This window comes from Malania oleifera, chromosome 11 (assembly GCF_029873635.1).
Source record: "Malania oleifera isolate guangnan ecotype guangnan chromosome 11, ASM2987363v1, whole genome shotgun sequence".
In the NCBI taxonomy this organism is placed as follows: domain Eukaryota; kingdom Viridiplantae; phylum Streptophyta; class Magnoliopsida; order Santalales; family Ximeniaceae; genus Malania; species Malania oleifera.
Genome location: NC_080427.1, coordinates 32347484 through 32419572, shown reverse-complemented (window position 1 = coordinate 32419572; position 72089 = coordinate 32347484). Strand labels below are relative to the sequence as shown.

Below are 72089 nucleotides of genomic sequence, written 5' to 3'. Positions count from 1 at the left end.
CCTGCAACACCAAACACACACTATTTCACACACTAAAATACACACATACTGACACACTGGTTTTATGCACCACTCACAGCCGCATACACTATAAAACACACACCGTTACACCTACCTACACACACACACACTGACACACCCACCTACACACACATTACACAGAAATAAAAAATACTAACACACACCCACCTGCACACACACCAACACACTCACCTACACACACACACACACACCTGCACACACATTGATACACACTCCACTAACACACAAATTTAAAATCTCCCACACACCACTAACACACTAATTTAAAAAATCACCTAAACTAATTTACACCCACTCACATGCACGTGCCCATTGCATACACACCATGAAACACACGCTAACACATACACCCCGTGGGCAACGCATGTTGACTTGGCCTTGACTGGGCCTAAAACGGGTTAACCCTTCTTGGACTGATTCTTTCTTGAACCGGTTGGGTCTTCTGAACTAATATGAAACCGGTTTAGCTTTCCATTTTATTTCCCATCTTCTTTCTAATTTTTGCGTATTTCACCTTAATTCCCTTGTTTTATTTAAACACTTAGGGAAAAATATTAGAAAATCACAAAAATAAGAATTTTCCAAAAAATGTCCTTACACTTGAAAAATTACAAAAATCCAGAAAAGTCTTAGAAAAACCACAAAAAATATTTTTGAGATCTGTGTCATCCCGAAGGAGTCCGAAAACCTCCCGAAATATTATTTTTCACTTAGAAAATTTTATAAACATTTCAAAACTCCGGGAGTGTATTTTGATAAACTATTTTCTCAATTTTCCATCCCGATGATTGCAATAAAGGGCATGGGCTCTTCGGAGTATGGTATGCTCCGGTTATGAGGAAATACCTATATGGTATTCATTTTGTGCATTTTCTTTGATTTTTGAAAGGAAATAATTTTGAAAGGCTTGCTAAATTTATTTTGGGATAATTTTTGATTAATTTGATATCGTTCGTAAGAATGGGCGTGTAGGGGGTGTTAATACATTCTCCTCGCGTAACCGTACTCCCGAGCTCGACTCTAGTAACACAGACCGATACTATCCCTAACGGGGTAACAATCAAGTGTTCTAACGGCACTCTAAAAGGTTAGTGGCGAATCCATCACACATTGTTTTTCCACGAAAAAAATATTTTCCACATCATACATCCATTTTTCCCAATTCGTAGCCGCACCCATTTGTTAGAGTGGATTTCTAGCCACGGTCTAGGACGTGGCGATTGCTTGGCGACTCCACTAGGGAAGATTAAGAGTCGAGCTGATAAAAATTAAAAATTAAGACTAAGATAAAGAAAAAATCAAATTAACCTAGAACTAGTTGGTATCAAAAGTAATAGAAAATAAATAATCTCTGGCAACGGCGCCAAAAACTTGTGATGAAAATTCGTAAGTGCACAAAATCGTAACAAGTAATATAATGATAAAGACGGACACCGAACCCATGAGAACTATTTACCTATTAACTATTGATATTGTTCTAATCCTAAATTATTTTAAAAACAAGAAAAGGGGCGGATTTTGTGTTGATTTTATGAGTCCAATCCTATTTTAATAATGACAAATCACTTGGTACTTTACCTGTGCATTTAGATTTTGAACAGGATAATGACTTAGCATGTATGCATGATGAGTACGCTATGAAAGTCACAAGGAATACAAAGTACATACCACTTGGCTCAATCCATGGAAACCGAAGAGCGGAAGGATAAAGGCAATCCAGATTTTCAGCTGTAATTCGTATTAGGTTTGGTTGTATTTGCATAACTCATAAGATATGATGCGAAGCTCAAATTAACATATAGACTGACCTTAGGATGTATGTTCTTTATGACATATTCATATTCATTGACTTAGGTTTGATCAAGCTGATTAATAGGCAGCTCGTCGATGAATAACTTGGATTCGTCGACGAATGACTGAGGCCACTCATCGCCGAATGTTGTCATATCATCAACGAGAAAATACCGAGGCCCTATTTTTCTCAAATAGCCCACACGTCGATGAATCCCCTGTTTTCATCGCTGAACGAGTGTAAAACACTCATTGACGAATGTATCAACTCGTTGATGAGTTTATTGCGCAGAACGACATTTCACTACAGACACGGACGAAAATCTTTTATTTTAAATGATCCAATGGCTAGAATTCTTCTAAATGGCGAGAATACTTATAAACACAAACTCTAAACCCTAGGTCATCACTTTTTGCATATTTTTTAGAGCTGTGAATGTTGTTGAAAAACTTTGCCAGCACTTGAAAGCATTCATATCAAGTTTGGGCATTCGTCAACATCACCTTCAAGATCCAAGTGCTTACATTCATCATATTATGAAAAATTGATTTGGTCTTGAGGTTTGATTGAATTTATTGTTGAACATTCAATTCTATATTTTTTTTATAAGCCCATCTACTCGCGTATTCTTTTATTTAATATTTTTTCGGGGAACAAGAACTTGAGTATTCTATATACTTATTTGAAAAGTATTTTGGGAAAATTTTCTAGGGCTTATATCTTTGTGATATTCAAAGTTATATTTTTTATTCAAAATATTTTATATTTGAAAGCAAAAGGTTTGAATGTTTGCGATTTACAAAGTGATACTTCTATTCAAAGGATAGCTTATTGTTTTTTTCGAAAGTTGTTTAAAAGAAAATTTTAGGATCTTCAAAGCATATATCTTTAAGAAATTATTTTGTTTAGAGAAATATTGAATAAGCATTAGATCTTTGAAGCATCTTATTCATATATATTTTTATAAAGATCACAATTTTTATATGTCATTGGAGCTTTGTAGACGCCCTATTTTTGCCCTAACCAAATAGAACAAGGGGTCCCCTCTTATTATTTTTATTATTATTTTTACCTTATTATTATTATTATTATTATTATTATTATTATTATTATTATTATTACTGTCTTATAATCATTTTTATTTATTATTATTTATTACCAGTAGTATTATTAGTATTACTTTACTATTATTATTTTGGATATATTTATTATTATTATTATTATTATTATTATTATTACTATTTTCATATATTATTATTATTACTTTATTATTATTTTTATTATTTTGCTATTATTGCTTTTAATATTAGTATTACTACTTTACTATAATTATTTTTATTATTATTTATTTATTACTGGTAGTATTATTACTATTACTTTACTATTATTATTTTTTATATACTATTATTATTATTATTATTATTATTATTATTATTATTACCATAAAAGTAAAAAAAAAGAATTTAAAAAAAAAAGAAAAAAAGGAAATAAAATCAAAAAAGAAGGATTTAGGGTGTCCAATTTTTTTTTATTAAGGCATGGGGCGCGCACAGCACAGGTAGGAGCAGAGAGCCAAACAAAAAAAAAACCCTCAACACTCACCCGCGGCTCTCTCTTCCCTCAACCCTATCTCTCCTCAGCACTCTCCTCCATCCCTACTCTCCTTTCTTGCCTCTCTTCACGGTCTTGCTCAGCCTCGCCGGTACCACACCCCCATACACCCATCTCCGGCCACCCTCGACGTCTCAGACACCGCCGGCGAAAGCCACCACTTTTGGCAACACTCCACAGCGCCGTTCACTCTCTCAGCTCCACGATCATCTCTTGTCTGCTCACGATCCCTACTATAGCAGCCCTAGCGGCTTGCACTGCTCCAGGCACCACCCACCGGAGACCCTAACCCGGCCACGACACCACGCCCCAGCCGGCCACGCGAGACCACCTTTGCTGCTGCCGTGCGCCACCACCTCTGCTGTAACTCTCCTCTGCTGCCAGAAACAGCCACCCGAAGCCTCCATCTCCTCTAGTCCTCCGACCAAGCCTACTTGTTGTTGCTGCCGCTGCTGCTGCTGCCGCCGCCGCCGTCTTCAGTGATGACCAGAGGCCCATGGTTGTTGTTGCTGCAGCTGCTTCTCTCTCGGCACACTCCCTGCAAAACACACACTGCACACACCCAAAATACACACAGCACACACTGCAAAAAAAACACACTACACACACACAAAATACACACTGCACACACACAGAAACACACACACACAGCACACACAGACACACACCATACACACGGATACAGACACACACACCCGCTCACACTGTGCATACACAATATTAGTATTTTTGTTTTATTTTCTTTTATTTTTCTTTCTTTCTTTTTTATTTATTTGTTATTATTACTACCATAAACACTAATTGGCTTGTTTTCATTTTTGTAGGTTTCCTTTTTATTTGTTGGGGCCGATTTCAATTTTTAAACTTTGAATTGTATATATGTTAAATAAGTAGTATTATGGTTGATTAAATATTATTGTTAAAGTTTTCATTTTCTTTGTTATGCAAATAGTATATTCATATTTAGGGTTTTTCTTTTATTGTTATATTATTTGTTTTATAATTAAATATTCAAATTTAAATTGTTTCTACGATGTATTATCAAAGTAGGTTTTTCATTTATTTATTATCATATCATGTGTAAAGTTATTATCATGTTTTATTATTGTGTAAGATATAAAATATTTAGGATGGTATATTGATTTTTGATTTGATTTATTACCATAATTTAGTATTGGGTCACCATATTAATTGTTTACGTAGTACTAATAGTTTGAATTGGTTTCTATAATTTCACTTCTTTCTTGCCCTAGTATAATTACCTACTAAATTTGGAATTGATTTGTCTCCATATTGTATAGCTTACACATTAATTGTAGGATTGGATTGTTTCCTAATTTCGTTAAGTTGTCTTCCCTATTTATTATTGTATATATTTATACGTTAATTTTCAGGTTGATTTGTCTCCACAATTTCAATTGTTTGCATATTTATTATTTTACATTTCTTTTAGGGTTGACTTGTCTCCATAATTGCATTAGTTGCTCCCATACTTATTATTGAATTTGGTGCATTAGTTTTAGGATTGATTTGTTTTCATATATATTATTGTATATTTAAATATTAATTTTAGGGCTTTATGTGTTTCCATGTTATATATTTAAGGTTATTTTTATTAGTTATTATTACTATATTATTGTGATGCGTTATTATTATTGGTATCTGCTATACAATTACTATGAAATTATTATTTATGTAGTGTTATTATGATATTGTTACTATGTATTACTATTATAATATTGCATTATATTATTAATATGACATTATTATTATAGGGTTATTATTATAGTAATATGTTTTGTATACGTGTTGTCATTAATGTGATATATGATTAGTACTACTATAATTATTATTTATTATTATTATTATTATTATTATTATTAGTATTTTTGTTTATTTGGTGTATTTATATTTTGTATTACGTATTGTGGTATTTATTTTTATTATTTATTTTCGTGTGTATTATCCCTATGATTTTATTGCGGGGGTATGAGCCTTCGGGCATCACGTACCTTAAGCTCTGAGGGAATATATATGTATATATTATATTGATTTATTTATTTATTTATTTTTCATATGTATTTATAAATTCATAAAAAGGAGTAATTTAAAGACTTATTAGATTAACTTAGGGATAATTTCAAATTAATTAGGTACCGTTCGTAAGAACGGGCGCGTAGGGGGTACTTGTACCTTCCCCTCGCGTAACCGAACTTCCAAGCCTAACTCTGGTAACGTAGGCCCATTCTACCCCTAACGGGGTAGTAATCATGTGTTTTAACCACACTAAAAGGTTAGTGGGGACTCCGACATTCCATATTTTTCTTGAAAATTTAAATTGATTTTTATTTCGCCGCCCGGGGAACACGAGCTACCGGGACGTCGCGACAAGCTTCATATTATATCTTGTGAAAGTGCTTAGGATTTTTATTGTACTCATTAGTTTGTTCAAAAGCATCTGAGTGTTCAAAAATTTTATTCATCTATTGTATTAACAGTTCGTTTTGTGAATTGTGAGGAGGAAACTACACCCCTTGTAAGAAGTGGATTAGGAGAAAACTACGTCTCTTGTAAGCAGTGGATGTAATGGGAAGTTCCGTCCCAAGTTAAGGACCAGTATAGTGGAATCCTTGGGTAGTTTACCCAAGGCAAGGACGTAGGTCGGGTTGGCTAAACCTCGTAAAAATCGTGTTTGCATCTCTCTTCCCTCAACTCTTTTAATTTCCGCTTGCACTTAATTATTTGTTTGTTGTGTATATTAAGTAATTGGGTAATCTTGTTTGCATGATAAAATCACACATTAAAATTGATAAGTTGAGAAACACTGAATTAGAATTACCCAACATACGATAACCTGTAATATGTCTATACGAATTTAAAAGCATTTGAGTACATTAAGATTTTTAATATTTCACATAGAAGCCACACAAATCACGTTGTTACATTCGTGTCTTTCGTTCAATTCATGACATACATTATACAAAGCTAAACTACATGCATTATCTCTCAAATTAATATGCACAACAAATCTCACAACCATTGGCCAGATAATTGAAAACATTAAACTCAAGGATGAATACTCAAAAGGAATGATAAAATTATGATCACATAGAAATAAGATTTGGACTTGTCATGAAGAGGTTACATCGTAGTTTTAGCAATAGCAATTAGCTCATAATAGAATCAAAACAATCCATAATAATTTTAGAATTCATAATGAAAATTGTATAAAGATAAGATGAAAGAGTTAATATGGAAATTGTATGTAGATTGAGAACCTCAGTCGTCAACAACTCCAATTTGGCCTCCGTATTCTTCTTCTTTTTCTAAGCTTCGAATTCCTCCTCTAATGGTGAAGAAAATCCTTTTTTTTTTCCAGCCTTGAATCCCTTTCTTTTATAAAGCTCTAGTCATCCTCCTTTTTTATCTCCCCAAAATATGATTCTCCAAATCCCCTAGTTTTCTACTGCCGCCTTGATGTGTGATTTTCTTTATCGAGATCTTCTCATCTTTGAAAATCTTCAGCACAAAAGTTGTGGTATTATTTTTTAGCTTTCTGTAGATACCCAGATCGCCCTTTTTAGAGTTCTCTAGCAAAAGTTATGCTCCAAAAACTGAAGGGTGTTTCAGAAAATTCGAGAGAGGAATTTGAGTTTGAAAATAACTCTTGATAAAGGGAATTTGAATTTGAAAAGAAAAGTTTCCTCCTTATTTCCCATAACTCCTATAATTTCTTTATTCCTAAACAAAAAATAAATAAAATAAATCAAAAATATAATAAATAAGAAAAATAAACACAAACTAGCATATATACAAATAAGAGTGAAAGTATGACAAAACTTGTATAGAAAGTAAACACATCACTGGTCATGGTAAAGGCATAGGTTGTCGCGATAGTAGAAATGGTGTCGGCGGAGGGCTAGGATTTGTAGCGTGAGTTGGTGTGGTGGAAGTAATGGTGTTGTCAATGATCAGCATCACAAGAGTGACTCTACCGCTTTCACTTATGCACGAAATTTTATTTTTTGAGTATGTGTAGTTTCAGGTGGAGGTGTATGTCTGAAAGCTCCAAATAATGAATATAAGCCAAGGTGGAGATTGTTGACTTGTGACTTATATTTAGGGTATAGTTTGAAAGCTCCAAAAAGAGGTGAATATTTGTCAAGGTGAAGATTATTGAGTTGTGACTCATATTCAGAGGATATAGTATGAAAGCTTCAAAGGAGTGAATATTCGTTAAGGTGGAGATAGTTGAGTTGTGGCTCATATTCAGAGTATGAAAGCTTCAAAGGAGTGAATATTCGTTAAGGTGGAGATAGTTGAGTTATGGCTCATATTCAGAGGTTATACATTTGAAGGCTGTTACAAATTAGAGTCACAGTACAATACAGTTGTGTAATAACCCAAGAAAATTTCTTATGGCCTTTTTGACAAACACAGGGCATTCGTCGACGAGGGTACACGAGGGTCTCGTCGATGAGAACATGTTTCGTTGACGAGAAGATACCGAGAGGTCGTTCCTAAGCTTTGAATTTCGTCGACAAGAAGATGGCGTTCGTCGACGAACCTCCTTCTTAGACTCGTTGACGAGATGACGTGGCTCGTCGATGAAGCCCACAGTATAAATAGTGCTAAACTCAGTTTTTTACGTAGAAAACTTAGTGGAACGCTCTCTCTCCTCTCCCTTACGGTTTCTCCTACCTCCCTCCTTGATTTTGGCCCCGTTGACTGGCAGATTGACAATCTGAGGCCACCACGACGCTCCTAGGGAAGTTCTCCCTAAGTTTACCGAAGCGGATCGTTGGTGGAACAAAGTTGAATTTCATCCCAGATTCAGGGTAAAGTCTTTTTGTCAAAGTTTGGCTTCTCAATAGTTGTAAGAAATGTAGTACGCAAGGAAATAATGATATTTTGTTCTGGGATTTATAATTTTCAGGATGATGAGTGGAAAATCGTGCATGTGTAGGACCTGTCACAGTAGGGGATTCTAGCAAGAATCAGGTAAGGAAATTATGCTATACTAGGCAATTCTAGTATCATTTCAGTATAAATTATATGTTTTATCAGTTTATTATTCAGAGTAGGAATTTATACAGTTTATCAGTTATTTTTAAGATGTTTTAAATTACCGTGTGGCATGAGAATATAGATACAGTACAGAATCATGCTTTACAGTATTTATACAGAAACATGTTTTACAGTATTTTCAGAATTATTTTTTTACGGAGTATGCAAATAGGGAATATGCTTTAGAGTATACCATGATTATACAGTTTTACAGCACCATGACATGCAGATTTACAGTTAATATCAGAAATGTAGTTAATATAGTTATAGTTTACTACAACGTCATGGTTAATATAGTTATTACAGAATCATGGTAAAACATATAGTTGTATATAGAGATTTATTATATAGTATCAGACCCTAATGGACCATTACAGATATAGTTTACAGAGCACGGTACCGTAGCTATATACAGTTTAGAGTGCAACCACATATTCAAATAATACGTGGTAGATAAGTCGATCGTGCCTATGTTGTGGACAAGCTCCCCATCAGATATGGGTTGAGGAGGACCGATCTGACTGACGGATTATAATGGTTTATTCTGGTAGACCAGCCAGTGATAGATCCCTCCTACGAGCCACACAACCCTGTCATGAGAGGTTTAATCATAACATACAGTTATCCACAAGGAAGTTTTTCAGTTATTATTATGTATATACAGTTTTATAGAAACATAGAATACACTTATGTACATTAGAAGTATTATGAGTGAAAACCTAAAATACGGATATATTAAGCAACATGGATATAGGTGGTGGTTTATACTATTTGTACCATATTTATAGATTCAGTTATATATGATTATATATAATCAGACTTTTATAGAATTGTAACTCATTTTCCACACACTAGAAATAGCATATTTCGTCTTACTCAGCGTCGTCTCATCCCATTAAATTGATATTTTTCAGGTGATTTAATTAGGCAAGTAGATCAAGCTCGCACGTAGAGGGGCTTCAGTCCTAACCTATCTATAGAGTGAGTATTTTTAGGAGATTGATTTTTGTATAGCTCTAGCACTGATGAGGGTGTTTATGAGGAACCTTTGTAAATGCATATTTTGGGGATCATCTTAGCACCCTGGTATTGTGTATTTATGTGTTTATGGTTATATGGATTCAGCTTCCTACTGCATAGGTTGATAACTATATATATATGTGTGTGTGTGTGTGTGTGTGTGTGTGTGTATCAGAAGGTATCAGAGATACGGAATTTCGTAGTATTTATTATTGGAAAGTCATAAGATATTCATAGAATATAGCAGGTCGTTACAATTTGGTATCAAAGCCTAGGTTGCTAGGTTCTGCAGACTTTAGAGTGTAGCGGAAGCAGTACCAAAGTACAGGAAATGATTTGAGGTTTGTTCTGTAGTCTGGGTACATGACTTTCTGTGGTGGTTTTTGTGTTTTTCCTAAGATGACAATTTCATAAAAATCATAGTAAACTATCATTGGGTTGTGTGTCTAGGTTGCAGAACTTGATTTTGAATTTAGAATAGGGAAGATAGTAAAACATGAATATGGGACTTTAGTTGAATAAAATAAATAAGGATTGTATGGGCGATAAGGTTCTTAAGTACATTTTTTGTTTCAGGATAGACCCAAGAAGCAGTGGCAAAAATGCTGGGGAGGATAGGCCAGGACCTTCCAGCATGGGAGAAGGAGATACAGATGCAATACTACGCAGTGTCACCCAGCAGGTGATGGCTGAGATGACCAGGAGTTTAGGGGAGCGTAGCTGCACGATTGAGTAATTTACGGGGATGAAGCCCCCATCCTTTCCTAGAGGAGATGGCCCAGTTGTAGTTAAGAATTGGGTTCAAAACATCAAAGAGACTGTAGACACCCTATTTTTACCCAGGCCCAATATATGTATTACTATTATAATTATTATTGTTATTTTATTATTACTATTATTTTTATTATTTTATTTATTCTTATTATTATTATTATTATTATTAATTTTCACTAATCTTATTATTATTATTATTATTATTATTATTATTATTATTATTTTTCATTAGTATTATTATTATTACTTTTATTTTTATTTCTATTTATATTGTTTATTATTATTATTATTATTATCATTATTATTAATACTATTTTTAATTTTCATTATCATTATTATTAGTATTTTTATCTTTATTATTACTATTATTATTATTATTTTATTTATTATTATTATTATTATTTTACTATTATTATTTTTATTATTATTTATTTATTTATCTTTGTTATTACTATTATTATTATTTTATTATTATTATTATTTTTACCTTATTATTATTATTATTATTATTTCCTTATTACCATAATAGTAATATATATTATTTCCAAAAAAGAAAAACACCATAAAGCAAAAAGGAAAGAGGGAGTTAGGGTTTCAAAATAATTTTTATAAAAAGGACCTTTGCTTCTCTTCTAAAGGGGGGCACACAACGGCACAGCCACAGCGCACAGCAAAAAAAAGAAAAACCTAGAAGACTCTGCTCCCACGCCCCCTCTCCTTCACTCTCTTCTCCATCCTTATTCCACCAAGTAGACTCTGCTCTCTGCCACTCTCTCTCGGTCACGACCTCCATCCGAGCCTTTCTCCAGTCTCCGGTAACACCATCACAACCCAGCTCCGGCAGCACCATTGCCGCCAACCCAAGCTTTGCTCCATCACACCGGCAGCAAACCAGCAGACCTAAGGAGTTGCTCCCCACTGCTGTGCCACTGCCAGCCTCCTCTGCTCCAGCAAACCCCAGCCACCCTTCCTCGCCACCGTAGCACCACCCATCCGCCGTCGTCACCGTCAGCACCACCCATCCGCCGTCGTCACCGTCAGCCCTCCACCCAGCTTCGGCGTCACCCACAGCAACCCAAGCAGGACTCGAGAGTCTCTTCATCTTCCACAGCAGCCTGCAACTCCAGCCAAGCATCGCCAGAGGAGAAGGTTGCTCATCACAGCCAGCCATCGCTACACCTCACTGCCAGCCACCGACGCCGTCGCTGTCGCCGCCCATTAACTCCGACGGTACCCCCCATGGATTTTTAATTTTATTACGGAGGTAAGATTTCCATTGTTTAATATTGTAGATGTAATAATTTTTTTTGTTGTCGTATTTTTAATGCGCAATATTCAAGTCCTGTATATCCATGTAGGGTTCCAGTTTATCATTGTGTTAGGGTTCTTATTATCAGTATGATATTATATTACTATGGTATTTAGTTGTGTTGTAGTATTTTAGTGTATATATAAGATATTATTATGGTATTCTTAGTATTATGTATTACGTTATATATTTGGTATGCTCACATGATAGTAGTTATTATGATAATTATATATGTATATATATATATATATATATATATATATATATATTATTGATATTTTAGTATACGTAACTCATTATGGTATTTTAGGTATATATATGGTATTATTATTACGTTTACATTTAGTATCACTTATTAGGGCATTTTTAGAATTTTAACATATAGGGAACTATTTAATATGGTATTTTTAGGACATCTAATATTACCTATTAGGGTATTTTTAGTCTTTTAATATATAAGGTATTACTTTTTTATAGTATCTTTTGTATATTAATATATATAGTATTATGGTATCTTGTTACTTATTTTGACATTCATAGTATTTTAATAGGTATGTGTCACTTATTACCCTATTACCATACATTAAAACCTCCCATATTAGTATTTTCCTATAAAAAAATCCTATAAGGTTTCCAAAATTTGGGAGTGTACTTTCCTAAGTATTTTATTGATTTTAATCCCTATGATTTTATTGCGGGGGTATGAGCCTTCGGGCATCACGTACCCTAAGCTCTGAGGGAATATATATATACATATATTTGTTTATTTATTTATTTTACATGTATTTATAAATTCATAAAAAGGAGTAATTTAAAGAATTATTAGATTAACTTAGGGATAATTTCAAATTAAGTAGGTACCGTTCGTAAGAACGGGCGCGTAGGGGGTGCTCGTACCTTCCCCTCGCGTAACCGAACTCCCGGCCCCAACTCTGGTAATGTAGACCGATTCTACCCCTAACGGGGTAGTAATCATGTGTTCTAACCGCACTAAAGGTTAGTGGCGACTCCTATACCATATTTTTCCTGAAAATATCAAAATCTGACTTTTTAATTTCGCAGCCCGGGGCACACGCGCTCCCGGGACGTCGCGACAGAGACGTTGGCTATGCTTCCTTGTACGAATGAGCAGAAGGTGGTATTTGCAACATTTAAACTGACATGAGAGGCAAAGCGTTGGTAGAGATCAGCACGACTGATAGAGAAGTAGAGGCTGGTTCCGGTACCAGTGACTTGGGACCGGTTCAAGGAACTGTTCTTCGAGCAATATTTCCCCTCGGTTGTTCGGAGCGCAAAAGTAGTAGAGTTTATGCACCTGGTATAGGGGCAGATGACTCTATCTCAGTATGCAGCTCGATTTATCGAATTTCCACGTTTTGCTCCGCATCTAGCACCAGATGAAGAAAAAAAGGCAAGAAAGTTTGAAGAGGGACTGAGGCAGAACTTGTTTGAGCAGGTAATTGGTTTCAGGGTTCAGACATTTACAGAGGTTATAGACAGGGCTACGATTATTGAGAGTGGTATACAAAGGTGTATAACGGCTTAGAGTCAAAGGAAGAGGCCTGTACCTCAGGGTTTTTAGGCTGGCTCCAGTAGGGGTTCATGGAGAGGAGGTCGTGATAGGGGAGATTAGCGGCAGACGAGAGGACCTCGGGAGAATTAGGGTACGCTGACTTTCCCGGTACGTTAGATATGTGGGAGATAGAATTTGGGGGAGTGTCGGGTTGGGAGAGATGTTTGCTATCGTTGTGGGAGACCCGGCTACATGGCACATGTATGCCCAGGACAGCTAGACTAGGTTCTTGCTCCCAAGACCTATCGAGGAGGATATCAGGTGCCTTGTGGAGGCCAGCAAAGGAATGTAGACCTGACGAGGGTTTACGTATTGACTCTGAGTGATGCTGAGGCTGCTACGGATGTGGTGACAGGTACATTTACTATTTTATCATATCTTGTTATTGTCTATTTGATTCAGGTGCTACTCATTCCTTTGTCTCTGTATCCTATGTTAAATTATCTATAAATGAGACTTAGTTATTAGATAGAGAACTATCAGTAGCTACATCGTCTGGGTCAATGATGAGGTGTAAAAGGGTACTCAGAGACTATCCTATAGAAATTCAAAGGAGAGTGCTACCAGTTGACCTGATCATGTTAGAGATGTGCGGGTTTGATGTAATACTTGATATGAATTGGCTAACAGTTAATTATACCAGAATTGATTGCCATCATAAAGAAGTAGTTTTTAGACCACCTAGTGAGAAAGAATTTAGGTTTACTGGTTCACGTGTACGTGCGCCATTGCAGTTGGTATCCGCTGTGCAGGCAAGCAGATTGCTCCTAAATGGAAGTCAAGGGTTTATAGCTTTTGTAAAAGAAGTGACAGAAAATGAATTAAAGTTTGGCAGTACACCAATCATGCGAGAATTTTCGGGTGTATTTCCAAGGGAGCTATCAGGGTTGCCTCCCGAACGCGAGGTAGATTTTTCTATAGATTTACCTCTAGGGACAGCACTGATCTCTAAGGTTCCCTACCATATGGCTCTAGCTAAATATGGAAAATTAAAGGATCAGTTGCAAGATTTGTTGGATAAGGGATTTATACAACCCAGTGTATCGCCATGGGGAGCTCCAGTGTTATTTGTAAAGAAAAAGGACGGGACTATAAGGATGTGTATTGATTACAAGGAGATACACAAGGTTACTATTAAGAACAAGTATCCTCCACCCCGTATAGACGATCTGTTTGATCAGCTCCAAGGTAATTGGGTGTATTCCAAGATCGACCTCAGATCAGGGTATCATCAAGTGAGAGTAAAAGCAGAGGACGTCGCAAAGATAGCCTTCAAGACTAGGTACGGGCACTATGAATTTCTCGTTATGCCTTTTGGTCTGATGAATTGTTGACTTTTTGAGTCCGATCCCTATTCTGATGTTGACAAAGCACAAGTATCTCATGTGTGCATTTAGTGTTTTTGAACAGGTTCATGATTCAGCACACACATGAGGTAAAGGACATGGAAGCATGGAGGAACACAAAATCATATTTTTCTGGCATATTCCATGAAGACTGAAGAGCAAAAGACGAAGTCGTTAATTTTAATTTGTATGTGCATTTAATTTTATATCTCTGGTCTGTAATAATGCATGCATCTGCATGATATGTATCAAATGCTCAGAACGACTGTATATAGACCCTAAGGACCAGCACATCTCACCAAAAAATTTTTTCTAAAAAGACTAAAATCATACAAAGTTTTTGAAATAGCGTTAGGCTCAAAATCGGGGCTAAAATGAAGTTTAGAAAAACTTCGGTCAATCGACACCAGACTTTTTCGGTGTCTTCAAAATGACCTAGAAATGACCCTAGGACACTCTCCCATACACTTATATATGTTAGTCATTTGAATAGGGTGTTTGTTGTCTGAAACATGACTAAAATGCACAAAGTGTGTGACAACCCAAATAATAATGGAATTTAAATAATAAAGAAAGAGGGAAATAGAAATAGAAACAGAAGGAGGCTGTAGACTTCATCGACGAACGCTCATTACATTTTGGAAGGAAAAACAAAAAGGGGCGTTTCAGAGCTTCGTCAACGAATCCCCTGTATTCATTGACGAAGGCTTTAGAAAATTCATTGACGAAGACTGAATTTTGTCGACGAAGAAATACCGAGAGGGGTTCTGGAGCCGACTAAATTTTCATCGACGAAGACTGAATTTTGTTGACGAAATTAGTGAGAATTCGTCGACGAAGGTCGGGCTCATCGACGAATTCCGCCGTCTATAAATATGTAAAAATCCTATTTTTATTCATTTACAAGCTTCCTCTCTCTCTCTCTCTCTCTCTCTCTCTCTCTCTCTCTCTCTCTCTCTCTCTCTCTCCTCTCTCTCCCCTTTGGCTCTCTCACTCTCTCTCTCTTCGATTTTGGGCTAGTTTTACGTCGGATCGAAGATTTGAGGCTATCACGACGCTCCTGGTGAAGTTCTCTACAAGTTTGCCAGAGCGGATCGTTGGGAAAACGAAGTTGGAAATCATCTTTGAGTTGAGGTAAGACTTTTTAAGCCAAATTATACTTTGCGATAGTTATAGGAATTGATGTACGCATGAAAATACTGATGTTTAATATTGAGAGTTTTGAGTTTCAGGGTATTAAGTAGGAAATCCTACGGGGGCCAGGTTAGGAAATTTTGGGGCTTTCTCAATAGCCAGGTAAGGGAATAAACTAAAACAGTTATTTTTCACTTAATTTATTATTAATTATGGGTAAATTTATTTTCATAAAAGCAAATGTTATACTTGTATATTATAGATGAAATGTACGTTTGGGAAATACTGCTATTATGATGAAACATGTATGTATGTATGAGATGCCAGAGAATTACGATTTTAGAATAAGAAGTATGATTTTATATAGTGCATGTGTAGCATGAATATTATGTTATGTGAACATATTATGATATGAAAGATTTTATGAACAAAGTATGATTTCAGGTATTATGAAAAGATATGTTATGTTACGATCATTTTGACGAATGAGGCTGTATTCATGTTTTGGCGCAAGGCCATGTATTTATATTATCGACACGAGGCCGTATTTACAATTTTGGCACGAGGGCATGTATTTATGATTTTGGCACGAGGCCGTATCTATGTTTTTGGAATGAGGCCGTGATGATGTTATGTATCTTCATGTATTATATGTTATTACAACCAAGATGTTAGTTTAGTTCAGTTCAGGGCTCGATACTGTAGCTATATGTGTAGATCAGATATCTACTTCAGATTAGTGCTAACCATTCCACGAGGGGATAGGAGATGGATAATCGATATGGCTTTCAGTAGAGTGTGGACGTCCACTTAGAAGTATGGACCAGGGTGCGGCGGGCCCATCGTACTTACATACATATTTGACTCGGCAATGGTCGGCCAGCCACTGTCGGGTCCCGCCTTCAGACTGCACAACCCGTCATGGGGGGTAATACATGACATTAGCTAACTATTCATCTTGGGTATATTTTCAGTATTACGGTTATAGCAGATGCTTATGTATGTTATGATTTATTGACAAATATAAAAGTACATGATTATTCAGTACGATAGTATGATTATTTCCAGAGTTATGAAATGTATTGTATATGTATAAGCACTTTAAATGTTCATGTTGCCACACTGCTGTATTTAGTTTATTTTCGTTTACTGAGAAGTGTCTCACCCCCAACATTAATATATTTTTCAGGAAACCCAGAGAAACCGGTGGGTCAAGGCCGCCGTTGAGTGAGTGGAGCTTCCCTACTAGAAGGGTAAGCGTTGAACTAGGACTAGGAGATTTTTGTTGTATGGTCCTAGTGCCATTTTGATATTTTGAGGGTTGTATATATATATATATATATATGTACAGAATTACGAGATGTAGTGAACTCTGGTATTATATTTCTAGTATTATGTTTTATGCTTGGATGTTGAGATTTTATGTTTACTGCTGCGTAGAATTCCGCTGTATTTGACAGGTATCCCCGTTACCCATGGGTTTGGGTTGACCATTTTATCTATTATGTGTCAATTTATATTTAGAAATTGAGGGACGTTACAAAGTGTGTGCACTCGGTCAACCGACTATTACCGTTCAAAAGTCCCCGGTCAACCGAACCCGAACCAGGTCAACAGTTTGACCACAATTCGATCGACCTAGCTTATGTAGTTCATTTGACCTCGGTCAACCGAACTTCCTAGGGAGTCAACTTTTTGACCACCTAGTTGACCGAACCCAAAATGTACTCCAACGCTCTGGTCGACCGAAGGTCCTCGGGAGATGCCCCAACTACCTAGTCGATTGAACTTCTCAATTCAAAATGTCCCGGTTTACCAAATCACGCTAAATTAGAAAATCACCTTCAGACTTAGATGTCTGGTCGACCAAGACCTCAGTTCATATCTTGCCCCGTCAATCGAACCTCAAGAACTTCGGTTGACCGAACTTGTCCTGGTCGACTAGTGCTCATGAGTTGGAATATTTTTTAAGTGTCTAAAATGTCATTAAAACTTAATTAAACCTTTTCAAAATACTGAGCGTGTCCCCAATGGTCATATTTTTCACAAACTCTATAAATACCCCCTCATTACTTCAGATTAGTAACTTTGATTAACTCTAAATTTCTCTCTAATCCTTAGTTAATCAAAGCTTCCCCAAATCATTTTTATTGCAAAAATTTCTTCCTTTGTGACCAAAATTTTTATACAAAACTTTCTAACTCTCTTCCATTCTTTCATTTCAAAATTACTCTTGAAGAGAGCATATTTATATTTGGGTATTTATTTTCTTACTCTCACTTATTCTTTATTCTTTGAAAATTGTTTTGAGAGTGTAGCTTTGGTTTTCTCCCAAATTATTTCCTTGATAAATATATTTTGGGAGAAGTTATTTATTGCACAAATATTTTATTGAGCTTAACTCCTAGATTCTCTAAGTATTTCTAACTTACATAAATCTTTGATTGGAGAACATAATACACATTTTTCATATACATTCTATTTATGCTAAAATCATTGAAAGACCAAAACCCTAGGTTCTCCTATATCTTTATTGAAATATCTTTTTGGAGAAAACTTTTTATTAGGGTTTAAACATAGTTAAACACCTTTACTCCCCTGAGCATTATTTCATATCACTGGAGTGCATGCTTTTATTGAGCTTATTGTGTACATCTCAGCTTGTATTTTTCAGAAGCATTTTCATGTGCAAAAATGGTTTTATTGTAATGGTTGGGTTTAGCCCGTTAATTGACCTAGGGAGTCTCAACCCCGTAAATGAGACTGGTTCGGTTAAGCTCAAAATTGAATTGGGGAGTCTTAGTCCTGTAAGTGAGACTAGTTTGGCTCAGCCTAGTAATTGAGTTGGAGTTTTCCTCACCCCGTAAGGAGAGGATGTAAAAGGTTTTTGCTCTGCCTAGTTAAGTGAGCAGGTATAGTGGAATTCTTGGGGGTAAGCCCAAGGCGAGGATGTAGGCTGGTTTGGCTGAACCTCGATAACAAATCTGGTGTCGCTTTCTCTATCTTATTTAAATTCCTACACTTTAATTTCAACATGTTTATGAATGATTGTTTAATATATTAATTATTCTCATGCACACATTTGATTTAAGTAAGATACTGCACACGTATATGTTTGCTTTTAGTGTTAAAATCATTTTACACACACGTGTATATGTTGAATGGGATATGATACGTGGTGAATCGGTGAAATGTTTGACTTAGTGAAAAATATTTTAAAACCCAATTCACCCACCCCCCCTCTTGGGATTACACCAATTCCAACATGAATGCCCCAGCTGTATTCATGAACTTGATGAATAGAGTCTTTCACCAATATCTAGACCAGTTTGTAGTGGTTTTTATTAATGATATACTGGTTTACTCAAAGAATTTTGAGGATCATGGGGTACATTTGAGGCTAGTACTACAGACACTCAAGGAGAAAAAGTTTTACATCAAGTTTAGTAAGTGTGGGTTTTGACTTTAGCAAGTTGCGTTTTTGGGTCATGTGATTTCAAGAGACAGTATTTCAGTGGTTCCCAGCAAGATTAATGCGGTGGTGAATTGGGTCAGGCCAAGGAACGAGCAAGAAGTTAGAAGTTTCTTGGGACTAGCAGGCTATTACCGTTGTTTTGTAGAGGGGTTTTCAGCCTTATCAGGACCTCTCACGCGATTGACCAGGAAAAATGTCAGGTTTGTGTGAGATGAAGAATGTGAGTAGAGTTTTCAAGAATTAAAGCAGCGGCTCGTCACTGCACCAGTACTGACGATTCCATCAGGAGGTGATGGGTATGTGATTTACAGTGATGCGTCTTTGAGAGTGCTCGGTTGTGTACTGATGCAGCATGGTGGAGTGGTAGCGCATGCTTCCAGGCAATTGAAAGAATATGAAAAGGACTACCCTACTCATGATTTGGAAATGACTGTTGTAGTGTACGCGCTAAAAATCTGAAGACATTACTTATATGATGAGAGATGTGAAATATTTTCCAATCATAAGAGCCTAAAGTATTTCTTCACCTAGAAATAATTGAATATGCGGCAAAGGAGGTAGTTAGAACTCATCAAAGATTATGATTGTACCATCAGTTACCACCCAGGTAAAGCTAATGTGGTGGCTGATGCTCTGAGCCGTAAATTAGAAGATGCAGCACAATTAGCAGCGGTAATTCAGCACCCGATACAGATGGACTTGGAAAGGCTCAGCGTGGAATTAGAGAAAGATGATCCTTAGGCGATTATGGTCAGTCTAGTTGTACAGCCTACACTTTATGAAAGGATTAAAGCTGCTCAGGGGGATGATCCAAAGTTAGCAAAAGTAAGAGCTAGAATACATGATGGTTAAGGAGAAGAATTTAGCATTTCTGAAGATGGGGCTTTAAGATTTCGCACCAAATTGTGTGTGCTTGCGGATGACAGTATCAAGAGGACGATTCTAGAAGAAGCACACGGATCCTTGTACACTGTTCATCCTGGCGGTACGAAAATGTATAGGGATCTATGAGAGTATTTCTGGTGGAGTGGCATGAAGGGAGAAATAGCAAAATTTGTGCAGCAGTGCTTGATGTGCCAGCAAGTTAAGACTGAGCACTAAAGGTCGGCTGGTCAATTGCAGCCACTTTTCATTCCTAAGTGAAAGTGGGACCATGTATCCATGAATTTTGTTACTAGTCTACCACCTGCGCTGCATGGTCAGAATGCCATCTTGGTAATTGTGGATAGGTTAACAAAGACAACTCATTTTCTACCCATTAGAGTTAGCTACCCTATAAACAAGTTAGTAGAGATTTACATACAGGAGATTATTCGATTCCATGGAGTGCCGATATCCATAGTCTCATACCGTGATCCACATTTTACATTGCAGTTCTAGAGGAGCTTGCAAAAGGCATTGGGTACTCAATTAGTGTTCAGAACCACTTTCCATCCTCAGACACACAGTCAAACAGAGAGAATGATTCAGGTGCTTAAGGATATGTTGCGAGTGTGTGTATTGGATTTTGGGGGTAGTTGAACTTAATATATGCCATTGGTGAAATTTGCCTACAACAACAGCTACCAGGCTAGCATTGGCATGGCTCCTTATGAAGCCCTCTATGGTAGGAGGTGTCATTCTCCTTTATACTGGAATGAGCTAGGCGAGAGGTGAGTTTTTGGGCCAGAGATAGTACATCAGGCGTATGATAAAGTCTGACTTATTCGAGATAGAATCAGTGCAGCACAGAGTCGGCAGAAAAGCTACGCAGACACTTGCCGCCAGGAATTGAAATTTGAAGTGGGTGATCATGTATTTCTGAAAATAGCACCACTAAAAGGAATCATGAGGTTTGGGAAGAAAGATAAGTTGAGCCCTAGATTTATTGGCTCATTTGAGATACTTGAGAAGATTGGGTTTGTTACCTATCAGCTAGCTTTACCACCATCTTTATTTAGGATTCATGACGTAGTCATGTTAAGGAAATATGTCCTAGATCCTTCCCATATCATCAGCTACACATAATTGGAACTCAATGATGTTCTAGCGTATGAGGAAGCTCCAGTGCAGATCCTAGATAGGAAAGAGCATGAATTACGCAGTAAGAAAATATCATTAGTAAAATTCTATGGAAGAATCACACAATAGAAGAAGCCTTATGGGAGCTTGAAGATGAGATTAGATGGAAATATCCCTACTTGTTTAGTGAATACAGCAGCTGTAACGCTCCGAACTCTTAAATCAGGGTCCGGTGCATTATACCTGATCATATCCTGATAAATCATAATCCATAACATACGCAGTGGAAAATATAAATATAATATCTCAATTATAATACTAGAGTTTTCTAAAATCTATCTATAATCCATAATAAATTATCCATCACCTGCATTTCCATAAGTACAAAACTCCCAAAACAATTCAGTATTTTCACAATCATTCCTTACTCAATAGCCTTAAAACATAAATATTTATATTCCCTAAAATTAACATAGAAATATACCATTTTCTTTTTTTATTTCCCAATAATGCTATAAAAACCTCGAGCTCTCAAAGCTCGATCTCGAGGAAATCCCGAAAAAAAAAAAGAAGATAAATTCATATTCGAGTGAGACACATCTCAGAAAGGGAAGAAACAATATATTAAAACAGTGTGTGGCTAACATGAGTTTATAATTAACATAATATTTAACATTTGCAAATCATAACATAATTTCTGAAATCATTTTCTGATTCTATTCAAACACATGCAAAATATTTATCCCACAAGATTTCCTGAGGATAAGGGTGATTACCCGTCCATACAAGTAGCACTCATCTGCTCTGATATTTAGGTAACCCAAAGGTCGCAGCTAAAGCATACTAGGGCACTCACCTTACTCAGTAAGCCCTCAAGTGATAAATTGATTTCATACTCACGTAGTTTATACAAAAGTTTACCAGCAAAGGCCCTAAGGATAGGAAAATCTACCCGCCCATACAAGTAGGTTCCCTCTACCTTAGTACGTTATGCGGCTACTACCACATCTGTAGCTACTAGTGCACACCTTACTCAGCAAGCCCTCAGGCGAAAGGTACGCCTCGCCCAATCATAACATGTTCTACGTACATACATATTTCTAATATCATAATACACCATTCTTTTTATTATTATTCAATCATTTACATCCATTCATGTTCATAACTTAACATTTCATTGTGTTTCACTTTAAGTGACTCTTTCCCATTTGTATCATTCACATTTCACATTTCATTTCATTGCATTGTCATTTCATTTCATAACATTTTCATTTCATTCATTTGTACTACAGTCGCTCTTTAGCCGTCATCAGTTAGTCCACATAGAAAGGCGCTAGAATCTGCTAACATATCTCCTTTTAATGTCATCAGTTAGTCCACATAGAAATGAGCTAGATCTACTAACCTGGCTTTCAGCTGTTGTACATTTACCCAATATCTTTCAACTGTTTTATCCAGCATATTTTAGCTATTTACATGATTGCATTAATACACACAAGTAACATAGTTCATGTCATGTTTTATTCACAATGTATTACTTACTTAACCTGCATCTCATATATTTAACATATATTTCCACACAACATTCTATTTACTCATGCCACACAATTTAGTAATAAAATTCATACACTACTTGTAAAATAAGTCAACCAACATTTAATGTTCATAAACTTTAAATACTTTTTATTTCTTACATAATTATCTTGAAAATATTTCTCACTTTCATCAGTTCATTTTCGCATATATATATATATATATATATCTAATAAACAACCCTAAATTCGAAAAAAATATAATTTAAATAGTTGGCATTTTACCCATACCGAAACATATACACGTACATATAACATAATTTATTTTTCATTAAATTCATAAAAATTCTCATTTAATATATATTTTTTCCCTTACCTGGTTTCTTGAACTACACCAACAGGGACCCCGAAAAGATGCTTGCGGCGCTCACCCGGACCCTGAAATTAAATTCCTAGTTCCAATGAATTATTTCTGAATAAAATATTATTTAAATATTTTCTAGGGCCATAATTCCTAAATAAATAATAATACCCTTAAATATAGTCAAATTTCTCAAATCTTACTCTCGCTTTGGTGTAGGGTCTAGAAAATCTCAACTGAAAAATTACCTATGTCAAAATGACGATGACGACGACTAGGACAACGTGGTGGCGTCCGATCGTCAATTTAACTGCATATTAATTGCGAAATTAAGAAAGTGGGGAAAAATTATCTTTCCCCAAATGCAGTACCTAAGTCGTTCCCATGAAAAATTTGCTCCAGTAGAAATGCCGGTAGTGGAACCAGGATTCCAACGCTACCTTCTGTTTCTAGATCTGTTGCAAACTCATCGAGAAATTGAGAGAGAAGGAGACAGAGACGAACGTGGAGCGCTCTGTAGGAATGAAGTTCAGGGGGGGGGGGGCGTTCTGTTCTAACATTTTCTTCTTCTTCTTTCTTCTTCTTCTTCTTCTTCTTTCTTCTTTCACTTTATATATATATATATATATATATATATATATATATATATATATATATATTTCTTATTTCAATTAGTTTGTTTTTTTTTAAACCAATGTGAAAATGTTTAATTTAATAATTAATTATTTGATTATTTAATTTATCTTAATTTAATTTAATTTTTTTTCTTAATTAATTTTTTTAAATTTTTTTTTCTTTTTCCCACACCATTTTTTTATTTATTTATCTGTTATTTTATTTATTATTTTTTTAAAATTATTTTAATCTTTTTAAATTTTCAGGTCTTTACAGTAGTGATGTATAATTAAGGTAATAGTAATTTTATTTTGTTTAGCATAGTGGAATTGTAATGTAGTGTATAGGATAGGTAGTATTTTGATTTTGGGGGAATTTTCTTTTATACTTGTAATCTCCCAGAACTGCACATGTAACCACGGTATTCCTCCGCCATAAGTGAGGGTAGGTAATAAGATAAGTAGACTATTTGTTTTAAGAGATAATGGACCATGCGAGTAGTAAATTTCGAGGATGAAATTTTATAAGGAGGGGAGAATGTAATAACCCAAGAAAATTTCTCATGGCCTCGTCGACGAACACAGGACATTCGTCGACGAGGGTACACGAGGGTCTCGTCGATGAGAAGATACTGAGAGGTTGTTGCTAAGCTCTGAATTTTGTCAACGAGAAGATGGTGTTCGTCGACGAATCTCCTTCTTAGACTCATTGACGAGATGACATGGTTCGTCGATGAAGCCCACAGTACAAATAGTGCTAAACTCAGTTTTTTACGCGGAAAACTTAGAGCCTTATGGTTTTTCCTCCCTCTCTCCTCGATTTCGGTCCCATCAACTGCCAGATCAACAATTTGAGGCCACCACGACGCTACTGGGGAAGTTCTTCCTAAGTCTGCCGGAGCGGATCATTGGCGGGACGAAGTTGGATTTCATCCCAAATTCAGGGTAAGGTCTTTTTGTCAAAGTTTAGTTTATTAGCAGTTGTAGGAAATGTAGTACGCAAGGAAATAATGATATTTTGTTTTGGGATTTATAGTTTTCAGGGTGTTGAGTGGAGAACCCTATCTATGTAGGACCCGTCACAATAGGGGATTCTAGTAAGAATCGGATGAGGGAAATATGCTGTTAGACAATTCTAGTATGATTTCAGTATAAATTATATGTTTTATCAGTTTATTATTCGGAGCAGGAATTTATACAGTTTATCAGTTATGTTTAAGATGTTTTAAATTACCGTGTGACATGAGAATATAGATACAGTACAGAATCATGCTTTACAGTATTTGTACAAAAACATGTTTTCTAGTATTTTCAGGATTATGTTTTACAGAATATACAAACAGAGAATATATTTTACAGTATATCATGATTATACAATTTTACAGTATCATGACATACAGATTTACAGTTAATATCATAAATGTAGTTAATATAATTACAGTTTACTACAGCATCATGGTTAATACAATTATTACAGAATCATGGTAAAACAGATAGTTGTATATAGATATTTATTATATAGTATCAGACCCTAATTGACCATTATAGATACAGACAGAGCACGGTACCGTAACTATATACAGTTCAAAGTGCAATCACATATTTAGATAATACATGGTAGATAAGTCAATCTTGCATATGTTGTGGATAGGCTCCCCATCAGATATGGGTTGAGGAGGGCAGACCTGACTGATGGAGTATAGTGGGTTATCCTGGTATGCCAGTCATTGATAGATCCCTCCTACGAGCCGCACAACCCTGTCATGAGAGGTTAAATCATGACATACAGTTATCCACAGGAAAATTTTTTAGTTATTATTATGTATATACAGTTTTATAGAAACAAAGAATATACTTATGTACATTAGAAGTATTATGAGTAGAAACTTAAAATATGGATATGTTATGCAACATGGATATAGGTGATGGTTTATATTATTTGTACCGTATTTACAGATTCAGTTATACATGATTATATAGAATCAGACTTTTATAAAATTGTAACTCATTTGCGACATACTAGAAATAGCATATGTCGTCTTACTAAGCATCGTCTCATCCCATTAAATTGATATTTTTCAGGTGATCCATCTAGACGAGTAGATTAGGCTCATAGGTAAAGGGGCTTTAGTCTTGCCCTGTCAATAGAGTGAATATTTTTGGGAGATTGATTTTTGTATAGCTCTAGTACAGATGAGGGTGTTTATGAGGAATAGTGGTATAGGCATATCTTGGAGATCATCTTAGCACCCTAGTATTATGTATGTATGTATGTATGAGAAGGTATCAGAGATACGAAATTTCATAGTATTTATTATTGGAAAGTCATATGATATTCATAGAATATAGCAGGTCGTTACAAGTTGTATATCATATGAGGGTACAATATAGAGTTATGATGCAATACAACAATATATTATATGAAGGTACGTTACAATATGCTAGAGTCATGGTTTAATACAACTATATATTATATGAAAGTATTTTGGGGTGTCATATGGGGTTATATATGCAAAGAATAGTTGAGGGTTGAAACAACTCGAAAGGTAGCTTTACATTGATAGTGAAAATTGCATAAGGGCTCCGAGGACGTAGGCATATTGTCAAACTACATAAATTTGTGTTCTTCTTCTCTCTTTAATTTTTCTCTAATTTTCGTATTTATTGTATGCACTTGCATAATCTTAGGGCATAATTTTCAACAATAATAATATTAGAGGAAATGAACCAAAAAAAAAAAAAAAGTAGGAAAAGGAAAGAATAAAAGACATAGGCCTTTTTAAGGTTTCAAAAATTTTACAGACCTCTTAATAATGATGATTTGTATTATAAATTTACTATGTATTGCTCTAACTCTTTATTATCAAACGCAACCTCTTTTATATTCGCGTCATTATATAAAATATTGCGATTGCATGTATTTAAATTTCGATTAATGTGCAATTAGTTTGGCTTGATTGCTATATAATGTCATTTATTTGATTCGATAATTTATTTATTTTTTAAATGAGATGAAATATTTATCAATATAAAATATTAAATTTTGTAAATACATGTGTATATATAAATATTAATCTAAATAAAAGATACATGATTCTTAATGTGATTATTCGATCGAGTGAAGAATGTTGGAATTTCGTGTGATCATGAGTGGCTGGGTGTATGACAAAAATCATGTATCCTCAGTGATTAACGAAGAGTCTCCAATTAAAATATATTTAAATAATGGAGATGCATTGGTTATAATCGCAGATCTCTCTAACCAATGTATCATTATGTATGCATCATATTATATTAAGAGACATTCACTTTGGAGGAAGAGAAAGACCATTTGTATACATTTTTTATTCTTTGCATTTAGCCACTCATAAAATCGTACATAAAGAATTTTTTGCCCCTCTCACCACTAAATTTTGTTTGGTGGAATTTTCATCACTAATTTAATTATAAGAGTGAGTCCCTATTAATCAAGTAATCATCGCATTATATCTGAAGATATAAAAGAAAAGAAGATACATTGAGATGTAAGTTCAATTATTGAAATAAAAAATACAAAGTATTTAGTTTATTTTTGATATCCTTACTCTGCTATTTGTTATGAAGTGTATAGTAGCCCAAATAAGTTGTCATTTACTCCTTTTACTCAGCAAATTTCAATCTTAAAATCTCAACTTTAACATTATGGAGTCGCTGCAATTTTTCATTCCAATAGTATTTGGGTCAAATTTTATTTACCATTCCAATACATTCCAATCTCCATTGTAAACTTTCTTTCTAGCAATAATGAAATATATTAAAGACATTCTTAAAGAACCACATGTACCTATGCGTGCAGAAAAGGAAAGAGGCATCTATTAATTAAGTGATTCTTATTTTTTCAACTCCATTACAATTATGGATTGGGTTTGTTGAAGATTAAACTTGAACAGTGGGATGGTGGCAACAAAAATTTGACTGCAGCAGCTTCATCAACTGGCAGCCCACCTCCATTGAAGTTGAGCAAGATTCGGCCACCAACCTCACCAAACCAGCCACAATCGTTGAAGTTTAATTCCCACCATTATTGATTATATTGTTGTATGTTTTACTATAAATAGGTGTGTGTATGTGTTGTGATAGTGTGGTGTGTTGAGAGTTGAAAGCCAGTGAGTGAGCGAGAGATTTCGTTTTTGAATTCCTCTGTATTTTTTTTCAGATTGAAATATATTTGTTTGGTATTTATCCTCACTGAGTTTCAGTCACATCTAGTGACTGAGTGTACCTCTCCACCCATCAGTGGTATCAGAGCGTCCAGGTACACTAGAATTCGCCAAACAGAGGCGAACAGAGGAGAAATTCAATTTTATTCCCAGTTTTGAAGTTGCTCCAAATCCCAAATTGAGCCTGCCATTGTGCAATTCGACTCGAGACGATTATAACGGTGAAAACCACGTTTCAAACGGACACCGAGAGACTCTTTACATGCTCCCATGTGCCTCCCACGAAGATAGCGTCCTTCCCACGCCCGCACGCGCCGACGAAGACTCCGGCAGACGGCGACACACGCCTCACGCGCCCGCACGCGTCTTCTTCGCCCGATTTGCGACTCGGATTCTCAACTCGCAAGCCGGATCCATACCCGAGATTTGACCCCCATTCGACCCGCCTCCCAGCAGCGGACACGCAGCAATCACAGAGAACGCCACGTGGCGTAACGGGATCATTAACGCCGTTAAACGGCCGTTAAGTTAAACTGATTAGTTTAAAAATTCACCAGAATTTCCTGTAGCCGGTTCAATAATTTTTCGACCGGTTCTTTGCAAACCAAAACCGATTCCTAAGGTTTTTCAATCTTCTGAATTTATTGGTGGCATTAGATTTACCAAAATCAGCCCCCATCTCTCTGTTTTTATATATTGAATTCGATGGCTAACGGTACTACCCAATCGGTCATTCCAAAATTGACCCGAGAGAATTATGACAACTGGTCGATTCAAATGAGAGTCCTTCTAGATGTGTCGGATGCTCAAAGAACGACCTTACGAGCCAATCGAAAGAAAGATTGCAAGGCAAAATCCATAATCTACCAAGGCCTTGATGAGACCACGTTCGAAATCATCGCCTCCGTGAAGACATCCAAAGAAGTATGGGACTCTCTCCATCGAACACACAAAGGTGCAGATAAAGTAAAAAAGATACGTCTTCAGACATTGCAAGGTGAGTTCGAATCTCTAAAAATGAAGTCTACTGAATCCATTGCAGAATACCATACACGAGTAATGGTAGTATCAAATCAATTGAGAAGAAATGGAGAGATTCTCAATGACGAGAGAATTTGTGAAAAAATTTTGCGATCTTTAGATCCAAAATATGATTATATAGCTGTGACCCTAGAAGAAACAAAAGACTTGGAAACAATGTCTGTAGAAGAACTTGTGGGCTCACTCCAAGCTCATGAGCAGAAAGTCAACAGAATGAGTGATGATAAAGCACAGGAGCAAGCCCTCCAAATGAAGTTGTCCCTCACTGCAGAAAGATACGACAAAGCGGGGATGTCACAGCAAGGAAGAGGATGAGGCCGAGGATCTGGTGGAAGAAATTCTGGAAACTTGGACTCCAGAGGAGGTAGCAAAGGTGGAAGAGGTCCCACTAGAGGAGGACGAAATCAACAGAGCTATGTCCCATGAGGCAAAGGACAAGGAAGAAGAGGAGGATACAATAACTGCTTGAATGTAGACAAAAGAAACATTCAATGCTACAACTGTCATAAGTACGGACACTATAGCAATGAATGTTGGGGGTGACAACAAGAAAAGGTTAACGAGGAGGCCAACCTTGCCGAAACTGATCATGTAGATGGAGAGTCGTTGATGCTGATGGCACACAATTCAACTCCTCAGGACCAGAGTGTTTGGTACCTTAATTTTGGAGCCAGCAACCATATGACTGGCTAAAAGAACCTATTCTTTGAACTTGATGAGAAAGTTCAGGGGAAGATCTCTTTCGGCAATAATTCTAAAATCCCAGTCCGAGGGAGAGGAGATGTTTTGATCAAACAGAAGTCTGGAGATCATGCTTACATCTCCAACGTCTACTATGTGCCAGCCATGAAGACTAATATACTTAGTCTCGAACAGCTCGTGGAGAGAGGCCATCAAATCAGCCTCAGTGATAAGCAGATGGTGATAATAGATGCTCGAGGAAAGCTTGTTACTCGAGTTCAAATGGCAAAGAATCGAATGTTTCTGCTCGCCATCCAACATGATACGCCAAGGTGTTTGAGCGCTATCATTAGCGACAAAGATTGGCTATGGCATCTAAGGTATGGGCATCTAAACTTTGAAAGTTTGAAACAATTGGGAAGCAAGAAGATGGTGAAGGGCTTACCCAATATCCATCATCCAAATGTGATATGTGAAAGCTGTATTTTGAGTAAGCAACACAGAAACAGTTTTGGAAAGCAAGCCGACTAGAGATCAACCATGCCGCTCCAGCTAATACACAGATGTGTGTGGTCCACTAAGACCATTTTCGAATGGACAGAATCGATACTTCCTCACCTTCATCGACGACTACAGCAGGAAGACCTGGGTCTACTTCCTGAAAAGGAAGTCAGAGGTGTTTGGCAAGTTCAAAGAGTTCAAAACTCTTGTGGAGAAACAAAGTGGCTTCCGCATCAAGTCACTCTGGTCAGATCAAGGAGGAGAGTACAAAGACGAAGCTTTCTTGGAATTCCTTAGACAACAAGGGATTCAGAAACAGTTCACACCATCATACACTCCTCAGTTGAATGGTGTAGCCGAAAGGAAGAACCGCACAATCCTTAACATGGCTAGAAGCATGTTAAAGGATAACAATGTGCCCAAGAGTTTTTGGGCAGAAGCAGTGTTATGTGCAGTCTATCTGCTCAATAGGTGTCCGACGAAGAGTCTTGATACAAAGACACCATATGAAGCTTGGAGTACTCACAAGCCCAGTGTGAGTCATCTGAGGGTGTTTGGCTCCATAGCCTACGCCAAGATCCCAGAAGCAAGAAGGACAAAGCTGGATGATAAAGGAGAGAAGTGTATCCTTGTTGGATACGGCGATAGTACCATGGGATATCAACTCTACAATCGCATCAACAAGAAAGTCTTTCACAACCGAGATGTCATCTTTGAAGAAAATGAATCCTGGAAATGGGACCAAACTGAATGTTCCAAAGATGCGGAATTGACACTTGAAGGAGAAGAACCTACACAGACAAGAGAAGTGGCTATTGAGCCACAAATTCCTGAGCTGCAGACACCTCCACATGGTTCACCACAAAGGAATGATGCTCCATCACTAATAGAGCGTGAAATCTCAGACATGAGACCTAGAGGAGCTCGAAATCTAGCCGACTTGTATGAAACTATAGAACCAATTGAAGAGTATGTTACTCTTTACTGTCTATTGTTAGCCAGCGACCCAGTTAGCTTTGAGGAAGCTAACGAAGAAGACAAATGGAGAAAAGCGATGGATGGGGAGATTCAATCCATAGAGAAGAACAAAACTTGGGAGTTGACAAATCTCCCGAAAGGCCGCAAAACCATTGGTGTGAAATGGGTCTACAACACCAAAAAGAATGCTCAAGGAGAAGTTCAGAGATAAAAAGCAAGACTTGTCGCCAAAGGCTACAAGCAAAAAGAAGGGATTGATTATGGAGAAATCTTTGCCCTGTTTGCCAGGCTTGAAACCATCAGATTACTAATTTCACTTTCAACACAAAATGGATGGAAGATTTACCAGCTGGACGTGAAATCAGCATTTCTGAACGGTTTTCTGGAAGAAGAGATTTATATCGATCAACCACCTGGATATATGAAGAAGGGCAAAGAAGATAAAGTGTACAAATTGAAGAAAGCACTCTATGGCTTGAAGCAGGCACCTCGTGCGTGGAACATAAGGATTGATGGCTACTTCCAGAAGAATGGATTTGAGAAGTGTCCCTATGAGCATGCGCTATACATAAAGATGGAGACAGATGGAAGCATGCTGATAACTTGCCTATATGTTGATGATCTGATCTTCACCGACAAGAATTCAGAGATGTTTGCCACTTTCAAGAGGAGCATGGTCAAAGAATTCGAAATGACAGATATTGGCCAGAAGACTCACTTCCTTGGCATAGAAGTTGTGCAAAGCGATAAGGGAATCTTCATCTCCCATAGCCACTATGCAAAAGAGGTACTTAAGAAGTTTGAGATGGACAAATGCAACCCTGTAACAACTCCGGTTGAAACGGGATTGGAGTTGAGAAAGAATGAGTAAGGAGATGTTGACCCCACATATTTTAAGAGTCTGGTTGAAAGCTTGAGGTATTTGACGTGCACTAGACCAGATATACTTTATGGAGTTGGACTTGTCAACAGGTACATGGAGACTCTTGACCAGTCCCACCTGAATGCAGCGAAAAGGATACTTCGATATGTCAAGGGTACCATCACCGATGGTATGTTTTATTCATCAAGAGGTGATTGCAAACTTATCGGCTATTCAGATAACGATTGGGGAAGAAATCTTGATGAAAGAAAAAGTACGACGGGATTCATATTTTTCATGGGAGATACAGCGTTTACATGGTCTTCAAAGAAGCAACCCATCGTAACGTTGTCATCATGTGAAGCTGAGTATGTTGCTGCCAGCTCGGCTGTTTGTCATGGTATATGGATTAGGAATGTACTAAAGTATCTAGGATTTCTTCAAGATAACCCCACAGAAGTTTACATCGACAATCGATCAGCGATTGCACTTGTGAAAAATCCAGTTTACCGTGAAAGAAGCAAACATATTGATACTCAGTATCATTTTATCAAGGAGCATGTCAAGAATAAAGAAGTGGAATTGATATCTTGCAGAACGTATGATCAGATTGCTGACATGTTCACAAAGCCACTCAGACATGATATTTTTGCAAGACTAAAGACAATGCTCGGAATGACAAAGTTAGGAGAGTCAAGTTTAAGGAGGGATGTTGAAGATTAAACTTGAACAGTGGGACGGTGGTAACAAAAATTTGACTGCAGCAGCTTCATCAACCGGCAGCCCACCTCCATTGAAGTTGAGCAAGATTTGGCCACCAACCTCACCAAACCAACCACAATCGTTGAAGTTTAATTCCCACCATTGTTGATTATATTGTTGTATGTTTTACTATAAATAGGTGTGTGTATGTGTTGTGATAGTGTGGTGTGTTGAGAGTTGAAAGCCAGTGAGTGAGTGAGAGATTTTGTTTTTGAATTCTTCTGTATTTTTTTTCAGATTGAAATATATTTGTTTGGTATTTATCCTTACTGAGTTTCAGTCACATCCAGTGACTGAGTGTACCTCTCCACGCATCAGGGTTCAACTATTTAACGTAGAAACATAGTAAACAACCTTAATTAGGATGGGGGGAAAATGAAAAATAGGAAGACAAAGGTTAACTAGTTAATTAATTTAGGTACCCTTGATAGTTTAGATTACTTCAAAGCAAAGTGGGATTTTTTTCCTGCAAGCAAATGTGTCAAAAACAAGATGAGAGGAAATGAATAGACAAATAGAGAAGACAAAAGAGGCAATCTGCTTAAAGTTTCAAAGATTTCATAATCCTCTTTTTACTATCAAACATAACTTTTTTATATTTACATTATTATATATATTGCAATTATTTTACATATTTAAATTTTGACTAATGTGCTATAAGTTTGGCTCAGGTGCTATATATTGTCCTTTATTCGATTTGATAATGAGATGATATATTTTAACAGTATGCAATATTAAATTTTGTCGTATATATAAATTTAATCAAAATTTTATTTGAATTATATATAAATCTCACACTTGGGTGTGTGTGTGTGTGTGTGTGTGAGAGAGAGAGAGAGAGAGAGACGTGATTTTTTTTTTCATTTTAGATTTATATAGGTGTGTACTTGACAAAATGCAAAATGTTTTTTCACAATAAGCATTTGGATCATCAATGTCAAGTTAAGATAACCTAACTAATTGTTTCTAATTAAGTCATGCGAAGGCTAACTACGCAGATTTTAACAAGGAAAGATTCTCAATTCTTGCGACTATTAATTTGATATTGTTGCTGCCAAAATTTGTTTAGAAGAATTTAGATCAGTCAGGACTTGGATCACTCTGAAGAATGAAAGAAAAATAGCTTGGAACACCCAGGGTATACTCTAGAGAATCACTCATTTGCCTAAGTAAGGGAATTTTGAAGGATTACATGATCGCAACAGTAGAGGAGTGAGTGAGAAAGAGATAAGATGCCTTACCTTCCTTAGAATGTCCTCTTTCTATACATTTAGGATACCTTCTTATTGACTTTCCCTATTAATAGATATTTATTTATGCATAAGAGTTACGTTTTTGCTATGCATAGGTTATTAGGGGATAAAGATTGGTGTGCTAAACCCTTACTTTAATTAATGGACGTTAGCTCCTTTCTATTGATCTCTTGATATCTTTCATATTATGACTGCAAATATCTCTCTTTAATTAATTAGAAGTTAAGGGGTCTAGATCACTTAAATCACTTTTTAGGTAGGGTCATATACTTAAGATAGCAATCTAAACAAGCTGTCATTTAATCATTTTTCAAATTTTCCAACAATTCTCAAGTTCAAAATGGTAGGCTTTAAGATTACGAAACTGTTGCAATTTTTATGTTTTGATTTGGTCAAATTTTATTTACTATTTCAATAGATTGAATCTCCCCTTGTAGACTTTCTTTTTTAACAATGATGAAATATATTCTTTATGAGACATTCTTAAAGCACCACATGTACTTGTGTGCATGGAAAAGGAAAGAGAGACATATTTAATTTATTACAATTAAGCTACGTTTGGAAGCGTGAACTTTAAATCTTGAATTTAGATTTTGATGGATTTAGACAAATTTAAATATAATTGTACATTATATCTTATCTAAATATAAAATAATTCCAAACATAAGATCTCTCCAAACATAGAGTTATGCGTTGGATTCAATTAGTTGATATAGAAACACTTGGGCAGTAAACAACCTAAATCAAAATGAGAAAAATAAAAATAAGAAAGCTAATTAGGTTAATTATTTAAATCATTAAGATAGGTACCCTAGATAGTTTAGGTCATGAAGTAAAGCATGAAAGCTAATTAGGTTAATTATTAATTAATTAAGATAGGCACCCTAGATAGTTTAGGTCATGAAGTAAAGGGGGATTATTCCCTATAAGTATAGATGTGTCAAAAATAAGATAAGAGGAAAGGAATAGAAAAAAAAAATAAAAGGTAAAAGACATTGACTTCTCCTTAGATGTCAAAAATAAAAATAAAAGTAAAAGGTTTATGTCCATGAAAGAGGGAAAGGATGATGATGAGGAGGAGTAAGAAAGCATAGCAGAATCACATAAGAAGACGAGAATGAGGATTCAAAGGGATCTATACAGTTGCAGGAGGAGGAAGCCAACGCCAAATGCTACGACCCCGTACTGGTTTCCATTGGACCTTACCATCATGGCAAGCTAGGCAAAGCACAAGACAGGGGAGAAGCTAAAGCTGAAATTGGCATGCCTCGTCATCCTTCAACATATGGATAGGGACGAGTTTGAGTTTCTATTTGCTAAAATGTTTAAAATGGTTCCTGATGTAAGGAAGTTGTACGAGAGGGAAAAAGATCACAAATTTTCATGATTAAATAATATCAAAGGAATCCCTAGGCAATATTAACTATAAATGATAAATTGCCATTTGGGTTGTTTCAATTCTCGGCTACAATGTGTATATATAGCCTCACATGAGACCCCAAAATATCTCCATATGATATGCAGTTGTATTGAATCATGACTCTAACATATTGTAGCATACCCTCATATGATATACAGTTGTGTTGCATCATGTCTCTAACATATTGTAGCATACCCTCATATGATATACATTTGTGTTGCATCATGACTCTACATTGTAAAGATCATAATTGTCATGACAATAGAAATAAGCTAGTGGTGTGGCGGTTTGAAAACATTCGCTATTTACATTATGTGACTTATGACTTTTATGTAACAATATAAATAGCATAAGAAAAATAGTTAGTGTTGTTAGCACATGTCAAAACATTCGCTGTTTATATTATGTGAGCTATGACTTTTATGTGACGGTCCAAATTTTTTAAAAAAAATACTTAGTAAGGTAGACCTATATTATCACAAGCCCATTTATATAGTCTAATTGAAATCAAAATTACAAAATTGCAAAATAAAGAAATCCTCATTTATATATTGTTAGAAACTACTCAACCTACAGACAATCCTAATGAAGAATATAACTAATGTCTCCTTGGAGACATTGTAGGAAAGTCACAAATATTTATTTAAATCTTTAAAGGGACTGAAGGAGATACATATTGGAAGATAATTTACCTCTTCTTGTATTAGTATAGTTCAAACCTGCTGTGTATGGGTTTCTAGTAATGGAAACCTTTAAAAAAAAAGATAATAGAAAATTTAATATATATATATATATATATATATATATATATATATATAGACACACACATATATGTATAACATCATTTTTTGTAGAACACATCAAATCAAATTCTCAAATTTATGAACAAAATTTTGACTTTACACATCATTAGTATAAGGAAAAATGAATTCTTTCTTATTTTCCTTTATTCTCCTTTTTCCAAATAAAATTCCTAATTCAAATGGACCACAAAAGTTATAAAATGCGGCTAGAAAATAATTTTAAAAATTTTTGGGTATGATTTTTTCAAAAAAAAATTATTTGAAGAAACTTGCTGATAAATGATTCATCATCATGGGCTCAAGAAAAACGATGGGATGGATAGATTGTCTAAAGAAAGACACCAATGAGTGAAGAAGCTTGTTTTACAATTATTTAGATAAAAATGAGTGTAAAGTTTATCATCTGCATCAATTAAACGATTGTTGGACACATGGCAGTGCCTATGAGAATATTTTCTCATAGTTTTGCTTGTATATTAGTTAGATTTTTAAATGCTTTTTATAAAATAATTTGCACAAACAAAATAAATTATAGCGCATTGAAGTCTACGAGTACGATGTTAGCAGAAGTAAAAAGGAAAAAAAGAGAAAAATAAGCGGGAAAAAAGATACAACATATATTTTATCAAAATTAAATAAAATTATATGCGTGTACTATTTATTTGTGATATCTTGATTTAGTATTATTTTTTTGTCTTAGATATAATGTACTCATCATCCTCAATTTTTCTAATGTAATGGACAAATTTGAAATTCTTGACATGTTTTAATATGCAAGGAAGGTGTTTGACAAAATAAGACTGATGACAATTAGAACAAACAGATACCGTACAAACATACTAAAGATTTAAACGACGGCCAAGAAAAACAAAACCTAGCCAAACAAATTAAACACACAATTCCTAAAAAGATAATGACTGTTAACCACATACTTACTTGATTCTCTATCTCTATTTGATTCTCTGTCTCTATTTGCAGGAAACAATGTTGGATCACTATCCTTTCTTATTTCCCTACCTCTATTTGCGAGGGAAAATGGTGAAGTAAGTCTGGAGGCAACTCAGAACAATGGCGGAAATTGCACCAACAAAAGCTAGAAATGTGAAGTTAGCGCGCACCCACTCTCTCATCCAGATTTGCGTCTTCTTCTCAAAATGCCTTTCAATGCATTCTTTAGCGTGAGAATAAATATTCGGATCGGGGATCAAGCTGTTTGCCATATCATTGAAGAGGTCCGCCACTTGCTGGTTGGTGCCGAGCAAATTATGAAATACGCCATTGGAGCTCAACTCCATGACGTCTTCGACATCGTCGATGAGTGAATCCATGAAACATATGTAGGAGGTGACCCACGGATCCTCCACATTGTAGCATGTTTCGTAGGCTGCCAAGTTCAGAAGAATGGTTTTGGTCTGGCTATTGATGGCTATGGGGGGGAGTTCAAGTTTTGCGGACAAGCTATAGGACTGGAAACGAACATCTGTGAGATGAAGAGTTTTTCTAGGCCTGATGTGTATTCCCGCAGACTCAAGCTTCTTGGCAGATCGATATCTGTACCTGTAGCATGGCGGCTTTCGTAGGCGTGATGGCCGAACAAGAGTTTTGTTCCTGCGCAAAAGGTCGAGCAGGTGGAGGGGGTCGACCGGGTGGCTCACCGGTCCCACCTGAAACCGCTGTTTAATGAACTCCTGCAGGATCGGCATTCCTTCGGCGAAACTTCCGTATCTTAAGATCATCAAACACTTGAGCACCTCGAAGGGGATCTGGTTTTCCAGCAAGAACAGGTCGCGAGTGACGAAAGCGACGTCGTGGCTCTTCATGTTCATGTCATCGCCCGTCTCGCCGGCGCAGCAGTCAACGAACTGGAGAATGAAGCAGCCGTCGAGGAACATCATCCGGGCAAAGGCGTCGTCGTCGAAGGCGTCGGTGGAGCCGTGCTCGTAGCAGTGTCTGGTGGTTTTGGCGGTCTTTTCTACGCGCGCGTAGAACTCGTCGACGTTTGTCGTACTGCTGCGGGAGATGAAATGTCGCGCCCATTTCATTTTGGTCTTCTCCGTTACTTGGAGCTCTTTGTCACTGTGGAAAGGGCCAAAGGAGACGACGCCGGGAGAGTAGCATTTTCTGTTGGCTTTCACCTCGCGAAGCATTTTGGGAACTCTCTGAATTCGGGTCCTGCATGGGGCATTTTCCGGCGCTGCTGCGTCACCGTTGTGATCGCCGTTCATCAGGGATTTTAACCACTCCTTTGTGCTGGTGGTGGTTGATGGTGGGCCAGCACCTTCGCTTTTTAAAATTTATTAGTGAGGAAATAATAAACAGTTTTCCAATAAGAAATCACATTAAATAGGAATCGCACAGCAAGATTCACATGTCACATTATTTGATAATTTTTTTAGACAAAAGGATTTGATAGAAAGAGAATGACGGTGGTCTTTCCAAAGACCTAATTTTCACGTTATATTGGAATAAATAAATTATATAAAAAAATATTAACTATACTTGATATATATAGATGGCAAAATCATATTAAATTCAATATATATTAATATGTATACTATATATCTATGTCTGTCTATTTTCTAAATGCTAAATATGTGATAAATTCATTTATATAATACATATAAAGAGTGGACTTATTTAGGATTTCTAAAAAATTTAAATAACACATATGTACTATCCATTCAATTTTTTATTGCATTTCAATCTTATTCTTGCATACCATATATGCTCTCCATCCAATTTTTTTAAAATTTCTGATTCTTCACCATGCATGTATTGTGTCAAAAAGGCAAAAAATATAGAAAAGGAAAATTGAACCTTCTTGTTGGATTACTATATTAAGAAAATCGGGATGATCATTTGCCGTCGCGAACGGTTTCCGGCGGTAACTGCGTGATTCATCGGCTCCCGCCGTCGCTGGAGACGCTTTCCAGGTTGTAGCGGGCACATCCTCCATGATGAATATATATATCACAGCCTTTGTCGATCAGCATCCGCCATTATTGTAAAGCATGCATGCACAGCTATTTATAAGAGTGAACTTCGATCAATTTCCTTCCCAAGTGAGAATGGTATCAAGATCATCTCTTTGATTTTTTGGTTTTCTTGGAATAGGATCTTTATTTTTATATTTTGTTTCTGTCCACGACATTGTTATGACAAGAGGAGCCCATTGATAGGTTTGATATACATGGGTGAATACTAACTTGATCCAAAAGTTTCAACCTATTGGTTCTTGGGTCCATCCATGTATATAAGCACACATCATCCACTTTAATTTTTTAATGTGAAACAAACTTAAAAGTGAAATTCTCAACGAACAGTAAACCTCGTAGGGTATGCTGGAGACAGCACGCACTAGCATGCCTTGATTTCAAATGGAATCTCCAAGGTTTTAACCATGGCAGCAGAAGCAAAGAATCGAATATATATATATATGATTGATCAATACACCTGTGAGTTCATAGGCACGTACATAGCCAGTTTGTCGGTGCTAGTAAATACAGCCTTCTCAACATGCATACGTATCTCATTATACATGGAGTACTACTTTTTTTTTTTTTTTTCTCTTAATTCAATAAACTATAGTATGCTAGGTCATTTGAACAATCAATTAATTAATTTACTAGTAATGGGTGTAGACACCCCAATTTTTCCGGGACTTATATAATAAAATTTAATGAATTTTATTTTATAAAATGAAGAAAAAAAGAATTGAATTTGTTCATTCGAAATTAAAAAAAAAAAAAGGTGGGTCTGCATGTTCAAGTTCCAAAATTCATACTTATATATCAACAAATAAACATATGAGAAATGTGGGAAATTGAATTAAATGGTGATTGATATATTCAATGTTGATTAACTAATCAACATTAAGGTGATTAGTTTCCTAAGCCTATAAATAGAGGCATTCTAAGGGTGAGAAGATACTCAAACAGACAATCGAGTCTTTCACATAATTATAGAGAGACAAGATATAGAGAGCAATTTGTGAGGTAAAATAGAGAAATCTCATTGTAATTTAGAGTGAATCCAAAGTTTGAGAAAATTGCTGGAGAATTGAAGAATAGCAGAATTCAAAGGTTTTGCAGTTTCAAAAGTTAGAATTTGAGATTTGAGAATTGCAGACAGAATCAAAGAAGACCTAAAGAGCTAACATCGGACTTGAAGATTGAAGGAGTTGAAAACTGAGGTTGGTTTTATTGACAATTAATTTCATAATTCCAGTGACTTGAAATAATTTTGATATGAAATTAATGTATGATATTTTGTCTTGTTGAACCCACCCAGTGGATTGGATCTGACTCGTTAACCCGACCTATTGGATTAGGTCCGATCCATTGACCCATAACCCATGAACCATCATATGGATCCAATCTGATAGCCCAATTGGAGTTCGTCTCATGCACAACTCGGGAAGCTTGAAAAATAAAAGAAAAATATAATAAAAAATTAAAAATTAAGACTAAGATAAAGAAAAATCAAATTAACCTAGAACTAGTTGGTTTCAAAAGTAATAGAAAATAAATAGTCTTGGGAAACGACACCAAAAACTTCTTGTGAAATTCGCAAGTCTACGAAATCATAACAAGTAATATAGTGATAAAGAATGATGTCGAACCCATGAAGACTATTTACCTACTAACTATTAACATTATTCTAATTCTAAATTATTTGAAAATCAAGAAAAGTGGTGGATTTTGAATCTAAAAAATAAACATAAAAAAGTAAATAAAATTAAATCAACTAAATACTTAAAAAGAAAAAGATTTCACCCAAGAAGAAAACACTAAGGCATCTGACTCACCTAACCAATTCAATCCCAAATCCTAATCATGCAATCAATTAATTGTCATCCTATTTGATGGCAAAATATTCTAACACATCTAAGACTCTCTCTCGACACTATAAAAAATAAGGTTATTAGTGAAGGATAAAAATCGTTACTAATAATCACAAAACCGTCACTAATAATATTAGGGACGATTTTCCAAGTATTAGTAACAGTTTTGAAATAGTCGCCATAACTGCGGTTGTAACACCCCGAATCCTTAAACCCGGATCCGGCGCGTTATACCTGATAAAATCCCTGATAAATCATTGTCCATATCATATGTAACGGAAAACATAAACAAAATCTCCATATAACATAATACCAGAGTTTACTAATTTCTATCTATAATCCAAAGTATCCATCCAATACTTGCATTTCCATATATACATACATCTAAAAAAGCATTTCAGTATTCTCACAATTATTCCGTTCTCAACAGACTTAAAATATAAAAACTTAAAACGTAAATATTTACATTCCCCCAAAGTATATAAAAATATACCCTTTCTCTTTATACAATCCTCATAAGGCTAAAAACCCTCGAACTCTCTAAGCTTGACCTTGAGGATGTCCTGAAAAGAAATAATCATATTCGGGTGAAACACATCTCAGTAAGGGAAGAAACATACATATTAAAACAGCGTGTGACCAACATAAGATAAATAGATATAATTTTTATTTCATTTGCAAATCATCATATAACATTGAAATCATTTTCTGAACATAAACAATCACATGCAAATATTTAACCCACGAGATTACCCAAGGATAGGGGTGATTACCCGTCCATACAAGTAGCACCCTTCTGCTCTGATACTTAGGTAACCCTAAGGTCACAATTAAAACATATCAGAGCACTCACCTTACTCAGTAAGCTCTCAAGTGGTAGATTAATCTCGTACTCACACAGTTCAACAATAGTTTACCGGCAAAGGCCCTAAGGATAGGGAATCCTACCCGCCCATACAAGTAGGTTCCCTTTGCTCTAGTGCGTTATGCAGCTACTGCCATATCTGAAGCTACTAGTGCATTCTCCTTACTCAGCAAGCCTTCAAGCGAAGAGTGCTCCCCGCCCAAACGTAACATGTTCTACATACATAAATATTTCTAATATCATAATACATCGTTCTTTCCATCATTATTCAATCATTCAATTCTTTCATGTTCATAACTTAACATTTCCTTGTGTTTCACTTTAAGTGACTCTTTCTCATTTGTATCATTCACATTTCACATTTCATTTCATTGCATTGTCATTTCTTATCATTTCATTTCATAACATTTTCATTTCATTCATTTGTACAACAGCCGCTCTTTAGCCGTCATTTGTTAGTCCACATAGAAATGCGCTAGAATCTACTAATACAGTTCCTTGTAGCTGTCATCAGTTAGTCCACATAGAAATGTGCTAGAATATGCTAACCCGGCTTTTAGTTGTCGTACATTTACATGGTTGCATTTAACATACACAGGCAATATTGTCCATATCATATTTTATTCTCATTACTTTACTTACTTAACCTACATCTCATACATTTAACATATAATTTGCACAGATTCTTATGCCACACAATTAAGTAGTAAAATTCATACATATTTCTCATAAAATAAGTCAACCCACATTTAACATTTATGTGCTCAAAATACATTTCATTTCTTATTTAATTCATCAGAAAATTATTTTCACTTTCATTCGTTCACTTTCACATATACATAATTATATCGACAATCCTAGGCTCAGAAAACATAAATTTCATGGCTGGCATTTTAAACTCACATAAAATATATATATATATATATACATAAATAACACATAGTTGTTTTTTAATTCATGAAAAACCTGATTTAATTTATAAATTTCCCCCTTATCTTAATTCTCGAACTACACCAACAGGGATTCCGGAAAAATACCTGTGGCGCTCACCCGGACCCTGAAATTGAATTCCTAATTCCAATAAATTATTCCTGAATAAAATATTATTTAAATATTTCCTATGGCCATAATTCCTAAATAAATAAATATACCCTTAAATATAGCTAAATTACCAAATTTCCCAAATCCCAGTCTCGCTTTGGAGTAGGACCTAAAAAATCCCAATTGAAAAATTACCTACGTCAAAATGACAACGACGACAACTAGGACCACGTGATGGTACCCGTTCGCCGATTTAACAGTAGATTTAAAGCAAAATTGAGAAAATGGGAAAAAATTACCTTTCCCTAGGAGCAGTGCCTAAGTTGTTCCCACGACCAATCTGCTCCAATAGAAATATCGGTAGCGGAACCAGGAATCCAACAACACCTTCTGTTTCCCGATCCGCTGCAAATTCGCCAAGAAATTGAGAGAATGAGAGAGACGGAGACGGAGTGGCTGGCGCTGCGTAGATAAAATTTCAGAGAGAGAGGGGGGGGGGGCGTGTCTGTTTTGCAGACTTCTTCTTCTTCTTCTTTCTTCTTCTTATCCTCTTTACTTTATATATATATCTTATTTTAATTATTATTATTTTTAAATCTAATGCAATAATATTTAATTTAACAACTAGTTATTTAATTATTTAATTTATCTTAATTTAATTTAATTTCTTTATTTTTTATTTTTTATTTTTTTTAATTTAATTTTTTTTACTTTTTCCCTCGTCATTCCGTTTAAATTTTCGGGTCTTTTCAGCGGTTATTAATAATTATTAGTGACGAATTTTAAAAGTGTCACTACTAATAGAGTATTAGTGACGGATTATAACTGTCACTAAAACCCTAATGCCGTCACAATAAATTCTACATTGATTCCGCTTAAAATCGTCACTAATAGTGGACTAGTAGTGACGAATTTCAAAATCGTCACTAATAATTGACTATTAATGACGAATTTCATAATCGTCACTAATATCAAAGTAATAGTGAGGAATATAAAATCCGTCACTACTAATCTGCTATTAGTGGCGGTTTTGAAATTCGTCACTATTACTCTACTATTAACGATGATTTTGAAATTCGTCACTACTAGTCTACTATTAGTGACGATTTTGAAATTCGTCACTACTACTTTGATATTAGTAACGGTTATGAAATTCGTCACTAATACTTAAAAATGGACATTTATTAGTGACGGTTTCGAAACCGACACTAATAATTTTAAAAAAAAAAATTTAATCATTAATTTTTGTAAAAATCTGTAATTACATTTTTCGCATACATACCATTAAACCATAATTACAAAAAAAAAATTCATAAATTATTGAAAATTCTAATTCAAATTTGAAATTTAAATACAAATACAAATACATTAAAGAAATTCAATTAGAATACATAAATTCCATGTGTTTAGATAACAAAAAAATTTCAAAATTCTAATACAAATATATTATACAAATTCAAATTCAAATAAAGAAATTTCATTTGTTCAGATAAAAAATTAAAAAAAAAAATCAAAAGTTGCATTTGACTCTAGTGCATGGCATCGTGCTGATGTTGTGACAACTGCAAACCCTACAAATTAAGAATTATAAAAAATATTAATATACAATGTTTGAACATATATGTGTACGTACTATAAGTATCAATGATTTGATAGCAAAATAATTAGATATTCAGACATAGTTAAATAGCTATGTTTTATCAGTTTAGAAAAATTTTGATAGCATTTCATTTGTAAATAAGACATTTTCCATAGAGATATACTCCAAACCTGAGTGTTTACAATAAACAGTTCATAATAATTCAAACAGTAATGAATTTTATGAGGGCACCAGAGTTTCATATAATAAATACTAAATAATGTAATGTGTTCATGCATCTTGCAAACAATCTATATCAAAATATAATTTTATAAAAAAATAGAATGTGATGTTTGTGGTTTGCATGTCTTCCTTAAGATATTTGTGTTTCTTGTTTTTTGTTTTTTGTCCTTTATATATGGATCTTAGAATAATTGTTTGTGTGAGGGGTGGGAGAGCTTTAGGTTTATGAGGAGGTTGACATATTTAAAGTTGGCCTTTAAAAGATGGAATAGGGATTTCTTTGGTGATGTGTACATTTGAAAGTCTAATACCCAAAGAGAGACTTGAGGATATTGATCATGCAAAAGACTTAGGTAAATATCTTGAAGGATTTAGTTAGTAGGGGATTTTCTTTTAAGAACGATTTTAAGGCTTTGCTAATGAAGGAGGAGATAAGTTGGAAATAACAGTTTGCGTTCGACACAAGCATGCATTTCAGTAGTTCAATCTACAATTCATATAACTTAATGTCATCGTCTCTTATATTGCAAAAAAACATAATAATAAAACTTACAATTTCTTTCATTTCTCTACATTTGATTAGATCTCTCACAAGAACTTGACTTTATACAAATTTAGAAAAAATTATATCTAAAAATAAATTTTATATAAAACCATACAAAACCAAATTCTCAAATCATCCACCCAATATGCAACCTTAAGGCTCAATTTGGATCCAGAATTTTGCTCGAGAAAAGGAAAAGGAAAGAAAAATAAGAATAAAATTCATTTTCCACTATATTTTCTCTCTGAATCCAAATACTATTTAAAATGAAAAATTCTTCTAATACGGTTAAAAGTTAAAAAAAAATCAAATATTAACGATGTATAAAATTAAAATTTTTCCATTGATTTGGTATATTTCTTATTTTCATTGTTACATTTTTTGATAACCAAATATGAAAAAGAGAAATCCTTCATTTTTCCTTTCCTTTTCATTAGTTCTTAACCTCCAAACAAGCAGTGAGGAGAATGGTGAAAGATGCGAATGTGTAGTTTCTTTTTTTTTTTTTTTTAAGAAGGGCGGTACCTCCATTTATTTATTAATAACCCCTCACTTTTGGCGGAGGAATACCGTAGTTACAAGACAATCAATGAGAGATAACAAAAGACAAACGTTAAAAATCTCCCAAAGAACAACACCAACATCCAGCCAAAACCGGGTTACAAGTCCAAACAAAACAAAACAAATTATGACCTACAAAACAAATCTCACACAACATAACAAAACAAAAGAAGAACAGCAAAAAGCATGAGCAAAAACCAAAAGAAAATCAGCTAAACATACCTCATATAAGTCATACCCATCTTCTCCAATTTATACAAACCATTGCTAACTTTAGGGAATTGACTACTATTTGTAAACAAACTATTCCTTCCCATAGCACCTTGTCGAGCCAAGGCATCTGCTACTTTGTTCCCTTCTCTATACGAATGATTTATCGAAAAATCCACTCCCTCCAATAAACCAATAAGCTGCTCCCAAAAATCCCACAAATACCACAATGAGCATTTCCTGACTCTAATCCAATTAACTACAATATTCGAATCACATTCAATATCGATACAGGTATGACCCAACTGTTTGCAAATCTTTATTCCTTCCAACACAGCTCTCAATTCAGTTTCATTATTTGAACAAGAACTAAAATATTTTGAAAAATCAAATACAAAAGAACCTGTATGGTCTCTAAGGATGCCACCACCACCCGCCGGCCCTGGGTTCCCCAGGCTGCTCCCATCCAAGTTTAGTTTCAACCTCTCTTGCCTCAGTTTTAGCCATCTTACACTTTGCATAGTTTTAATTCTTTTATTCACAATTTGCACTTCCAGATTCTGCAAAACCCGAAAATCAGCATCCTTTAACTGAACCATTTCTGTCATGTTCCTACTCAAAACCCCACCTAATACTTAATGGAGAGCCACACATCAGTACTACTCTCTAATTTTCCTCCCATTCTAGCCATACATCTCCTTCTCCACAGCCTCCAAACTACTAAACAAGGAATCAAACCCATCAATGAACCCAATTGAGAGAACCTAGAAGCCCTATTAAACCACATTTGGACTTTTTCTTTCCAACTTTGTTGCCTAAGGAAAGGAATACCTACCTCCACCGAAACCTTCCTCCAAACTTCAGAAGTAAGGTCTCCCTTATTTAACACGCTCCAAATCTTCTGATTGCCTCATCTCACAACAATTACATGCTGAAACCAGAGAAACCCCCACCCTTCTCACCTTTTCATCAACACTTAGGCACTCAAAAGCAGCCTCCCACATACAAATAGAAATTTTCTTCGGTAACCATTTGTTCCAAACCCACTTAGCCCAATCAAATTTTGGAGCTCTAACTTTGATAACATCTCATGCAGATTTTGTATTAAAGCAGCCATCCTTTTCCGGGAGCTATAACAGAATGTCCGAAAAATTTCTAAGATTACCCACCTTTTCCATCACTTCATTCGCTTTATTAAACCCCAGAATCCTCTGCAAATTTTCCACATCCCACGCATTGTTGATAACCAAATCTTTTAATTTGATATAAGATTGTGCATCATTTGGTCAATTTGCATACAAAGGTCCTGAATCTAGACTTGCAACGAGCTTGAACCCAAAGAAGCAAATCATAACCAACAACATTCCTTGATTCAATGAGCGAAAATGGTTCATGAATTACGAAAGCACTTGATAAAAAATATAGAAAAGTCTTATTACCATCATAAGAACTTTTCACAAGCAATCTGAAATCTTGATCAAATTAATTGAGTGTGAAAATATCAACTAATCCCAAGATCTCACATCACTTGCAAAAATATTTTTTTATTTTCAAAAAAGAAAAAGAAAACTAAATGCAATGATGCATTTTAATTTATCACATACAATAATTGTTGACAGATGGCACACTACAAACAACCTATTTCTTTTTTTCTTTTTCTTTTTTTTCAAATCATAAAAATGATATTTGGCGGGGTGACATCATCATGAACGCTATTGGCTTAGAGTTAAGGATAGGATCACATATGTGACAACGATCCAGCCATCCAGAGAAAATACAAAATGAACAATCTAGATCCTACCAAGTCAGTGGGTAACATCATCCTGAATGTACGAATCAAGACGCATCATGTGTTACCACCCGGTGAGTGACGCGTGACCCATTACAAGAAAATAAATTTTCTTTAAAAAAAAAGTTAAATATACATTTTATTCTAATTATTTTCCATTAATTAGAGTCATATTATAATTAAAAAAATATTCTAAAGACAATGTAAAGTACTAATTATTATTCCTATTATAATAAACATAATAACAACCAATAACAATTGAAATAATAATAATATTTATCTTTATTATAAAAATAATAATAACAAAAGGAACAATCTTAATAATAAAAACCAAAATGATATTTATTATTATTATTATTATTTTAACTATGATAATTATTATAAATATAATAAAAAAATAAATACAGTAAAAATAATACATGTTATTGTAAAATAATAATAAGAACAAGCACAATATTAATAAAAAGGCAAAAATAATAATTATTATTATTTTAAGCATATTTATTATTGTAAAAATGATAAAAATAGTAATAACAACAATAAAAATAATAATTACATTAATAATAATCAATATTATGAAAATAATAAAATAAATAAAAATCAAACAAAAAGTAACAAATAATGATATGCAATAACAACTAATAATAATATTTATTGCTATTAAAATAATAATAATGAAAAGAAAATTAATTATTATTGCTTGACAATAATTATTATAAAAATAATAATAACAATTAATAATAATTAGAATGACAAAAACATTTCTCCCGATAATAATAATAATAATAATAATAATAATAAGGAAAAATAATTATTATTTTAAGTCTAATAATCAGTATCAAACACAAAAAAAAAAATAATGACAACTATTAAAAAATAATATTAACACAAACAAAAATCATTTCTATAAAATAAAATAATAAAAAATTAAATAATTATTTATTATGAATTTTATTAAAATGATTTATTTTTTATTCCATTGTAGAAGTCATTGAAAAATACCAAATGTTAGTAAGAAATTGAAATTGGATTGTTACAATCATTCCATATTACTAATCAAACATAGTAATTGCATTTCAAAAATAATTTTTTTCATACTTGATTCCATTTCTCCCGTAATTCCTTTCTTACTCAATTTCATTCCACAAACCAAACAAAAATAAAGAATGGTTTCGTGCATTTCAATACAATTAGAGGGAATACTAAGATCCAAATGTGTTGCTTATATTTTATTTATCCTTCTACCAAGTTCACAACAAAACAAAACTTAAAAAACAGATCATAACCAAATTTTGCATTCAAATCAAATCATTCAAACAAACAAAAAATTGTAAAAAAAAAAAAAAATTAACCTTCAACTGTTACATATTAATTTTTCACTATTCTACGCTAGTTGGAGTGACTTGCCATAAGCAAAGACCTTCCTCTCATTCTTCAACTTGAAGCAAAACTCTTTGTGGTTGAAGTCTCCTAGAACAAGCGAACCATCCACCATTGATGCCAAAAACTTCAACACTGTAGTGATAATCATTTTCTTACCTTCCGATTCCTCAAACAAAAAATTGCTTGTGAGCATGAGTTTTGAATTTCTTGGAATTATATATAGAGTTAGATTTGAAAGCCATATTTATTATTATTATTATTATTTGTGAAAAATGTTTCCATAATTGCTGCATACCATACTTGGATATGCAAATATTATTTTCCCTATTTATTATTATTATTTTCCTATTTTTCCTCACGTTATGCAAATATTTCTATTTTAAGAAGAAGCTTTAATGTACATAAACGGTCGCAAATTTAGAAAGATATTCACATAAATATGCTTACGAAGATTAACTCGTTCTTATAAATGTACATAAACTAAGAAAATTTTTTCAATATTAAACACACTTTCTAAGTAAGTACCTACCACAAAAGTATGAACCAAGATTTCTTCCTTCTATTCTATATTTTGGGGTTTGGAATTAATTTTGGATATTTATTTTCCTATTTTTCTTCATGTTATGCAAATATTTCTATTTTAAGAAGAAACTTTAATGTCCATAAACGTTCTCAAATTTAAAAAGATATTCACATAAATATACTTACTAAGACATTAAAGAAGATTTTTTTTTTTTAATATTAAACAAACACACTTTTCTAAGTAAGCACCTACCACAAAAGTACGAATCGCTTATTAAGCCTTGTCGTGTTCAAAAATTTTCCTTCTATCTTATATTTTGGAACTTGGAATTAATTCAAGATTTTTAATTTAAATTTATATGAATTTAAACAAAATTTAATATAAAATATTATTGAATTTTGTCTAAATTTACTCAAATCAAAATTCAAAACCTAAAATATTTACTCTCAAACACATTTTATTGTCAAATAAATCAAACAATAAATTGAAAATAATTATTTCAAAACTAATTATTTTTAATGCACTTGCAATATGATAAAATTTAATCTTATATTAACTACATATCAAATTCTTAGATAATATTTATTTCGTTCTCACACTATTTTATTAGGTGAACTACAAATAATATTTTTTAATTATAATTAATGTAAATCTAATATAGTAAGAAAGGTAAGATAAGAATTGGAAATACGAAAAATTTTAAATTACGAAACTTATTAACTCATACAATTTTTAAATTACAAAACTTACCTTAGTTAAAGCAAAATATCTTAATCTTACCATAAAAGATTTTGTTTACACAAAAAAAAAAATCAGTGTTATACTTCGATTAGAAAAGGCAGGCAAGCTCCCAAGGTTTTAACTATGGCAGCAGAAGCAAAGAATCGAAGAATATATATATATATATATATATGATGATCAATACACCGGTGAGTTACATAGCCAGCTTGTCGGTGCTAGTAAATACAGCCTTCTCAACACGACGTCATACATACATGCGAAGGAAAACGTACGCTTGAATATAATGCATATCAATGATATATGAGCATATCTATCTCATTATCCATGGGATACTACCTTTTTTTCTTTTTCTCTCTTAATTTAATAAACCATAGTATGCATCAAATTAATTTACTAGAGTAATGGGTGTAGACACCCCAATTTGTCCCGGACTTATATTATAAAATTTAACAAATTTTATTTTATAAATTGAAGAAAAAAAAAAGAATTGAATTTGTTTATTGGAAATTAAAAAAAAAAATAGAAAAAAAAAAAGGTGGGTCAGCATCTTCAAGTTTCAAAATTCAAACCTATTCAAGCTCCAAAATTCAAACCTACATATCAACAAATAAACATATGAGAAATGTGGGAAATTGAGTTAAATGGTGATTGATATATTTAGTGTTGATTGACTAATCAACATTAATTGATTAGTTCCCTAAGCCTATAAATAGAGGCATTCTGAGAAGACACTCAAACAGACAATCGAGTCTCACACATAATCATAGAGAGACTGTTGGGGAGTGATCCACGAGCAACAATTGCATAAGCAAACAATTACGCAACAAAAATACGAGACTAGATTTACGTTGTTTGGTCCATTGTGATGAGCATCGTTTGGACTGCCACGAGCATTCATGTTTTTTCTCATTAGTTTCCGGAACTCTCTCTTCATATGGTTGTGCTTCTTACAGTATCGAAACTACACATTCCTTCGACTGATTTGTCGATGTGAGCTGCTCACCGTTATAAGGGCCTCATTATTACCATGCCATGTGGCATGCTCCAATACATTGACACCGTCACATGTCTTCTTTTCTTCTTCGTATCTTTTTTGATCTTCACAGTCCCTCTTGAAGTGCCCCTTTTTATCACACCGGTAACATACGACCTCGTTCATATCTCGTCCTCTTGATTTTGAACGCTATTGCTTACCTTCGAGCTTTCGATCTTTGCTTCTTCCTTGTCTCTCACAATTAGCTACCAAAGCTTGCTCACGAGACGTCACAATCAGTTTTCTTAATGTCTCACAATCTTGAAGTGATGCCATCACATCATCTAATTCACGGTATCCTTCCCTACGAGCAATGCAGTTACCAGACCATCAAATGAAGCTAGTAGAGACGACAATAGTAGAAGCGCCTTATCTTCTTCATCAATTTTTACGTCGAGGCTCAACAACTTGGTCAAAATCTTGTTGTAATCATTTTTGTGATAAAAAAGACTGCTTCCCTCGTTCATTTGAAGTTGATAAAGTTTCTTCTTCAGAAACAATTTATTAGTAAGGAACTTCGACATATACCTTTGCTCCAGTTTCTTCCAAAGCTCCATCGGTGAGGTTTTGTCTAACACCAAGTATTTAACTTCATTTTCCAAACACAATCGGATTGTGCTGATCGTCTTCATCTCTAATTCGGTCCAATCATCATCTTTGAAATCATCTGGCTTCTTCCCGATCAACAGCTTGATCAAACCTTGATGAACCAAAATATTCTTCACCATGCTCTACCATAAACTGAAGTTATTCCGCCCATCAAACTTCTCCACCTCAAACTTTGAGGTGCTAATTCCCGCCATTCTACTCCGAATTTCAATAAACGAACAATGCCAATGGCTCCATAATGACCAAAAACCTTAGAAATGGTTCAAATCGCTCGAAAAACCAACCCGAAATAGCTTCGAAAAGCCCGGTCAAACTAGTCAACAAAAGTCAACTCTCCGTTAACTTTAACGAAATATTCCTTCCGTTAACAGAATATTCTTGACGGCGTTAACGGCCACTGATGTCGTTTGCTGATGTGGCACTAGGGCCCACTTGCTGACGTGTCCTAGGCCCACACTCATATGGGGTCCACCTACTAGCATGGCACTGTATGGACTGCTGGTGTGTCATTGTCCTCGCTGACATCGTTGCTAATTGTGCAGCTGACTCAACGCCGATGTGGCGCGATGATGGGGCCTGACACTTGCTGACGCAGCACTAACTCAAAGCTTATGTGGCCGCTGACGTCAGCGTCTTAAACCTCCGGACTTTTACCAGCGCGTAGGCACACGTGACGACCTTTCCCAATCAATCGCCGGCACTTGGGAGTGCATGCTAATGCGTTCTTTCCGCTGGTGGCATGTATAAGCGCGTGCGGCTTCGTCCGAGCTCCGTTTGAGCTCCGGTTACCGTTGTTGGCTTCATCTCAACGAGCATAATCTTGTGGTAGTCTCAAAACCGAGTTTCGAGCTACTAGGCAGAGGCTTAAACCTAGGAATTTTGCTTCGATCCTGCGATTTTGCTCTAACCTTACTCTGATACCATTTGTTGAGGAGTGATCCACGAGCAACAATCACACAAGCAAAAATACGAGACCAAATTTACGTGGTTCGGTCCACTATGACCTACGTCTACGAGAGAGCATAAAATCCACTATAACAGCCGGGATAATTATACAAGGAGAAGGAGAAAGCTACTGCCCTCAACTCCTCTCTCACTCTCTCTACAAGGATTCACTCTGCCTCACACACAACACACCTCTTCTCTTTACTGTCTCACAATACAGCTCTTAAATCGCCACAATGCAACTCTCTGCATGCACACACACACAGAGCTCTACGCTGCACACAATACAACACCACAACTCCCCACACTCTACTGCGACTCACCACACACTGCCACACACAATATATATACACATATGGGAGGGGGAGGAAGTTAAACAAGGCAGTTGTAATTCAACATGGTAGTTAGATTGTTGGTGGCTGTCCATCTCCAACTTCAACAATTGCGGTTGGGTGGTGTGGCTGCCAACACCCATATGAACCATATCTCCTAACAGAGACAAGATATAGAGAGCAATTTGTGAGGTAAAATAGAGAATTCTCATTGCAATCTAGAGTGAATCCAAAGTTTGAGAAAATTGCTGGAGAATTGAAGAGTAGTAGAATTCAAAGGTTTTGTAGTTTCAAAAGTTAGAATTTGAGATTTGAGGATTACGGACAGAATTAAAGAAGACCTGAAAAACTGACATCAGAGTTGAAGATTGACGGAGTTGAAGACTGAGGTTGGTTTTATTGACCATTAATTTCATAATTCCAGTGGCTTGAAATAATTGTGATATGAAATTAATTTATGATATTTTGTCTAGTTGACCCCACCTAGTGGATTGGATCTAACTCGTTAACCCAACCTGTTGGACTGGGTCCGATCCATTGACCCATAACCCATGACCCATCATACGAATCCAATCTAAAAGCCCAATTGGAGTACGTCTCATGCACAACTCGAGAAGCCCGAAAAATAAAATAAAAATATAATAAAAAATTAAAAATTAAGACTAAGATAAAGAAAAATCAAATTAACCTAGAACTAGTTGGTATCAAAAGTAATAGAAAATAAATAGTCCTGGGAAATGGCACCAAAAACTTGTTGTGAAATTCATAAGTCTACGAAATCGTAACAAGTAATATAGTGATAAAGAATGATGTTGAACCCATGAGGACTATTTACCTATTAACTATTGAGATTGTTCTAATTCTAAATTATTTGAAAATCAAGAAAAGTTGTGGATTTTGAATCTAAAAAATAAAAATTAAAAAAAAATTAAATTAAATCAACTAAATACTTAAAAAGAAGAAGATTTCACCCAAGAAGAAAACACTAAGGCATCCGACTTGTAACGACCTGAAATTACATACCACTTTTTTTTAATTATATATAAAATATCCTGATAATCATTTTATTCTGATACCCTTGAAATCACCTATATATACAGCGGAAAGCATAAAATCATACATCCATTGTCACGTCCCGAACCCTGAAATGGGACCCAAGGGTGAATTAAGTAACCTAACCTGTCTCTGTATCAATATAAGATATACATGATACCACATACAAGAGGGTCCGACCTCGTGGGGTGAATGGATGCCCTATATACATACATCTGAACATCCATACTCATCAACATACGCAGCGGAATACGGTCTTTCTTTACATCAAACTGTACCATACCAGAGTCTATACCATACGAGGTTTAACATATCTACAAATACTAGACATACCACAGGTGTCTACAAAATCCATCAGGACAACCCGGTTACAAAATTTGTAACTATCAGGTACTAACAGTAGCTAAACACACCCTCGCTTCCGGATGCTAGGATGCTAGTTTCAGCTACCCGAAGGACCTGAAAAATATTTGTATATATTTGGGGTGAGACACCTCTCAGTAAGGGAGAAAACAGGTTATATCAGTGTGTGGCATAACAGTGTCATTTTCATACTTTATAACACATACATACGATACAGTTTGAAACACATACGTACAGTTTCAAAACAAGTTCCATACTTTCCATACAATTCCATACAGTTCCAGTATTTCCACGAAATCCATTCCAGTTCATACGATACTCAAATACATACATACATACATATGGTCAATGTCGTCACACTACTCACAACTGCACAAGTCACCTAGTCTCACAGCAGTTACGTTCCAACACATTAAACTATGAAGGTTTCCGACTCAGGGCCAATGGTGAATCCACTGCTACATATGCAACTACACAAGGTCACCTGGTCTAACCCTGATTACGTTACCATGTGCAAACTACACTGCGTCAACCTAGGCCCACTCTGGTCTGTCGCTACATTCGGTGACCAACTGAAACATACTGGTGATATTTCGCACCTCGGATATAGAGCCGGCCACTCTTGCCCACGGTAGTTAACCGTTACAGGACACAACGTACGGTAGTTAGCCACCCCTAGCTGTTACAGCGGACAGTAGTTAGCCGCCCCTAGCTGTTACGGCGTACGGTAGTTAGCTGCCCTAGCCGTTTCGGCGTACGGTAGTTAGCCGTCCCTAGCCGTTTCACAAAACCTGGAATCACTTTGGAGCTCACGTCCCTATACATTTTAGTGTATGGTAATAAGCCTCCACATAACTGTTTTTCACAAATATCTGGAACAACATACAAACATACACACATACCACACTTATTTGGTTTATGGCAAATCATATCGTTTACAATTTCAAGTATACAGTTTATGCAAATATGGATTACGGTCACCTCAATAATACAGTTTAAACAAAATAAACGATTTTCCAATCAAATAAGAGATGATACCCGAAATCCCCAATTTTCCCAAAAACTGTAACCCAAAAATTCCGTGTTTTTACCCAATAGATTTTCTCAAATAAGTAATCAAAACATACATATGATCGTAGCGTACAGGCCTACCGATCCTGATTTCGAAAATGAACTGATATAAACAGAATCCCTTACCTCAACCCGAAACCAAACCATGAACTCTACGGCCCTCAAAACTACAAACCGAGACTTCGAAATCTACAAACCACAATACTAAACATGCTTATAATCCATACTACTACACATATACCGAATCAGAAATGAAAATCGAGTTTTACCTCGATTTTGGCCCGAAACGCGAAAATGCTCGAACCGAGATTCCGATCCACAGAAGTTGTAGAGAATCCCTCCATGATCCTCATGGTAACCTCAGATTTCTGATTCTATTAATAACTGGCCAGGAAATCTAGAGAGAGAGAGAGAGAGAGAGAGAGAGAGAGAGAGAGAGTTTAGAGAGAGAGAGTTTAGAGAGAGAGAGAGTAGAGAGAGAGACGTGAGGAAACTTAATGAAGAAGAAATGAGAAAATTCCTTTTATACCCCTTTTGACAGCCCAGTTTTCGTCGATGAAAAGTACCTTCGTCGACAAAAAATCAATGATTTCATCGCGGATGTCAGCAGCCTCGTCGACGAATTCTGATATTTAAACTTTTCCAGATCTCTCGGCTTCTCTTTGTCGACGAACCTCTGAATTTCGTCGACGAAAAGTCTACTGCCTTCGTCGACAAAATCTGGCTTCGTCGACGAAATCTGCAAAAATTCCTTTTATATTTTTCGGGTTCTTACATCCATAATTACAATACCAGAATCCAATATTAACCTTATCGATACCCCAATTTTAATCAGGCTACCCTGAGGAAACCTGACGTAATTAAAAATTGACTTAAATCACAGGATTAGGAGGATCCGTTTGAGTCCCGATATTCTAAATTGCGTCCCAGAGATTTTTGAAGTCTGAGGAAATTTTAATTGAGTCTCGGTGAGTTTCAATCAAGCCTTGGATTTTTAACTGAGTCCTAATGAGCTTCAATCGAGCCTCAGTATTTTGATTAAGTCCTGTTAAATTTTAAGTGACTCCCAGTATTTTAGTTACGTCGAGTCTGAGTCCTCCCAATTTCTGAGTCTCCTTCATGCACTGTTACACACACTAAAGCACACACTCAAACACCCTCTCACATACACTACTCACACACATACTTAAAACACCCTCACGCACACACATCACTACCCACACACGGTGCTAACACACACTATTACACTAACTCACAGACTTCCTGCAACACCAAACACACACTATTTCACACACTAAAATACACACATACTCCCACACTGGTTTTATGCACCACCCACAGCCGCATACACACCGTTACCCCTGGGCGCTGGCTCGGGTGGCAAGGGCGACCCGGCTGAGCCTGTGACCCAGGTTAGCTGCTTGGGATCGATTCCTACTGCCTTGAGCAAAATCCCGATTTACCTCCCTGCAGGGTCTTGGGGTGGGTTTTGTGGGGTGTGGGGATTAGTCCCGGCTGTGATGCATCCCAGGGTAACCTGGTAGATGCCGGTTGGGGACACTCGGATGTTATCCAAAAAAAAAAACACACACCGTTACACCTACCTACACACACACTGACACACCCACCTACACACACATTACAAACAAATAAAAAATACTAACACACACCCACCTGCACACACACCAACACACTCACCTACACACACACACACACCTGCACACACATTGATACACACTCCACTAACACACAAATTTAAAATCTCCCACACACCACTAACACACTAATTTAAAAAATCACTTATACTAATTTACACCCACTCACATGCACGTGCCCATTGCATGCACACCATGAAACACACGCTAACACATACGCCCTGTGGCAACGCATGTTGACTTGGCCTTGATTGGACCTAAAACGGGTTGACCTTTCTTGGACTGATTCTTTCTTGAATCGATTGGGTCTTCTGAACCAGTATGAAACCGGTTTAGTCTTCCATTTTATTTCCCATCTTCTTTCTAATTTTTGCGTATTTCACCTTAATTCCCTTTTGTTATTTAAACACTTCGGGAAAAATATTAGAAAATCACAAAAATAAGAATTTTCCAAAAAATGTCCTTACACTTGAAAAATTACAAAAATCCAGAAAAGTCTTAGAAAAACCAAAAAAAATATTTTTGAGATCTGTGTCATTTCGAAGGAGTCCGAAAACCTCCCTGAATATTACTTTTCACTTAGAAAATTTTATAAACATTTCAAAACTCTCAGAGTGTATTTTGATAAACTATTTTCTCAATTTTCCATCCCGATGATTGCAATAAAGGGCATGGGCTCTTCGGAGTATGATATGCCCCGGTTATGAGGAAATACCTATATGGTATTCATTTTGTGCATTTTCTTTGATTTTTGAAAGGAAATAATTTTGAAAGGCTTGTTAAATTTATTTTGGGATAATTTTCGATTAATTTGGTATCATTCGTAAGAATGGGCGTGTAAGGGGTGTTAATACCTTTTCCTCACGTAACCGTACACCCGAGCCCAACTCTAGTAACACAGACCGATTCTACCCCTAACGGGGTAGCAATCAAGTGTTCTAACCGCACTCTAAAAGGTTAGTGGCGAATCCATCACACATTGTTTTTCCACGAAAAAAATATTTTCCACATCATACATCCATTTTTCCCAATTCGTAGCCGCACCCATTTGTCAGAGTGGGTTTCTGGCCAAGGTCTGGGACGTGGCGATAGCTTGGCGACTCCACTAGGGAAGATTAAGAGTCGAGCCAATAAAAATTAAAAATTAAGACTAAGATAAAGAAAAAATCAAATTAACCTAGAACTAGTTGGTATCAAAAGTAATAGAAAATAAATAATCTCTGGTAACGGCGCCAAAAACTTGTGGTGAAAATTCGTAAGTGCACGAAATCGTAACAAGTAATATAATGATAAATGTAGACACCCCATTTTTACCCAGGCCTAATATATGTATTACTATTATTATTATTATTTTATTATTATTATTATTATTATTTATTCTTATTATTATTATTATTATTAATCTTCACTAATCTTGTTATTATTATTATTATTATTATTATTATTATTATTATTTATTATTATTTATTATTTTCATTATTATTTTTATTATTTTTATCATTAGTATTTTTATTACTATTATTACTATTATCTTATTTATTATTATTATTTTTCATTAGTATTATTATTACTTTTATTATTATTTCTATTTATATTGTTTATTATTATTATTTATATTTATTATTTTCATTATTATTGACATTATTTTTAATTATTATTATTATTAGTATGTTTACCTTTATTATTACTATTATTATTATTATTTTATTTATTTATTTATCTTTGTTATTACTATTATTATTGTTATTATTTATTTTGGTTATTATTATTATTGTTATTATTTTGTTGTCACTATTATTTTTAGTATCTTTATTATCATTATTATTATTACTATTATTTATTTATCTTGTTATTTATTATTATTATTATTATTATTATTATTATTTTCTGTATTATTATTATTATTATTAGTTATTTTTTTCATTACTATTATATATATTATTACCATAAAATATGAAGGGAATAAAAATGAAAAAGGAAAGGAGAAGAAGGAATTTTTAGGGTTGAGATTTTATAAAAGGGGAGGCGAAGCGCATACACAACAGGCGGCACAGCAACAGCGCGCACAGAGGACAGAAAAAAAAAAACGTCTGCCTCTTCCTTCTTCTTCTTCTTCTTCCCATGCACCAGACGGCCGCCCCTCACCCCTCTCGTCCATTCTCCTCCTCTCCAGAACCGCCACCACCCAGCCGAACCAGAGCCCACGCACCAGCAGCCACGGCCACGAACCCCAGCCCCCTGCCGAGACCATTCTCGGCTCTCTGCCGCTGCAACTCGGGTGAACCACCCACGTAACATCATCAACCTCCCAGCCTCCATACTCGACGAACCAGCAGATCCGGCCGCTCATCAGACAGTCCAGGCATCGCCGTCGCCGTCGCCCCATCTCCTCTGTCATCAGACCAGCCCCGCCGTCGCCGTCGAGCACTCATGACTTTGTATCTCCAACAGCAGCAGTAAGACCATCCTCGGCTCTCTGCCGCTGCAACTCCGGCGAACCACCCACGTATCAACGCCAACTTCACGGCCAGCCTTTCCACCCTCATCTCAGGCTACTGTGCTCGACGCTCCTCCAACTCCGGCAGCAACCTCTGAGGTGAACTCCCTGACTCTACACACACATCACACACTTAAACACACTTACACACCAACACACACACACAGAAACACCAGCAAATATATGTAAAAATGTTTTTTTTTATTTGTTTAGTTATCCACATATTTATTTAATTTTATTATCATCTTGTTTCATTTTTTTTTATTATTGTAAATATTCACCGATTTGCTCTCATTGTGGTAGGATTTTTTTTTTATTTTTTGCGGAGGATTTTTGAGGTCATAATATTCATGCATGTTTAAATTCCCTTTGTTTTTTTTTTTTATGCATATTAAATAATAAATATTTTTATTTTCATGTTATAATATTTGTTTATGTGGTTAATATTTGTGTTCATATTTTTTTTATTGTAAAGTTCTTATTATAGAAATTTGTTTAAAGTTCAGATTTTTACTACATATATAATATTGTTGTAGATTGTTTATTGATATTTTTTGTCATATTATTATATTGGCGTTAATATTTTAATAATGTAGAATACTTATTATTTTGGCAATATTGTATTACATACTTAATAACTTAGTGTTTTATTCATATATTATATTTAGCAAATTAACATTTTTAGCTACGTGTGTATTATATATATATAGCATTTTAGCAAAAATTATATGTTTAGTATTCTCGTACTTTTTATAGTGCTGTAACACATATTTACGGACTTAGTGTTTAGTTGATATTATATATTTAGTATATATTAGTATTTTAGTCACATATTTCGTATTAACTATTCTTAGTACATTAGTATATCTAGTATTATTTATCTCTAAATGTTTAGTATTACATATGTTTAGTACTTAATATTGTGTAGTTTTTTTTTAGTACATATGGAATCATGTATATTATTATTGCTAATATTTTCCTAGTATTTTTAGTATGTATAACATTACTTCTTAGGGTATTAATATTTATCATTATAATTACTATTTTGGTTATACTGTATGGGGTGTTATATTTAGTATGGTATATTTGTATTAACTTAATTATTATTTTTATCAGTATTTTCTCTATTTTTTTTATCCCTATGATTTTATTGCGAGAGTATGAGCCTTCGGGCATCACGTACCCTAAGCTCTGAGGGAATATCTATATATATATATATATATATATATATATATATATATATATATTATCTTTATTTATTTATTATTTTATTTATTTATTTTTTTTTTACATGTACTTATAAATTCATAAAAAAATGAGTAATTTAAAGAATTATTAGATTAACTTAGGGATAATTTTAAATTAATTAGGTACCGTTCGTAAGAACGGGCGCGTAGGGGGTGCTCGTACCTTCCCCTCGCGTAACCGAACTCCCGAACCTAACTCTGGTAATGTAGACCGATTCTACCCCTAACGGGGTAGTAATCATGTGTTCTAACCGCACTAAAGGTTAGTGGCGACTCCTACACCATATTTTTCTATGAAAATATTAAACTGATTTTAATTTCGCCGCCCGGGGCACACGCGCCCCCGGGACGTCGCGACAGCTTGGCGACTCCGCTGGGGACCTTAGAGAGTCGAGCCATTAATTAATTAGAAATTATCCCAAGTTTAAATTTATTAAATCTTTTAATTACTCCTTATTTTGTAAATATTGTAATTTGTAAATAACTTTACTTAATTGTAAATATTTTACTTCCATAAATTGTAAATAACCTCAATTAATTAAAAATATTTTGTTTCCTAATTTGTTGAACATTAAATGTAGATATTTTGTTTCCAATTATTCTGAATAAGCATATTAATTATAGATATTGTGTATACTAATCGTAAATATTTTGTTTCCTTATTTTTTGTTTCCAAATTTTTTTGAATAAACATATTAATTGCATATATTGTGTTTTCTTATCTTTTGAATATATATATTAATTGTAGATATCTTGTTTCCATATTGTTTATAGCATGTGAATAAATGTGGGGGTAGCGGGATTAGGTTAAAAATTAAATTCACACACTCTCACGCTCTATGCCCGAGCTTTCCTTACTAGGACTAGATAGGAGTGTAATAGCGTCAGTCCCTTTGTGGTAGAGCTTGATGGGACCCGCGAACCACTCCACCCAGTGCGGGTTTTATTCGGACCCCTATGGGGGAGGATGAAATTCCAAACTGGGAACCTTTTGTCAATAGGGTTTCAGAGCATACCACCACATACTGTACTTATAGTCTTCCTCTAACTTAGGAAGAGCCATGAAGAACCCTATATATACGTACCTACCCTAGGTTGGGACAGGAGCCACATCCTTCTCCATGTATAGTGTGTTGTATATATGTTGTGAGATACTTTGTATTATATCATGCATTTGACATCAATTTAGACATGCATACTACTTTGCCAGTATTCTAAAAAAGCCCAATAATGAGACCATGGCCTATCCTTTTCAAAAATGAAGCACTTGGCCCAAGCATTTTATAATATGGATCGGCCCAACCCTTTTTCAAATAACTCGGACCCAATTCTTTAAAAACAAACCTAGGCCCGACTTTTTCCTAAGTAAAAACTTAGCCCAGACCTGATTTTCAAAATGGGTCAAATCCAGATTTCCATAAATGGGCTTCGGCCTTATTATCCTAAAAATCCGGGCCCATATTTTCTAAACAATCCAAGCCCAAATCCTTTTAAAATTAGGGTCTGATCCCATCATGAAGTATATTGAAGCCCATATTTTAAAATACTTGAGGCCCAAGTGCACACTAAAGTCCACAAGTACGCACTGAACAAATCCAACGGGTTGACCAACCTGGGTCAACCCCAACCTCAGATCATAATTTGACCCTTCATAGAATCTGAGATACATGAACCGATTGAGGGAAGAATTGAATTTAAATTGTGGCCCATCAATGATTGTCTTGAAATCTCTCATTAGTGGGACTTTTCCTAGAATGCTGACAAAGTAGTTGGTTAGGTTACATTGCATCCATGTATTCATGCGTAATTTCACGCGTAATCATGCACGCTAGGTCACATGCATGTTCATATCTCTATTTGTATGTGTAATTGCACTAGTTACATCCATGCACAAACATACATTGCATCTGTGCATTCATACCTATGCATTCATGATTCTAAAAAGGGAAGGTCTTGGTTTGCAGTGCCTAGCCACAGAATTCGTCTGAGCAAGCAACATTGAGACTGTCACACATCAATACAATACCAGGAGAAGGGCAAAAGAAATGAGTGAACAATTAGAAAATAGGGTCCTGGGCATAGAACAAGGATAAGAAGAATTGATTGAAAAAATGAGCAAAATTATAGAATTGTTGATGAACAAAGGAAAAGCGGTACAGAATGATCCTGAGACAGATACGAACCCTATTCACCCTCCAGGGTTCACCCTAAATCATGGACAAACATCAGCTCCACCACCGGGCGTCATGGGGGATCCAATGCCAAATATACCTCCGTTCATCCCAACTGTGCCAGCACAGGGGTTTCCAGTGGTAGAGACTTCCCCCTTAGCAACTCCTGATATGGGGATAAATAGATTTGAGTCTGAGCGTCGTTGTGACGTATTGGAGGAGTGTTTGAAAGCAATTGAAGGGTATAATACATTTGACTCCGTTGATCCTAATGACCTTTGCCTGGTGCCAAAGGTCACTTTGCCGCCAAAATTCAAGATGCCGGATTTTGAAAAATTTGATGGAACCCACTGTCCTCGAACCCATTTGCGCCTTTATTGCCAAAAAATGGCTGCACACACCGATGATGAGAGGTTGATGATGCATTGCTTTCAAGATAGTTTGAGTGGAGCAGCTATCAGATGGTACATTCAGCAGGATCGTGCTCGAATCCGTACTTGGAAAGATCTGGCAAATTCCTTCATAGCTCAGTACCGCCACGTGATAGAAATGGCACCTGATCGCATGACCCTACAAAACATGCAAATGAAACCTAACGAAACATTCAGAGAATATGCATATAGATGAAGGGACATGTCCATCCAAGTGAGCCCTCTAGTGGAAGATAGGGAGGCTATCTCCCTATTCATGAATACATTGAAAGATCCCTACTTCGGACATCTCCTAGGGGCAACCCCACATGACTTTATGGATATTGTTTCTACTAGAGAGAGAATTGAAACGGCCATCAAAGTCGAAAGAACCAAAAGTGATGATGCAGAAACTGACCCGATTTATAGGAAGAAAGACGAGGAAGCACAGATGATTCAGGGACATCATTACCTAGAGGGTAAAACCCGGTGGACAAATAAGAATTTTGCTTACAAGCCCACAGTCCATCAGATAGTGCATTCAGGTGCACAACCCCAAGCAGTTTCCTTCGAACCTAAGCCTATTTCAAGGCAGCTGAATGTTCAGGACACGGGAGGGAGCCCCCTAATGGTAAGAAAGAGAAAAGAAGTTCAACCTATTCCAATGACTTATGCAGAATTGTTCCCGCAATTAGTGAAAATTCAAATGGTTGCACCAATACCAGGATTGTTGCTACAATCCCCTTTCCCAAGGTGGTACGACCCAAATGCTCAATGCGAGTATCATTCTGGGGCAATAGGTCATTCAATAGAGAAATGTTGGCATTTCAAGCATAAAGTACAAACCTTAAGAGATTTGGGTCTATTGGCAATTGACGTGGAGGAGCCTGTTGTGCAACATTAAAAAGAATATTTTGAAGTTCAGATCACTTAGAGAAGTACAACAAGTTTTGAACCTGAGATATTCCGTATATAATCTGAATAAATGGGTTTACTTTTTGACCATGGAAACAGAGAAATACAAGTGGCAAGCTTTTGATTGTTCGCCCCCTTCAGGGATGCTTTTATTTTCTTTTGTTTTCTTCTTTCTTTTTTTGCAATTTATTAAAGGTTTTGTCTCCGAAATTTCCTTTCCTATTAAAGAAATGAAATTATGCATTTTCGTATATCACTTGCATCAAGAGTTCAATGTCCAAAATTTTGTTTACTCGTGTTTCTTGCTAAGATAAGGAAAATAAAATACCAGTATTCATGAACCAAAAGCAGGTGTTAGTTATGAAAAATTCAAGCTACGAGACGAAAATAAAGGAAGATGAAACAATGTTCGTCACTCGATGAGTTCAAATACTGCGAAGAAGTTCTGAAAGCCTCAGTAAAATATATGTTGGTTCCATGAATCTCATGTTAGTCCGCTAATCAAGTTTTGATCGAATGATAGATGGCCATCTTTGGCCGACCAGTTATCCCTAAAAAGAACCAAATATTGATTTACCAATTGTTAACCAAGTTGAGCCTGAATGTTAAACTAGTCTTTTCTTAAAAGCCAGTTCACCAAAAAGTTAACCTGGGTTGGGTCTCCTAACGTTTGACAAGTCATATGAGACAACAATGGGCTATCGAAATGATGGTAGGCCCTTTTTCTGCTACCCAAAAGAAATTCAAAGAAGAAATCTCTTGCAAGCCCTTTTGAGCCTGAAAAATTTATTTATTGATTAACCCGTCAAAGGATCGCACCCCACACTAGGGCAGTTTAAAAAAAAAAAAAAAAAATCAGTCCCAAATGGAATTCAAATGAAAATGAAGTTAAGATTCCTTCATAAAAGGAAAAGCAAAAGTTGCGATAAAAGAGAAGGAAGAAGAAAGAAAAATAAGGGACATACTACACATGTGATCTTTGACCAAATTACCCTTGATAAACTCGACGATTTTGAGCCTTATTTAACTCTTTTCTTCTTTAACCCAAACCCTAGCCTGCATTACAGTCCAAATGAAGTCCTGACCATATTGGTATACATTGTTGTGTCAAATGATTTGTCAGACGCAATATTGTGTCTGAACTATGTAATGACTTGATCCTGAAAGGGTACGTAGGCAACTTGTCCAAATGACAAGTTCGGTCAATATCTTGCAAGTGCCTCAATTCAAAATGGGAGCATAAAACATCATTATGGGATGGGATTTTTGAGCCTTAGTTTTCCTTTTATTCCGAAAACCTGTATCCCTCATCCAACGTTTCGTCCCGAGTCTTAAAGACCATCTTGAGATCAAAACATTAGTCGGACTTGACTGAACTAGGGGCAACCATTAAACAAAAGGTTCTCAATGGTTTCACGGCAGAACAAGGTGGAAGAATAGTCCCCCAACAAACTGGGGCAATCGGTTAAAAAAGAAAATCAGTTATTCAGTTCGAAAAGTTAGCACCATCATCATTAGGGCTCTCGAATACTTGTATGAATTTTTTCCATTGAAATAGCAAGCGAACTCAGTAAAACATCTATTTTGTGCATATGACCTTTTGATTTAGCAAGTTGATGTCCTAAATGCATGATCATTCATCATTCATTCCCCCATCCAAAAAAAAAAAAAATCGATTCTTCAAAAGCTCTAAAAGGAGGACGGATGGTCAAAAGGGCTTAATCACTGACACATTCGCCAAAAGAGGATCCTTGTGAAAGATAGGTAAAATTGTCAAGAATAGTTACAGATGCACTCAAATGATCTAAACTCCGTGTTGAGTTCTAGTGACGCTGATTTGGGGTGCCTTCGTGTCAAAGTCAAATTTAAAGCTAATATCAGTAACAAACGATGGTAAATGGGGCAGATTTTGGGTTGAGTTTTGTTTGGACTAATTCCGATGCCGTCATATTAGAGTGCATGATGAAAACATAGCCAATATCAGTGGATGAGGATCGAAACTAGGCAACTTTTAAGTTCATTGGAGCAAATTCAAGAGCTTTCAGGATAGAATCAAAGTCAAAAACAGGGTCATGACCAGTGGCATGTAAACACTAGGGCAGATTTTGAGTGCCTTTTGGAATTTGAAACATGGCCAGAATCAGCAGGCACACCCAAGATCAGAGATTGGGTTGTTGATTACAAGCATGTTAGAAGGAGAAAAGATTCATGCATTACCATGCATTTCATTCATTACCATGCATTTCATTCATTACCATACATTTTATGCATTGCATAAGAAAGAAAATATAAAGGGCATCTCATTCAATATGCATACATTTTTGCATTCACGCATCACTATGCACACAGAACAACATTTCACTGCATTCTAGCATCTTAGGTAGCAACATGCATACATATAGCAATAGAGCACTATTCAATCACACTTGCCTGGTTGAATAAACTTTTGAATAATTCTTTTGCCTTATTGACTGAGCCATTCTGGTCTAGACGTATTTTAAAATTGGGGTAGCTGGCCCCAATGCACAGATTAACATACTTTGAAACTGTGGCAGTTGACCCCTTGGTTGTTGAGTCTCAAAGAGGGTAATCTAAAGACAGCCAAAGAAACTCATGTTTTCATTCCCGATTGATAATCCCCAATGGAATAATTCTGAGCCCTATGCTTGAGGACATTTTCCAAAAAAATCTCAAGACTTCGTACCCGATTCATCATCCCCCATACAAAGTAGCCATTTTCCTGGTCCAAATTGAGTCATCTACCTTAAAATTAGGGCATCGACCCTCACATCCAAAATTGGTGTTGTTCACGACGAAATCGAGGTGTTGGATCACCTCAAAGCTTTCTTGATTACCTCATTCATGAGAGCAGTTTCATCCAAATTATTCTGATTATCTTATTCACTTTTATTTGACCCATCGCGGTCCACTTTTATTGACCCATCGCGGTCCACTTTTATTGACCCTTGGCGGTCCCATTCTTATTGACCCATCGCGGTCCCACCTTATTGACCCATTGCGGTCCCACCTTATTGACCTATCACGGTCCCATCTTATTGACCCATTGCGGTCCCACCTTATTGACCTATTGCGGTCCCATCTTATTGACCCATTGCGGTCCCACCTTATTGACCTATCACGGTCCTATTCTTATTGACCCATCGCGGTCCCATCTTATTGACCCTTCGCGGTCCCACCTTACTGACCCATCGAGGTCCCATCTTATTGACCCATTGCGGTCCCACCTTATTGACCTATCACGGTCCCATTCTTATTGACCCATCGCTGTCCCATCTTATTGACCCATTGCGGTCCCACCTTATTGACCCATCACTGTCCCATCTTATTGACCATTCGCGGTCCAACTCTTATTGACCCTTCACAGTCCCACTTTATTGACCCTTGGCGGTCCCATTCTTATTGACCCATCGTGGTCCCACTTTATTGACCCTTTGTGGTCCCACCTTATTGACCTATCACGGTCCCACTTTATTGACCCTTTGCGATCCCATCTTATTGACCCATCGAGGTCCCATCTTATTGACCATTCACGGTCCCACCTTATTGACCCTTCATGAACTATAGCTCGGGTTCCTACACCCGGTGCGAGTCACCCTTCGTGAACTATAGCTCGGGTTCCTACACCCGGTGCGAGTCACCTTTCCGTGAACTATAGCTCGGGTTCCTACACCCGGTGCAAGTCATCCTCCGTGAACTATAGCTCGGGTTCCTACACCCGGTGCAAGTCACCCTTTCGTGCACTATAGCTCGGGTTCCTACACCCGGTGCAAGTCACCCTTGCGTGAACTATAGCTCGGGTTCCTACACCCAGTGCAAGTCCCCCTTCCGTGAACTATAGCTCGGGTTCCTACACCCGGTGCAAGTCACCCATCGTGAACTATAGCTCGGGTTCCTACACCCGGTGCAAGTCACCCATCGTGAACTATAGCTCGAGTTCCTACATCCGGTGCAAGTCACCCTTCCATGAACTATAGCTCGGGTTCCTACACCCAGTGCAAGTCACCTTTCGTGCACTATAGCTCGGGTTCCTACACCCGATGCAAGTCACCCCTCCGTGAACTATAGCTCGGGTTCCTTCACCCGGTGCAAGTCACCTCTCATGAACTATAGCTCGGGTTCCTACACTCGACGCAAGTCATTCTCATGTGCTCTCAAGCATACATGCAAATCGGTTTTCACAAATCATTTTGGTCTCTTCCGTTACAATGGGCCTGGTCCAAAATCAGCGTCTTTTATCTTTGCAGGTTTGTTGCCACAAATAACGTAGGATAGATCTTACTTTTACTTTGAAGCAACGAATCCTACAAAGAGGGGCAGCTGTAGACACCCCATTTTTACCCAGGCCCAATATATGTATTACTATTATTATTATTATTTTATTATTATTATTATTATTATTATTTATTCTTATTATTATTATTATTATTAATCTTCACTAATCTTGTTATTTTTATTATTATTATTATTATTATTATTATTATTATTATTTATTATTTTCATTATTATTTTTATTATTTTTATCATTAGTATTTTTATTACTATTATTACTATTATCTTATTTATTATTATTATTTTTCATTAGTATTATTATTATTACTTTTATTATTATTTCTATTTATATTGTTTATTATTATTATTTATATTTATTATTTTCATTATTATTGACATTATTTTTAATTATTATTATTATTAGTATGTTTACCTTTATTATTACTATTATTATTATTATTATTTTATTTATTTATTTATCTTTGTTATTACTATTATTATTGTTATTATTTATTTCGGTTATTATTATTATTATTATTATTATTATTATTATTATTATTATTATTGTTATTATTTTGTTGTCACTATTATTTTTAGTATCTTTATTATCATTATTATTATTACTATTATTTATTTATCTTGTTATTTATTATTATTATTATTATTATTATTATTATTATTATTATTATTATTATTATTTTCTGTATTATTATTATTATTATTAGTTATTTTTGTCATTACTATTATATATATTATTACCATAAAATATGAAGGGAATAAAAATGAAAAAGGAAAGGAGAAGAAGGAATTTTTAGGGTTGAGATTTTATAAAAGGGGAGGCGAAGCGCACACACAACAGGCGGCACCAGATGGCCGCCCCTCACCCCTCTCGTCCATTCTCCTCCTCTCCAGAACCGCCACCACCCAGCCGAACCAGAGCCCACGCACCAGCAGCCACGGCCACGAACCCCAGCCCCCTGCCAAGACCATTCTCGGCTCTCTGCCGCTGCAACTCTGGTGAACCACCCACGTAACATCGTCAACCTCCCAGCCTCCATACTCGACGAACCAGCAGATCCGGCCGCTCACCAGACAGTCCAGGCATCGCCGTCGCCCCATCTCCTCTGTCATCAGACCAGCCCCGCCGTCGCCGTCGAGCACTCATGACTTTGTATCTCCAACAGCAGCAGTAAGACCATCCTCGGCTCTCTGCCGCTGCAACTCCGGCGAACCACCCACGTATCAACACCAACTTCACGGCCAGCCTTTCCACCCTCATCTCAGGCTACTGTGCTCGACGCTCCTCCAACTCCGGCAGCAACCTCTGAGGTGAACTCCCTGACTCTACACACACATCACACACTTAAACACACTTACACACCAACACACACACACAAAAACACCAGCAAATATATGTAAAAATGTTTTTTTTTATTTGTTTAGTTATCCACATATTTATTTAATTTTATTATCATCTTGTTTCATTTTTTTATTATTGTAAATATTGACCGGTTTGCTCTCATTGTGGTAGGATTTTTTTTTTAATTTTTTGCGGAGGATTTTTGAGGTCATAATATTCATGCATGTTTAAATTCCCTTTGTTTTTTTTTTTATGCATATTAAATAATAAATATTTTTATTTTCATGTTATAATATTTGTTTATGTGGTTAATATTTGTGTTCATATTTTTTTTATTGTAAAGTTCTTATTATAGAAATTTGTTTAAAGTTCAGATTTTTACTACATATATAATATTGTTGTAGATTGTTTATTGATATTTTTTGTCATATTATTATATTGGCGTTAATATTTTAATAATGTAGAATACTTATTATTTTGGCAATATTGTATTACATACTTAATAACTTAGTGTTTTATTCATATATTATATTTAGCAAATTAACATTTTTAGCTACGTGTGTATTATATATATATATAGCATTTTAGCAAAAATTATATGTTTAGTATTCTCGTACTTTTTATAGTGCTGTAACACATATTTACTGACTTAGTGTTTAGTTGATATTATATATTTAGTATATATTAGTATTTTAGTCACATATTTCGTATTAACTATTCTTAGTACATTAGTATATCTAGTATTATTTATCTCTAAATGTTTAGTATTACATATGTTTAGTACTTAATATTGTGTAGTTTTTTTTTAGTACATATGGAATCATGTATATTATTATTGCTAATATTTTCCTAGTATTTTTAGTATGTATAACATTACTTATTAGGGTATTAATATTTATCATTATAATTACTATTTTGGTTATACCGTATGGGGTGTTATATTTAGTATGGTATATTTGTATTAACTTAATTATTATTTTTATCAGTATTTTCTCGATTTTTTTTATCCCTATGATTTTATTGCGAGGGTATGAGCCTTCGGGCATCACGTACCCTAAGCTCTGAGGGAATATATATATATATATATATATATATATATATATATTATCTTTATTTATTTATTATTTTATTTATTTATTCATTTTTTACATGTACTTATAAATTCATAAAAAAAGTAATTTAAAGAATTATTAGATTAACTTAGGGATAATTTTAAATTAATTAGGTACCGTTCGTAAGAACGGGCGCGTAGGGGGTGCTCGTACCTTCCCCTCGCATAACCGAACTCCCGAACCTAACTCTGGTAGTGTAGACCGATTCTACCCCTAACGGGGTAGTAATCATGTGTTCTAACCGCACTAAAGGTTAGTGGCGACTTCTACACCATATTTTTCTATGAAAATATTAAACTGATTTTAATTTCGCCGCCCGGGGCACACGCGCCCCCGGGACGTTGCGACAATAAAGAAGGACACCGAACCCATGAGAACTATTTACCTATTAACTATTGAAATTGTTCTAATCCTAAATTATTTTAAAATCAAGAAAAGGGGTGGATTTTGTGTTGATTCTATGAGTCCAATCCTATTTTAATAATGACAAATCACTTGGTACTTTACCTGTGCATTTAGATTTTGAACAGGATAATGACCTAGCATGTATGCA

The 72089-nt window shown here is 35.4% G+C and overlaps 1 protein-coding gene across 1 annotated transcript; it reads right to left on the bottom strand.

The window, feature by feature from the left end:
* Positions 1 to 37170: 37170 nt before the first annotated feature.
* On the bottom strand, positions 37171 to 39107 carry LOC131167453 (uncharacterized). Its single transcript, XM_058126258.1, has 2 exons — positions 38969 to 39107; positions 37171 to 38429 (listed from the first exon to the last, which is right to left on the bottom strand). Exons 1-2 carry the CDS (start codon positions 39105 to 39107, stop codon positions 37171 to 37173), a joined length of 1398 nt encoding a protein of 465 aa, XP_057982241.1.
* Between the last annotated feature and the right edge of the window lie 32982 nt (positions 39108 to 72089).

What these genes read in the sequence shown, in the direction of transcription:
- LOC131167453 (XM_058126258.1), bottom strand. Translation starts at nt 39,107, where the DNA reads ATGGAGGATGTGCCCGCTACAACCTGGAAAGCGTCTCCAGCGACGGCG. An exon ending in TATAGTAATCCAACAAGAAG is followed by an intron (nt 38,430 to 38,968) that starts GTTCAATTTTCC and finishes TAAAAAGCGAAG; the next exon opens with GTGCTGGCCCACCATCAACC.